This window comes from Cornus florida, unplaced genomic scaffold (assembly GCF_030987335.1).
Source record: "Cornus florida cultivar Cherokee Brave unplaced genomic scaffold, ASM3098733v1 CherokeeBrave_3.0.0_Hap2_Chr11, whole genome shotgun sequence".
In the NCBI taxonomy this organism is placed as follows: Eukaryota; Viridiplantae; Streptophyta; class Magnoliopsida; order Cornales; family Cornaceae; genus Cornus; species Cornus florida.
Genome location: NW_026775581.1, coordinates 40,484,215 through 40,556,303, shown reverse-complemented (window position 1 = coordinate 40,556,303; position 72,089 = coordinate 40,484,215). Strand labels below are relative to the sequence as shown.

Sequence of the window (72,089 nt, the reverse complement as noted above, 5' to 3'; positions counted from 1 at the left end):
GATTCTGGACGGATTTTATATATATTGTTATGGTACCTCGATATGAGCTTGAGTCTCAGGATCGATGGTTAGGGAGCATATATGCATGGGGATGCATAGCTGGCCACGATGGTTAGAGGTGTACCCTGTCTAGGTTTAGGTACGCATGCCCACTTCGTGTGCGTTTTAGCATGTTACCTCTATTCAGGTTGAGACCGGCCTGTAGGCGAGTGAGAGTCTTTAGTGTGATTATATATATATACTTACGGACTATTAGCTATTGTTGGATTGTTTAGGATGTACATGCGTATCGGGCCTCTGTTTGGATTGTAGAAGGTTAGAACTTGTTCGTGGGCCTGACCCACTTCTATTTTTCAAGTACACGACAGTTCCAGACTTAGACGTGTTCGTGCTGAGCAGAGATTTCTATTCACTCTACCGACGATGTAGGACTTCTCTTCGTAGCTTACTTCTGGATATTTTATCAGTTATTTTAGTTCAGTTTGGATTTTTATTAGGGGTCCACCAGAGATGGATTCCCGAGTTGTTAACTTATGGAGTTTTGGATTACCGGATTTAAGTATTTAATTATTAAAGGATTTTATATTTTAGTTTCTTCCAGCTTTTAAAACTTAATTCTTATTTATTTTGTAATCTGTGTTCGTTATAAAATATTAATTGTTTGATATCCCTCGGGTTTGGGCTTGGGCCTGATCAACCTGTGTCTCGGATCCGAGGGGTATCACACTTTTTTATATAAAAAAGAAAGGAACAGTATTTGGGTAATGTTGTTGTCTATTCTCTGCATGTGTTTGCTGCTGTGTACTATAACTCCTTTCTTGGGATTCATTTTGAGTTCATTTTCTCAAATTTTCAATTAAGCTTGAAAAAAAAGTAAGCTGTTTTCATGCTGTCATGTTTTGTGGACATTTGGTAATGTTGTTGTCTATCCTCTGCATGTGCATACTGATTGCTGTTTTGTACTACAAATGTGATACCCCTCGACTCCGAGACATGGGTTGATCAGAGCCAAACCCAAACCCGAGGGAATACCAAACAATTAATATTTAAATGAACAAAGATGACAAAAGAATTAAGAAATAAATAATAAAGCTGAAAGATTTCTAAATATTAAAACCTCATAATTAAATAATTATAATAATCCGACAATCCAAAACCTCCAAGATAACAACTCGGGTATCCATCTAGTGGGCCCCTAAATAAAATCCCAACTCGAAATACATTACTAAAAATAAAATCCAAATCTAAAACATAAATAAGAATCCTACTTAGTCGGAGGAATGATCGACTGTATCTGCTCAGCACGATCAAGCTTTACGGCTGGAACTGTCAAACACCTGAGAAAAATGATAGTGGGTCAGGCCCACGAACAAGTTCTATTCTAACTACAATCCAAATAGAGACCCGATACGCAGATACATCCTAAATATCTCAACAATATCTATCTAGTCCATACATATATATATATCCATACAAAGGGACTCTCACTAGACTACAAAGGGGGTCTCAACCTGAATAGAAGGCAACATGCAAAACGCACCGGAGGTGGGTATGAGTACCGAGAGTTAACATGGTACACCTTAACCATCATAGCCAGCTATGCATCCCAATGCATATACGCTCCCTAACCATCGATTCTGAGACTTAAGCTCAAATCATGGTACCATAATCATATATTTAAAATCCATCCCAAAACCAGAGTATGTCATTCAATTGTTCATTGATCTGACACAAATAACAACTAATCTAGTTAGTCACTCAACTTATTCAGTTGATCTGACTTGAACACCAATAACAAATAATCCAGTTAGTCACTCAACTCACTCAGTTGATCTGACTTAAATATAAGTAGGATTTAATTTTACAATCCATTCCCTTATTCTAAAATAGGTAGGACTTAGTAATTTGAACTAATCCGTCCCTAATATGCCACCGTCCCATACCGGTGCATACACTCCACAAAATCCATTAATTGATAAATAGATATAAACTTTTCATCAATTGGAATCCAAAGCTTATGCATAATAAAAATCTGATATATATATGATCATATTATGCATCCAATACAAGACTTAGAAATCATGTCGCAATTATTTAGATCGCTAAAATAATAATTAAGCAATTTAATCCTCTAAGTCCACTGACAGCATGAAAAATTAATTAAACTTCCATACTGTTCAAATCAATTGCATATAGATGAAGATTATGCATCACGGGATCCTAATATATCATGTAAATAATTTAGAATCTCATTTACCAACCCCAAACTGTCCTGAAATCTCAAAAAAATATCAAAACCGTAAAAAAAACAATTCTAGTAAGTTACTATGTAAGAGAGCTTGCTCTAAAAAAATGAGAGAGAAAGCTCCCACACAAGGGAGCCAGCTCCCTAACCTTGGGAGCCGGCTCTGTGACCTAGGGAACTGGCTCCCTAGTTCCATGGAGCCGGCTCTCTCTCTCACAGAGAGCTGTGGTCAAAAATCTTAGGGAGCCTGTAATGACCTTGTCATTTTCCTTCTTTTCATTTTTTAGAAATTTCTTTTTTCGTCTTTTTTCCTATTTCGTTCTTTAGTCGTTTTTCATTTTTCCTTGCATAACCTCATTTTTGCACTCAGATTTGATTCCGGCATTTCATACATCCATGATATTTAATTTCCATGATATCTACATTTTTCACTTTGGTAGAAAAGCAGGTTAAATGTTTACTTTTCTTGTAAAGGGCATGAATGCATAACTTTTGGTAATTATTCTAAACTTGAGGGGTTTTTGTGTAATTAAATAAAGTAATTATTTTTCCTCTTAGGGACCATTTTATAATTTAATTTGGAAGATATTTTCAAAAAGGACCTTTTTGCAATTTTTGAAAAATATGACAAGTGTCACATTCCTAAGGTGCCACTTGTTGACATTATAGAGGAACCATTTGGAGACTTAATCTCATGACACATGGAGGGCGGAGATTTACCCATTTGTTGGCCTAGGATAGGAGCACGTGTTGGCATGGATGGTTGACAAGTGTAGGTTTGATATTTAATCTTGGAAGCTTACTTAGATTCATGACAAGTGTAGGCTTCACAATTGGTCTTGCATTAGTGTGTGTGTGAAAGGTAGTGCAAGAGCACCTAGTGAGTGGAGAATCCCACCATTTTAATTTAGGGTTTTCACTTTTAATTCATTTATCTCTTTCCTCTCAAGAGCCCTAACTTAGCCACCATTGGAGCAAAGCTTGACTTAGAGCTTTGACTTCATTTTTGATACCCCTCCACTCACCTTAGACCATTAAGCTTGGAATACAAAAGCCTTGCCTCACTCTCCTCTTCATAACCCTAGAAGGAAAACTTGAAATTCCTTTGCTTCCCTTAGATTCAAGAGGGACAATTCTCTTGTGAGGTAGAGGGTGTTATAATTTATTTTTCCAAGTGATTTAATAGTTCTTATAGTGATATACAAGTTGTATGCATGTCCTATGTTAATTTAAGAAATAAATGACTAATGGTAGCTTGCATATAATTCATTTTAGACTTGATATATGGCATGACCATGACTTGATCTTTGTTGTATATTAAATTGGCATGATTTAAATGAGCTTTTAAATCTAGAAAATTTATTTAATTTAAATTGATTTAAATTCTACTTAATTATACCATGCTTAAATTCCATTTTTGACTTGATATATGGCATGTCCATGAGTTACTCCATGTCATATATTTAATTGGAATTATTTGGACAACTCTTGAAATCTAGAAAAATTACTTAATTAGTTTAATTAATTTCTATCCCATTGTTCTAATGATTTAGTCATTTAATTCATGGAACCTATTGTGTTTTATCACATGTCATGACTTATTGTTTAACGTTTTGATTTTAGAAACTTGGGATATTATCAAGAACATGACTTGGCTAGGACTTGGTTCTAGTATGGGAGATAGCGAGCTCCCTACACTATAGTGCACACTAGGGAAAGGTACCCATGGGTTAATAGCCCTAAAGTGATCCCAAGAGTACGGTTTTAATCCGGGCAATATCCACTTTGGTTTGATTTCGCATTTAAATTCCAAGTTGTTAACTTTATGAATTTGTATCTTATTATGCTATGTTGAAAGTTTTAATGTAACTTTAATAGAGTAGATTGAATTATATTAAATTGCAAACTTTGTAATAAGTTAAACTTATGCATGTTCATTCCCTACGAGTAAACTTGTTTACTCATCCCGAAGTTACCGGATGTTTTTCAGGCAAAGAAGCAATATTGTGGGATGCACAACAATTTTAGACTTGCCAGACTACTTGGAGTATTTTTGTTATATTAGAATATGCACTTGTTAGCATATCTTGTTTCATCTCTGCTTATTATTACAAAATATGTATTCATTGTTCAAACAATGTAACGTATACTTAAGTACAACTTTTGATACTTTTTGGATGTGTGTGTAACAAGGTCAAGGGCCAAACATGTTTAATTTAGTACTAGTAGTCATTTGGTACCATCTTTTGCTTTAAGAATGTATTTTAACAAACTTTGGAGGTTTAGCATGTGAGATTCTTATAAATGATGTGTATGAGGCCATGAGCCATTGTTTTACATTCAATTATGCATATTAAAGTTGTTGACATGTTCACACACTCAAAACTCCTTGAAAATCAGTTTTAAACTCTCATTTTTGAACCAATCCATGAGGGAAATTGAAAAATGGGTTGAACATTCACATATTTGGCATATAGCAACCGAAACACCAAATCGGTCGACCGATGGCTTTTGGGAATTCTTTTGTACAGTAAATCATCCATTCTAGTAGCCTTTTTCATTGTTCAGAGTCATATCGGTAGACCGAAACTCAATTTCGGTCTACCAAAACTCCCTCCTCTCAAAAATACATGTTTTTAGAAAGTTTGTGTCCAGTTTGGTCAACTGAAACTCCAGTTCGGTCCACCGAAACTCCCCTCATACACCTGCCTTCCCAATTAGGTTTCAGCACTGAAGTTCCAACTTCAAAGAGTCATATCTCCTTCATTTCTAACCCAAATGGGGTGATTCTTGAGCCTAAACTCAAGGATTTTGAGTCAGCTTTCCAATAGTACCAATGCCATTCTCAGATTCCAATCATAATGGGAGATATTAATATTTTAGTGAGATAGGCTCAGTTTTTACTTAAACCGGGAAAAAGGGCATTTTTGGGGAATTCTTGGCCAAAGTTCTTAGAACCTCTTGGAATGTTATGAAATGAATATATTAGGTTGTATTCACCTTGGTTGACTTGTTTAGAGTTAATTTTCTCCATTTAATTGTGAATTGACCATTTTATCCTTAATTGACGGAGTTAACCCGTTTTGACTCTCATTTCCTCTTTTGCTCACTATAACTCCCGTGACTTCATGGAAGGTCACATTAGTGCCTTAGGGATGACTTATATCTCTAGAGACTTTAGTTTATCATTCACTTCTACATTTAGGATCCGTTTCTAGGTCGACTTTCGGGACATCACTGACACACCGGGTTGAATAAAACTCGGGTCACGACAAGTGGTATCAAAGCTCCTAGGTTCGAAAACCTTAGGATGATGGGTTTTAGGTGCATATCATACTTTTGTTGGTGTACTTTGATTTATCCATATACCTTGATAACATGTTTTAGTATTATAACATGTTTACGTGCTTAGTTTGATAACATGTCTATGTGCTTACGTGTTTAAGTACCTAGAAGTTTTTAGTATCCATTTAGCATGTTGTATATGCTTACCTGCTTTAGCATGACTGTACGTCATATACATTGACATGCTTCTTGTTTCGTGCATTCATAGCATGAGTTGCATTCGGTCATAATAACTTGTGTTATTATTGACCTCTTTTTTCCGTGCGTTTAGCATCATGGTCTTGACTCGCGGAGAGTCTTCTCATCATGACGGAGTGGATGAACAGGTTGAGGACATCGTGCTCACATGGGTCCAGGGAGGCCTAGGGTTCGACCTCGTGGTGTGGATCCTAATCCACCACGAGCGCAGACTTATGAGGAGCAGATTGCACAGGGAGTGGCTCTGGGGATGTTAGAGTCCATTTAGCAGATGTTTCGTCAGCATATTACAGGGATGCAGATCCCGATATCAGTACCAGCACTGGCACCAGTTGCTAATGAGGCATTGGACTACTTCATAAAGTTTCAGAAGGTTAGGATCGACCAGTTTGCAGGGAGTATGGATCCGCTTGCTTCAGAGGCATGGTTTGATCTCATGGTACGCAAGCTCGATAGCATGGTAGTGCGTATAGACCGATTGAGGATCTCCTTGACAGCCTCTATGTTCATGGGAGATGCCGATATCTAGTAGAGTTCTATAACTAAAATCCACGATGTGGAGGTGATGACTTGGAATGAGTTTAGGGATTTGTTCTTCGACCACTTCTTTCCTAGGACTATGACGCGGGAGATGAGGATACAATTCACAGGTCCTTATCAGGGCACAATAAGTGTCATTGAGTATGAGACGCGATTTACTTCTTTCTCTCGTTATGCCGAGGACATGGTTGCGACAAATGAGGCTAGGGAAATGAAATTTCAGGATGGACTACATCTTGACATTAGGCCACGGGTCGCAATTCTTGATTTGAGGACTTACAGAGAGGTGGTCCAGAGGGCAATGCTAGCTGAGGCAGAGGAATGGGATCAGTTACGGATCAGGGGTTCACATAAGCAGCCTCGCAGCGAGACTCCGCCATCTTCCGGGAATCAGTGGAAGAAGGCTAAGGCCAAAGACAGTTCACGCACTCAGGGACAGTCACAGCAGGCTCGGTCTGCATCTGCAGTTCCCATATCTTCGGGGTCAGCCCGAGGAGTGATTTGTCACCATTGTCAGCAGCCAGAGCATATCAAGCCTTGCTGCCCACAACTTCAGCCACAGACCAGTCAATCACAGGCTAGTAAGCCTACAGCTTCGACAAAAGGGTTTCAGGGGACTTGCAACTATTGCAAATAGCTCGGTCACATGAGGAAGGATTGCCTTCATCCACGGAGAAGGGTACAGAGTGGCACAGGTTCACAGGCCACACCAGCATAGTCTGCAGTTGCTCAGTCAGGTTTCAGGGTGCCTCAGGCACCACAACCAGTGGCGCCGCCAGTTGGTTCTTATCTGGGTAGGGGTTCTACACCTACTGCTTTCGGACATCAGTCAAGCCACCAGGGCAATTCTCAGCAGTGGGGGGCTCAGGGATGAGCTTATGCATTGCCACAAGCTGATACCTCCGCTCGGACTTCTATAGTTTGAGGTATCTTTCCAGTTTTCAGTTCTTGGACTAGAGTTCTTGTTGACACAGGTGCATCACATTCATTCATTTATGCATCATTTGCACATTCTTTGGGTCTGGAGGTCACGCAGCGGGATGGTTTCCTTTGCGTTGACACGCCAGTTAGGGTCCAGTGTTTTTGCACCTTGTTTATCAGGGTTATGCTATCGAGATAGCTGGGATAACATTAGAGTTCAATTTTGTTGTTTTTAACATGACAGGTTTTGACATCATTCTCGGAATGGATTGGTTATCCTTCTTTCGTGCTACAATCGATTGCTTCCGCTGGAGGGTGATTGTTTACACTCCCACAGGAGATTATTTTCACTTCGTAGGAGATCGGAGCGATTCCCACTCGACAATGATTTTCAGTATTGCTGATTGGAGTCACCACAGATCGTACTTGGCTAGTCTGCTAGTCGATGAAGACAGTTGTTTGGGCTATGTTCTTCCGGCGGTTGTTGAGGATTTTGTTAATGTCTTTCCAGAGGAGCTGACCGAGTTTCCTCCCTTCAGGGAAGTTGGTTTTGTCATTGATGTCATTCCCGGTACAGCGCCCATCTCTATGGCACCGGCAGAGCTTGATGAGTTTAAAGCTCAATTGGATGATTTGAAAGCCAAGGGCTTTATTCGTCCTAGTGCTTCACCTTGGGGAGCACCGGTTCTTTTTGCGAAGAAGAAGGATGGGCTTTGAGACTTTGCATCGATTATCATAAGCTGAATCACGTAATGATAAAAAACAAGTATCCCTTGCCTAGGATTGATGACTTGTTTGATCAATTGAAGGGAGCAACATGTTTTTTGAAGATTGATTTGAGATCAAGTTACTATCCGTTGAGGGTTAAGGATGAGGATGTATCCAAGACCGCTTTCCGCACACAGTATGGCCATTATGAGTTTCTGGTGATGCCATTTGGTTTGACCAATGCTCCAGCAGCTTTTATGGACTTGATGAACCGTGTATTCAGTGACCATCTTGATCAGTTCGTTGTGGTTTTTGTTGATGACATTCTCGTATACTTAGCTTTGGTAGAAGAAAATGAGTATCATTTGAGGACAGTATTGCAGATCCTTAGGGATAATTAGTTATATGCCAAGTTCGAGAAATGCGAATTTTGGCTATTGAAAGTGAAGTTCCTTGGACATGTTATGTCAGGGGGCGGTGTTGTAGTGGATTCATCGAAGATTAAATCAGTGATGGATTGGGAAAGTCCGAAGACATTGTTTGAGATTCGGAGTTTTCTTGGCCTAGCTGGCTACTACCGGAGATTTGTTCGGGATTTCTCTCGTTTTGTTGCTCCTATGACTCGACTTACCCGCAAGGGGGTCAAGTTCGTATGGAACGAGGCATGTGAGTTTGCTTTTCAGGAGTTGAAGGTCAGGTTGAGATCGGCTCCAGTGTTGATCATTTCTGAACGTGGTTTGGGTTATGTGATCTTCTGTGATGCTTCACGGGAAGGTTTGGGTTGTGTCTTGATGTAGATGGAGCGGGTGGTTGCTTATGGATCTTGACAGTTGAAGACTCACGAGTTGAACTATCCGACACATGATTTGGAGTTGGCAGCAGTTATCTTTACCCTGAGGGGTGGAAATACTATTTGTATGGGGAGAAGTTTGAGGTTTTCTCCAATTACAAGAGTCTCAAGTATCTCTTCTCTCAGAAGGATTTGAACTTGAGACAGCGCAGATGGGTTGAGTTTATGGAGGATTATGATTTTGAGTTACAGTACCATCCGGGTAAGGCCAATATGGTGGTCGATGCATTGAGTAGGAAGTCCCGGGAGACTCTTGCTAGCATTTCCATTCGCAGATGGAAGATGCTAGAAGAGCTTGCAGATCTTGGTTTACAGTCTTATGAGGATGTTTCCCCGGCTATTTTATTTAGCCTTGTGGCTCGACCAACTCTTGTTAGTAGGGTCATTGAGGCACAGTTGGACGATGGGGAGATGAAGGCCATCCATATTCGGATTTCAGGTGGTGAGGATGTAGAGGGTTGGACCTTACATTCAGACGGTGGTCTCAGGTACAAGGGGATGATGTTTGTTCCCTTGTCTTATCGTGAAGACGTTCTTCGAGATTTTCACCACTCTCAACTCGCAGTTCATCCTGGTGGTACGAAGATGTAGCATAATCTACGACGACAGTTTTGGTGGCAGGGCATGAAATAGGATGTCTCGCAGTTTGTGGCTCGGTGCCTTACTTATCAGCAAGTGAAGGCAGAGCATCAGCGACTGGCGGGATTGTTACAACCATTACCAGTAGCTGAGTAGAAATGGGAGCATATCACTATGGATTTTGTAACGGGACTTCCGAGGTCTCAAGCAGGGAATGATACCGTTTGGGTCATAGTTGATAGGTTGACTAAGACAGCTCACTTTTTGCCTACGGCAGTGACAGATAGTGCAGAAAGATTGAGTAGACTGTATGTGAGGCAGATTATCAGGCTTCACGGGGTTCTTGTATCCATTATTTCGGATAGGGATCCACGGTTAACATCTCACTTTTGGTAGAGTTTTCAGGAAGCCCTTGACACGGGGCTTCATTTTAGCACGGCATTCCATCCTCAGACTGATGGTCAGTCGGAGCGCACCATTCAGATATTGGAGGATATGTTATGGGCTTGTATCTTGGATTTTGGGGGTAGTTGGGAGGACTACTTGCCTTTGGTTGAGTTTACCTATAACAACAACTACCAGACCATTATTGGCATGGCACTTTTTGAGGCGTTGTATGGCAGACCTTGCATATCTCCAGTATGTTAGACCGAGGTCGGTGATACCGTTGCCTTGGGTCCCGACATTGTCATTGAGACTACAGAGAAAATCAAGCTGATTCGGCAGCGGTTGGCTACCGTGCAGAGCAGACAGAAGAGTTACGCTGATAAGAAGAGGCGATCCTTGTCTTTTGAAGTAGGGGACCATGTCTTTCTTAAGATTTCTCCACACAAGAGACTTCTAAGATTTCGCTAGACTGGCAAGTTGTCTCCTAGATTCATTGGACCATTTGAGATATTGGAGCGCATCGGTGAAGTTGCTTATCGTTTGGCTTTACCGCTAGACTTGGACAGGACTTGGCTAGGACTTGGTTCTAGTATGGGAGATAGAGAGCTCCCTACACTATAGTGCGCACTAGGGGAAGGTACCCATGGGTTAATAGCCCTAAAGTGATCCCAAGAGTACGGTTTTATTCCGGGCAATATCCAAGTATCCACTTTGGTTTGATTTCGCATTTAAATTCCAAGTTGTTAACTTTGTGAATTTGTATCTCATTATGCTATGTTGAAATTTTTAATGTAATTTTAATAGTGTGGATTGAATTATATTAAATTGCAAACTTTGTAATAAGTTAAACTTATGCATGCTTATTCCCTACGAGTAAACTTGTTTACTCATCCCGAAGTTACTGGGTGTTTTTTAGGTAAAGAAGCAATATTGTGGGATGCATAACAATCTTAGACTTGCTAGACTACTTAGAGTATTTTTGTTATATTAGAATATGCACTTGTTAGCATATCTTGTTTCATCTTTGCTTATTATGACAAAATATGTATTCATTGTTCAAATAATGTAACGTGTACTTAAGTGCACCTTTTGATACTCTTTGGATGTGTGTGTAACAAAGCCAAGGGCCAAACATGTTTAATTTAGTACTTGTAGTCATTTGGTACCATCTTTTGCTTTAAGAATGTATTTTAACAAACTTTAGAGGTTTAACATGTGAGATTCTTGTAAATGATGTGTATGAGGTCATGAGCCATTGTTTTACATTCAATTATGCATATTAAAGTTGTTGACATGTTCAAACACTCAAAACTCCTTGAAAATCAGTTTTAAACTCTCATTTTTGAACCAATCCATGAGGGAAATTGAAAAATGGGTTGAACCTTCACATATTTGGCATATAGCAGGTCCTTTAGCAGCTTTTTGTGGTATTTCGGTCGACCAAAACACCAAATCGGTCGACCGATGGCTTTTGGGAATTCTTTTGTATAGTAAATCATCCATTCCAGTAGCCTTTTTCATTGTTTACAGTCATTTCGGTCGACCGAAACTCAATTTCGGTCTACCGAAACTCCTTCCTCTCAAAAATACATATTTTGATCAAGTTTGTGTCCAGTTCAGTTGACTGAAACTCCAGTTCGGTCGACCGAAACTCCCCTTATACACCTGCCTTCTAGATTAGGTTTCAGCACTGAAGTTCCAACTTCAAAGGGTCATATCTCCTTCATTTCTAACCTAAATGGGGTGATTCTTGAGCCTAAACTAAAGGATTTTGAGTCAGCTTTCCAATGGTACCAATTCCATTCTCAGATTCCAATTATATTGGGAGATATTCATATTTTAGTGAGATAAGGTTAGTTTTTGCTTAAACCGGGAAAGGACGTTTTTGGGGAATTCTTGGCCAAAGTTCTTAGAACCTCTTGGAATGTTGTGAAATGATTAGATTAGGTTGTATTCACCTTATTTGACTTATTTAGAGTCAATTTTCTCCATTTAATAGTGAATTGACCATTTTACCCTTAATTGACGGATTTAGCCCTTTTTGACTCTCATTTCCTCTTTTGCTCACTATAACTTCTGTAACTTCATGGAAGGTCACATTAGTGCCTTAGGGATGACTTCGATCTCTAGAGACTTTAGTTTATCATTTGATTCTGCATTTAGGATCCGTTTCTGGGTCGACTTTTGGGATATCACTGACACACCGGGTTGAATAAAACTCGGGTCACGACAGAACCGGCTCCATTTCCTTGGGAGCCAGCTCTGTCCCTGCTTCCTGTTATCATTCTCATCTCTGATGATGCTATACACACTCTGTAATACCTTATTTAGGTTTCCAGAAGTCCGTCTATGTCCCAAAACTCTCCCAGAAACTTTTAAATCAAAGTATGCATCTTTACAAGATTTAAAGCAAAATATGAAACAATTTGCTTAATAATTCAATTTCAATTAATCACCACATAAAAATATAATTTAACATCTGAATTACATGCATACATAATCAATTTTAATGTCCATTAAGTTCTTGGAGACTACCTAAGCATGCACAGAACACAGGTTAAAGAGAGAGAGCAAGAAATAGAACTTGCCTCTGATTTCAGTTCTGAAACCTTAGCGTCGTCTTCCTAACTATTCTGAAAATCCGAGACTGTTCTCAACTCCTTTATTGCTCCTGGTTCAACCCACAAGCAAGCTTCCAATACCCTTCCTCGGTTCAACCCTTTCTCCTAGCCAAACCCTAACTTTCCATCTCTCTGTTTTTCTCTCAAGCCTCACTGTTCGTGAATTCTCTGTATATGTGAATAGGGTTTTCTTAACCATAAGCACTTATAATGACATATATATAGGCTTCTAATAAAACCTAATTCTAGTCATATGAGGAGTCGGCAAGGAAAACAGAGCAAAAAAATATAAAATACCTATATGTAAATAAGTCGGCTACCCTAATCGTCCTTGATAATCCTAGAATCATAATATACAGTGAATAATGAATATTAGTACTAATTTTATTATTAATAACTACTAAAAATTAAACTAATCCACATATACATATATACCCATATATACATGTATAAACATTCATGGGTATTAACCGTACCCCGTTAACCCATACCATCCAATCCCATCCTTAAACAAAATTAAACATTTTAATGTAAACAATTAATTTAAATATTTAATGTAAACATTTAATTCAAGTCACCTAACATATAATTTTAAGTAAACAAATAATGCCAATTAAACAAATTAATCAATTTAAACAATTAACGCAATGCCACATAAGCACACAATGTAAGTAAAACAAATAATTCAAATACACAATTTAAACAATTAATTCAAACAAATAAAAATAATTAAACAAATCAGCAAATAAGTAAATAATCAAATAAAAATGCAATAAAACAATTAATTAAATACCGAGACTATTCTTTTAAAATTAGGGATATTACAACAAATGCTCTGTTGGGATTCATTTTTAGTTTCATCTTATCAAATTTTCAACTATGTTTGAACAAAGGTATGCCATAAGCATCCTTCTAATATTTCAGTGTGTGGGGTAATGTTATTGTGCAATTTTATGCATGTGCTTGCTGCTGTATACTACAACTACTATATTGGTGGCTATAACCTGTTATTTTGGATCTCACTACTGTAATTTGAGGTCAAATATTGGCTATGACATGTTGTATTTGGATATGATTTTAGATATATACGTGGTTTGGGCATATCAATTATGGTTGATTGTTTGAGAGTGGTGGGTATAGTCACTACTGTAATTTGTATTCATATTAGGTTGGGGTCACTGCTTACTTCTAATACCCATTTTGTTTCTAAATTTTTGTGGGAATTGATGTTGATGATCACGAAATTATAACCTGTATTGCTTCTTTCCATTTTGGCCAATCATTTCTACGTCGACATTCTTTGACATTTTGAATTCAAGGTCCCCATTATCACTTGGAACTTCAAGAACAACTGCAAAGGAGAATATATTATCGACAATAACTTTATTTTTATCTAATCTTTCTCCATAATTTATTGGCATCTCATCATTTTCAAGTATTAGTACCTCTTTTGGGGCTATTTGCTTAAAAAGTTTAGATTGATTAATCATTTATGTAGCTTTCTTTGTAAGTGTGGTCTCTTTAAGAGCGCCAACTTCCGTATACATTTTCTCTATCACTTTTCTCTTTCTTTATAAATGCATATGGCAATTGATTTACAATACTTTACAAATAAATGATCCCATAAACTTCTAGTTCATATTGATTTGTGCGATAATCAAAATGAAATAATTCCATGGCATTCCAAGTGATATCACACTTCTTATATAGCTATTTGTTTCTCCCCTAATGGTGGAAAAATAGCCTCATCAAAATAATAATTAGCAAATCGTGCCTTAAAGACATCACCTGTCATAGGATCAAGATATCTAATAATAGATGGGGAATCAAAACCTATATAAATCCCAATTCGACACTAGGAGCCTATCTTAGTTCGTTGTGATGGTTCAATAGGAACATAGACTGCACAACCAAAAACTCGTAAGTGAGAAATTTTTGGTTGTTGACCAAGTACAAGTTGTGAGAATGAAAAACTATGGTAAGCAATTGGTCGAATACGAACCAAAGATGCTGCATGAAATATGACATGACCCTAAGAAAAAACAAGTAATTTGGTTCGCATAAGTAAAGGTCTAGCAATTAACTGAAGACGCTTAATAATCTTGGTCTAGCAATTAATTGAAGACGCTTAATAAAAGATTATGCTTAACCATTTTGGGTATGCGTATGTGTAACGAGATATTCAATATCAATTCCAATTGACATACAATAGTCATCAAATTCATAGGATGTGAATTCCCCAACATTATCAAAATGGATTGTCTTGATTAGATAATCAGGGGACTGTTCCCGTAATCAAATGATTTGAGCAAGAAGTTTAGCAAAGTAGCATTACGTGTATAAAGTAAGACTATTGATACTTGCACCAATTTGTTAAAGTGAATTACCTAACTGAAAGTTTCTGATTGGTTATTTATGTACAATACAAGTAAGTGGATGACCACACTCCCTTATTTGTTGCATAGATGGACCAATTAAAATAAGTAGATCTGATAATTCTCTGCAGCAAATTAGTGGAAGAATATTTTTCCATAAAGTAAACATACATGTGACCATCGTGTTGATGCATATGTTAGAATCATAAAATAACAAAATGGTCCACATGGTGGATGGATTAGCCTAAAGAAATCCCCTTGAATAAGTTAGAAAAACGTTGGGAGTTTCAGCAATTAATTTTGAAAGAGACGGTCTAACAATTAACTTACCTTGTGAGCTGGCGAAACAAAAATAATCACTTGCCAAAAGAATCTTCTGATTCTTTAATGGATACTTATGTGAATTCTCAATAATTAGATGGCTAAGACGATCATGCCAAAAGTATAAATGTGACCACCCAGGTTTTATTCAACCCGGTATGTCAGTGATGACCCGAAAGTTAACCTGGTAACAGATCCGAAATACGGAAGCGAAAAATAAATCAAAGCCTCTAGAGATTTAAATCATCCCTAGGATACCAATGTGACCTTCTATGAAGTCACGGAGCTTAAAGAAAATGAAGAAGCAAACAAGAGTCAAAACGAGTAAAATCCATTAACTAAGGGTAAAATGGTCAATTTATAACTAAGAAGGGAAATCTGATCCTAACCAAGTCAAATAATGTTCACATAACCTAAACTAATCATTTCATAACATCCCAAGAGGTTCTAAGAACTTTGGACAAGAATCCCACAAAACGCCTTTTTCCCGGTTTAAGCAATAACTGACACCATCTCACTAAAACATGAATAACTCTCACTGTGATTTGAATCTGAGAATAGCATTGGTACCATCAAAAAGCTGACTCAAAATCCTTGAGTTTAGGCTCAAGAATCACCCCATTTAGGTTAAAATGAAGAAGTTATGACCATTTGAAATCAGAACATCAATGCTGAAACAAAACCTGGAAAGCTGATGTATGCAAGCTATTTAGGTCGACTGAAATGGCATTTTGGTCGACCGAAATGAACAGAAATTTTCCTGAAAGCTAGTTTTTGAGGGAAGGTCACTTCGGTAGACCGAAATAAGGCATCGGTCGACCGAAATGAACCCAAACAGTGATTTTGGCTACGGGAATGTGTGTTTTACTATACAATTGATTTCCCAAAAGCTTTTGACCGACCGAAATGACATTTTGGTTAGCCAAAATGACTCGAGAAGGTGCTGTAAGACCTGCTACACACCAAAAACATTGAGGTTTACCCCAAGCCTCAAATCCCATCATGAATTGGTTCAAAAATAAATGTTTAAAACTGATTTTCAAGGAGATGTGAGTATGTGAACATGTCAACAACCTTAATATGAATAATTGAATATAAAACAATGGCTCATGGCCTCATACATGTTAATTACTAGTGTTTCATATGCTAAACCTCTAAAGTTGGTTAAAAGACGTTTTTAAAGCAAAATATAGTACCGAATGAGTACAAGTGCTAAAGTAAACATACTTAGCCCTTGGCCTTATGTCATGCATACAAATTAAACATCAAAAAGTGTACTTAGGCAAACATTACATATTTCAAGGCAAAAATAACATTTTTCACCAAAATGATACTACATGCTAACACTTGCATGTTTTCCAAAATACAACAAAATACTTCAAGGCATCAAAGCAACTTAGGTATGTGATGCATCCCAAAACAAAGTCTCTTTACCTGCAAAACAACCTGGTAACTTTGGGGTGAGTAAACAAGTTTACTCGTAGGGAATGAGCTTGCATAAACTTATCTTTACACAACTTTGTAATTCAATGTAAATTAATCCAAAATCCTTAACCAAAATTAGAACTTCCCAACACAATGCAATAAGATGCAACTCACAAAGTTATCAACTTGAAAATTAAAGTGCAAAATCAAACTAAAGTGGATACTTGGACATCATGCCGGATCAGACCGACACCATAGTTACTTTAGGGTTACTAGCCCACGGGTAAACCTCCCTATGTGCGCACTAGACTTGTAGAGGGACAATCCCCTGTACTATAACCATGCCCAAACCTTAGTCATAACAACGACATCCCAAGTTTTCAAAATCAACAAGTTGTGCAACAATGTATATATATTAGCATAAACATATATACACAATATAAAACCATCTACCATGCACAAACCGATTTTTGGAAACATAATACATGCCCTATGTTCACAATTACTATGGCATGAAAAATGTTAAATCATAATTATACAACTTGTTACATTCTAGAATAATGTTAGTCCACATTAAAAACACAATCCCATAATTGTGATACAAGTCTAAAATCATGGTTTAACTAGGTAATCCACAAAATACATACTCAAATCACTAATACAACAAGGATGGAAATTAATTAAATACAATACTTAATTCCTCTAGATTTTCATTTCTCATCCAAACATGCTCAATTTAATATATGTTTAAGAGCCAATCATGATCATTACACAACTTTGGGGAATTAACATTACAAAATACATATTTCAAGGCAAAAATAACATTTTTCACCAAAATGATACTACATGCTAACACTTGCATGTTTTCCAAAATACAACAAAATACTTCAAGGCATTAAAGCGACTTAGGTATGTGATGCATCCCAAAACAAAGTCTCTTTACCTGCAAAACAACCCGGTAACTTTGGGGTGAGTAAACAAGTTTACTTGTAGGGAATGAGCTTGCATAAACTTATCTTTACACAACTTTTCAATTCAATGTAAATTAATCCAAAATGCTTAACCGAAATTGGAACTTCCCAACATAATGCAATAAGATGCAATTCACAAAGTTATCAACTTGAAAATTCAAGTGAAAAATCAAACCAAAGTGGATACTTGGACATCATGCCGGATCAGACCGACACCATAGTTACTTCAGGGTTACTAGCCCACGGGTAACCTTCCTATGTGCGCACTAGACTTGTAGAGGGACAATTCCCCGTATTAGAATTATGCCCTAGCCTTAGTCATAACAACGACATCCCAAGTTTCCAAAATCAGCAAGTTGTGCAACAACGTATATATATTAGCATAAACATATATACACAATGTAAAACCATCTACCATGCATAAACCAATTTTTGGAAACACAATACATGCCTAATGTTCACAACTACTATGGCATGAAAAATGTTGTATCATAATTATGCAACTTGTTACATTCTAGAATAATGTTAGCCCACATTAAGAACATAATCCCATAATTGTGATACAAGTCTAAAATCATGATTTAACTAAGCAATCCACAAAATACATACTCAAATCACTAATACAACAAGGATGGAAATTAATTAAATACAATACTTAATTCCTCTAGATTTTCATTTCTCATCCAAACATGCTCAATTTAATATATGTTTAAGAGCCAATCATGATCATTACAAATATAACCTCAAAGCTTGATTTAAATCATGGGAAAATATAAATGAACATTGATGAAATTAATTAATTAATTTCTCTAGTTCTCAAAACAACCCTAAATGACTTCAAATTAATATATATTATGAATCAAGTCATGACCTTTACAAAAAATCATGTCTTAGCTTAATTTCACACAAGGTACCATTAACTACTCACTTAAAATTTAGATTAGAGACATACATTCCATTTGTATCAAGATATGAAACATATAAAATATCAAAAACATAACTTAGAACACCCCCTACCTCAATAGAGAATTGAATCTCTATAAACCAAAGTAACCAAGCTTTAAATGGAAAACCAAACTAGGGTTTTGTAAAGGAGAGTGAGAGGAAACAAAAGTATTCCAAGCTTAAGTGTCTTAGGTGAGTGGAATGAGACCAAAAATGGAGTCAAAGCCTTGAGTCAAGCTTTTCCTTCCATGGAGGCTAGGTTAGGGTTTGAGAAGCAAGTGGTGAGAAAGATGAATTAAAATGTGTGGAGGATTTAACATTCCTCCACTTACTATGTGAGTCTATACCATGGTCTTCACACATACATAGTGCAAGACCTAAAATGAACCTTACACTTGTCATTAATCTAAGGCTCCTTCCTACACTAAATCCCTAACCTACACTTGTCAACTATCTAAGCCAACAAATGCTCCAATCCTAGGCCAACAAATGGGTGAATCTCCACCCTCCATGTGTCAAGAGATTAAGCTTCCAAGTGGTTCCACCAAAATGTCAACAAGTGGTTCCATAGGAGTGTGACACTTGTCACACTTTTCAAAAATTATAAAAAGGTCCTTTTGTAAAATATTTTCTAAATGAAATTACAAAATGATCCCTAAGACGAAAAATAATTACTTTAGTTAATTACACTAAGACCCCACAAGTTAAGAATATTATAACAGATTTATGCATCTATACCCTTTACAAGAAAAGTAAACATTTAGCATGCTTTTCTACAAAAGTAAAAATGTAGATATCATGGAAATTAAATATCATGAATGTATACAAAGCCGGAATCAAATCCGAACACAAAAAGTGAGGTTATGCAAGGAAAAATGGAAACCGAGAAAAAGACAAAATAGGGAAAAAGACGAAAAAAAAATTACTGAAAAAAAAAAAAAAAAAGAAATGAAGAAAATGACCGAGTCATTACAATAAAACCTTTGGATTAGAGCACTTCAGGTGCATGCACTTCTAGTGTGTCACTGTATGTGATTAAACTATTCTTATATTCATATAATATAACCAAGAAGAGAAAGTAGTAAGTTTTTCTAATACATGCTTTTGGCATGAAACAATAGAAGTGATGTAAAGATATCCATTGAGATGTCTATCTTTAAAACTCATAAGATTTCTTTTGAATCTGGTAGAGTACAAAGCATCATCAATATATAATTATGTTCTATGCGATAACACAATATTGACTAGTGTTGTGTAAGGCTGTGGCTAGTGTTGGGATGAATATTTCTCATACATTTTATGCAGATGACCTTCTCATCGTGGTTAAGGCTGATGTTTCTACTGCAAAAAGTATGGATGCTGTGTTTAAGAAATTCAAAGATGTTGCTGGTCTGCAAGTTAATCCTGAGAAAAGTTCTATTATCTACTCCAAAGAAGTTAGAGGGAGAAGAAGGTTATCCAGAATTCTCAAGTTTCAAACTGAGAAGTTTCCATTTAAATATCTTGGACTGCCTTTGTCTAATAAAAGGTTGAGGACAGGGGATTTTTGACTGTTGTTAGATAAAGTGAACTGAATACTATTAATTTGTCTCTTGCAGGGATAATAGAGTTGATTAAATCAGTTCTTTTTTCTTATCTTTATCATTGGTTGTTTGGGTTTAAAATCCCTTGGGCTGTCATATACCAGCTGGAGAAGAGGTTTAAGTTGTTCTTATGGAGTGGTAAGCAGGATTTGAAGAAAATGTCTCAAGTAAAGTGGAGTCAAGTGACTCTTCCTGTGGCTGAAGGTGGATTCAATATTAGGAGGATTAAGGATATTGATTGTGCAGCAAAAATGACACTGTGTTGGGACTTTATTTAGAACAAAGAAAAATTGTGGATCCAATGGTTGCAGGCCAGGTATCTTCAGAAAGCTTGTTTTTGGTCTATAGTTCTAAAGTTAAGTGCTTCTTCTATCTGGAAACAAATAGTTGGGGTTAAACTCCTAATTCTGGAATATACTGAGTTCAAGGCTGGTGATGGTTTGAAGTTCAAATTGCTAACTGATCCATTGTGTAACAATCAATCATTGGTTCAACAGTTTGGGGCTAGAAGATTTCGACATATTGACAGAAATACTATGTTGTCTTCAATAATTCAGAATTGTTCTTGGATTTTCCCTCTTGATTTACCTGGGAAGGTATGTAATGTTATCCTAAGTTTGCAATTACAAGCTGTGTCTGATTCAATTTTATGGAAGCATGGTACTTTCTCTTTGAAAGCTGCTTGGAGTGCTTATAGGGTTATAAAACAGAAAATTTCTTAGAGTAAATTATTTTGGGGTTACTGCCGACCTCGCATTACTGTGGGAGTCACTATTATTCTTCATAATAAAAATCTCAGTTTTGTTAATTTGCAGAAAAGAGGTCTGGTTCTTAGTTCCATATGTCATAATTGTTTGGCAAATTTAGATTCTAACGATCATCTTTTCTGTAAGTGTGTTTATGCTGTTGCAATTTGGCAAGAGCTGGCATCTTTACTTCATTTGGAGCTGCCGCGTTTTACTTTTATTAAACAATTGACAGAATGGTTTTTGGATAATTCAGTTAATAAATCTACAAAGTCAAAGGTTTTGGGTGCTGTCTTTGCTGTTACCATTTACAAAATCTGGTCAAGTAGAAATTCATCTCTCCACAGCGGTACTAAAGATTTTGCTATTTATGCTGTCAGGACTATCATTTGGGATTTGCTTGCCTATCTTGATTTTAGGTTTGAAGATTTGTTACTCATTTTCAGTACTTGATGTTGAGTTTCTCTCATTTATTTCTTTGTTGCATATATTGGAAATAGGCTTTTTCTAGGCCTGTTTTGTAATAAGGGGAATGCCTCCTTATGAATTGCAATTCTTTTTCTTTTCTTTTGTATACAAATCACCATTCAGAAAAAAAAATAAAATAAATAAATAAATAAATAAATAAATAAAATTATTGACTCTTCCAAAGCCTTCAACTAGGTTTGCATGACCTGATATTGTATTGACACTAGTTTTAACTAGTGTTATAGTGTGTTATTGCACTTTCTGCTAGACATATATTTTCTCTGTTCATTTTGGACTTAATCAATGCATTATTTAGATCCATACTTCGTTTATGCAAAATTCATATATATATATATATATATATATATATATATATATATATATATATATATATATACAAGTATTGAAATAGAATAAAAGCACACTAAAAACGCTAACAAAATACAATGACATTATTACACTAGAGATAAGAAAACACATTAATCGATATGGACTTTTCCATCACCAATTAGATGGTCGCTACTACTAGTGGGATCCATAATGAAATTAGAGATATCAAGATTAGTGATGTCCACTGGCTCTTTTTTTCAATAAGATTCATTTCGATTTCTTTCCCCTTTTTAATGAAAGCTTGATAGAGATTAGAGAGATGCCTGGGCGTACGAAAGGTATGCAATCAATGCCTTTTTATACCACACCTATGGTAAGTTTTCTCTTTATAATTTATAAAAGATTTATTTTGCAATTCTTTCCCTTTTCCTTGCTTATTCTCATTTGCATTCTACTTCAGGTTGTTCGGTGTGAATTTCTTTTTGGAAAATCTTGAGGTATTATAGCCACCATGTTGTGGAAATTACTTCTACCGTGATCATACCCACAACCATGATCACAATTATGACTGTGAAATGAGACTACATTCGCTTCAGTGAATGATATTGGTCTGGTTGGGTAGAACTGGTGATATTTCTCATCAATTGTATGCCCATGAGCCAACGCATCAAGATATGTCTCAGTATCAGGGATCCATGGTTAATGTTTTTGTTCATAATATCAAGAGCAACAAACTCAAGCTTTGTGAGATTTAACATGATGATACTATGATTGAAAAATAACACAATTAGAATGAATAAAATGACATGTAATTTAGCAACTTAATAAGGAATCTTATAATAAAAATGAACAATTATATATCCATAAATTGAAGGCCACAAGAAAAATAAAGAATACAATAGTAACATTTAAAAGACATAAATATAATTCATTTTTTAGCTGCTTTAATGAGAAAACAAATTTGCAAAACTTCAGATTTGCAATGAATATTAAGTGTAATGAACTTCAGACCATTAACTACACGAAATTTTGGGCTTAGAGTATGATGGACTTCAGGGCCATTAACTTCACGAAACTTCGGGCTCGAAGTAAAATGGTCTTCAGGGCCATTAACTCGCTCGGAGTATAATGGACTTTAGGGCTTTTAATTTTGTAATGACCTTATCGTTTTCATTCCCTTCTTTTTTTTGGTGATTTCTTTTTTCATCATTTTCCTTATTTTGTCTTTTTCCCATTTATTATTTTTCCTTGCATAACCTCACTCTTTGTGCTCGGAATTGATTCCGGCTTTGCATGCCTCCATAATTGTATTTTTACTTTCGTAGAAAATATATTCTAGTTACTTACTTTTTCCTGAAGGGTATGGATGCATACTTTCTTGGAATTATTTTTGATTTTAAGGTTTTAGTGTAATTATGTAAAATAATTATTTTTCATCTTAGGGACCATTTTACAATTTAATTTGCAAGATATTTTGGACAAGGACCTTTTTGCAATTTTTAGAAAGTGTGACAAATGTCATACTCTCATGAAGCCACTTGTTGACATTTGGGTGGGGAGACTTGGAAGCATGATCTTGTAGCATTTGGAGGGTGGAGATACACCCACTTGTTGGCTTAGGATTGGTACATTTGTTGGCTTTGATGGTTGACAAGTGTAGGCTTAAGATTAAGCCTAGAAATAAGCCTTGAATTGGTGACAAGTGTAGGCTCACAATTTAGTCTTGCTTTGTGTGTGTGTGAGAGAGGTAGTGTAAGAACACATAGTGAGTGGAGGAATACTAGATCCTCCACTCACCATTTATATTTTATCTTTTTCATTTCACTTGTTCTCAAAACCCTAAACCTAGCAACTATTGATGAAAAGCTTGGTTTAGAGCTTCTTGCTTCATTTTGGCTTCCTTCCACTCACCTTAGACCATTAACTTTAGAAGATAAAAATTTTCTCTCACTCTCCTCTTCAAAAACCCTAGATTTGTTTTCCAGTATAAGCTTGGTTGCTTTGGATTATAGAGATTCAATTCTCTATTGAGGTAGGGGTGGTAGTATATTTATACTTCAAATATTTTAAATCCTTTGGGGTTTAATATATCTTGTGTACATGCTTTTAATATGATAGTCTTGTATATTATAGGAAACCCTCACTTTTGACTTAGGATTTATTAATTTAAGCATGTATAATATGTATATACCTTGTGTAGAAGGATTATATGATTTAGTAGTATGCTAAATTCTAGTATTTCACATGTGGCAGTGATATAGAACTCTTGTAGAATTATTAATATTTTATACAATTCCTATTGACTTGAATTGCTATATTTATGGTAGTGATAATTCTATATTCTTGTTGAGGACTAATTGTGATTATTTTAGAAGCTTATTGCTAAATTGTTAAGGATTAGTATATAAAGCTTATTGTTGAGGCATGATTTAAATTGATAAGTTGGTGATATTGTTTTGTACATTGTATCATAATGAGAACTTGTCATTCATTATGCCATTCTAGACTTGGAACCCTAAGACATGGTTGTATGGTATCAAAATACTTGTGCATGGAAGGTGGTATATATGCTTTTATATTTGTGCATAAGTTTTGAACTTGATATATTTTGGATTCTCTTGGGACATTGTTACAAGTGACGTGGCTAGAGTTTGGCTCTAGTGCGGAAGGTATGAGTTTTCCCCGTTCCTAGTGCCCACTAGGGTGGTATTCTGTAATACCCCTAATTTTAAAAGGATAGTCTCGGTATTTATTTATTTGTTTTAATTGTATTTTTTATTATTTAATTGATTATTTAACTAATTGCTTATGTGTTTAATTGAATTAAGTGTTACTTGATTACTATGATTATGTGTCTATGTGTTATTTGTATTTGTTTATATGTTAATTGTTTAATTAGATTATGTGCTTAAATAATGTTTTGATTAATTGTAAATTAAATATTTTATTTTATTTTATAATATAATGTTTTATTTTCTTTTATGGTTATGGTTAGTAGTAATGGGCCAACCAATTGGGTCCTATAGACTACTTGGATATAAGGTTGGATGGGTATGGATTATTACCCATGGATAATGGTGTATGTATATATATAGATATATTATATACATATATAAAAGGGAAAGTAATTTATAAATTACTTTTATGGTAACTTCGGTATTAATATTTAATCTGATGTATATTTTTATATATTTATATAATAAGGATATACATAGATTTTATACGTATCATGCTTTAAGTTACTTTATTATATTATGTTAACTTACATATTATTAGATAATCTGTTAATAAATAATGGAATGTATATAATTTATTTATTTAATAAGGATACATAAATTATATACGTAACATATTTTACGTTATCTTTTTAATAATTTTATATTTTAATTTTAATTTTCTTTATTAAGTGGACTTGGAATGGAATTAGGATTAGGGTTAATTTTCTTTAGCCTATATATATATATATAAGTTTGTAGGAGGCTTCAAGAAAATATAGTACATGATTTTATTCTAGAGAGAGATAGTTAGAGAGAGAAAGATGAAGAAGAAGGAAGAAGGAGAAAATTCTTTAGAGAGAAGATCAAGGAATAAGAGGTTTAACTTTCGATCCGAAAGTTTAAGGCAAGTTCTTCTTCTATCTCTTTCCCTTTGATTCGTATTTCTATATATGCCTAGGAAATTTCAGGATACTTAAACATTAAAACTAAATAGTTATGCATGTTTAATTGGATTAGAATATAGGTTTTATGAATTTGTTCCTTAATTATTCTTGTTGCATAAATGGATAAATTCATAGATTTGATGTAGTTCGTTATGAATTTTTATATGTTTAAATGATGTTTTTCCTATCTGAGGATTGATAGAATGTAGAAACATGCCTAGGATTCCTTAAACATTAAAAATTGAATTCACAATAGGGTTTCTAGGTTGAATCGCATAACAGTACTCAATACATCGTCACGGTACTCGAGCATTGGAAGCAAAGCTCGAGCTATAGGAGAAAAGCTCGAGCTATTGATGTAAAGCTTGAGCCATGGATCGAAAGCTCGAGCCAATAGCTCGAAAGCTCGAGCTATGGTCAGGAAGCTCGAGCTTTGAAAGGAAAGCTCGAACCATAGGTGAAAAGCTCGAGCCTGGGATGCAAAGCTCGAGCAACGAACAGGAAGCTCGAGCCTTAGACATGGTGCTCGAGCATTTAGGACAAAAGCTCAAGCATTACCTAGAGAAGTTTCATAAACAACGTAGTGTTACTTTTTTTTTATTTTGAAGGGTCTTGAACATCAAATAGGGACTTAGGTTTGGGTTTAAATAAATTTAAATAGATTTGATTATAATGATGTTTGTTATTTGAATGTTTTAAACAAACGAATTGATTTAATCTTTTAAATTGTTCTAGCAATTGAGATTAAATGTGTAGTATGAATTACATATGGAGAATGCTTATTTGACAGTATATTAAAATATCATCATGTATAAGATTCGGTTTGTATAGGATATATGATATAGGAAGCTTAAATAAATAATAAGTCATTCCTATTTTGTGATAACTTGATATCATATTATCATGGTTATTTCTGGATTGTTTGATGTATTTCCGTAATTGTTACATCAATTGTCGGATTATGTGGTTTAATGCACCGGTATGGGACGGTGGCATTTTAAGAACGTATTAACCAAAGAAGTTAAGTCCTACCTATTTTTGTATAAGGGAATGGATTAACTAAAATGTTAAGTCCTACTTATATTCAAGTCAGGTCAGCTGAATAAGTTGAATGGCTTATAGAGGATTATTTGTAGAGGATTAAGTATACTGTATTATATATTTATATAATTATGGTACCATGATATGAGCTTGAGTCTCAGGATCAGTGGTTAGGGTGCGTATATCGCCAGGGATGTGTAACTGGATATATAGTGTAGTTGTGTGCCCTGGTAGGTCTAGGTATTCATACCCACTATATGTGTGTTTTACATATTGTCTACTATTTAGGTTGAGACAACCCTATAGTCTAGTAAGGTTCTTTTAGTATGTGTGTGTGTGTGTATATATATATATATATATATACAGACTACTAGTTATTGTTGGATTGACTAGGATGTATACGTATATCGAATCTCTGCTTGGACTGTATTAGCGTATAACTTGTTTGTGCGCCTGACCCACCATTATTTTTCAGGTGTTCGTCAGGAGTAAAGGTTGTTCATGTTGAGCAGGGATCAGTCTACTTCACTCTTTCGGATTTTTCTATGTAGGAGTTTCTTTTACGTTTCAGTTTTCTGATGTAGACAGTTATTGCTGTCATTTGTTCTATTTTGGATTTTTCTAGGGGTCCACACAGTATGGATTCCCGAGTTGTATTAGTGGAGATTAATTGTATCAGAATGAGTTTATTATTAATGAAAATTTATTAAGAGGTTTTTATCAGATTATTCTTTTAGTTTTCTTTCAGCATTTTTATTGATTCTTATTTATCCTCTTGTATTCTGTGTTCGATTATTGCCGATGTGTTTTGATATCCTCGGGTATTCAGGTGTAGGCCTGGCCAACCCGTATTCGGAAATCTGGGGGTATCACATATTCCCAGCGGATTAATGCCCGGAATAACCGTTTAGGTCTTGGTTTTATCCGAGATTTAATGTCCAAGTATTCCACTATTTGATTTCGCATTCATTTCCAAGTTGATAACTAATGTTTAATTGTGACTTGTAATTTTGGTTATTGGCGATTTGATGTTGTTAAGTACATTGATATTATTATTGTGTTATGATAGAATCATTACATTAGCTTAAGATGATCCCTTAGAACACCTTGAACATAGACGTTAAGTGGAATGCTCCCTTGTATTCGTCTATATTAATCTTACAATGATATTGAAACTTTAGGGTATACGCATATGCTTCTTCCTACGAGTAACTTAATTACTCACCCTAGTTGTGTGGGTTATTTTACAAGTAAGGAGACAATGTTCTTGGATGCTCATCATCCTTAAGGGTTCATGAGCAATTTAAGGCATTTTTGTATATGGACAAGCACTTGTTTAGCATGCGATACTTTTGGATGTTACACTTTTGAATACCATGGATGTATGGTATTTTAGAAGCTAAGATGGCTTCCTTCATATAATGTGTATTTAAGTACACTTTTTTATGCTCTTTTTGTATGTATAACATGAGGCCAAGGGCCATTAAACTTCAAGTTAATATGTATGCTTTTAAAACTCAAGTTTTGCCTTAATAGCCTATTTTATGAAAATGGAGGTTTGGAAGGTCAAATTTTGTAAATGGATTGAAATGAGGCTGTAGGCCATTGTAGCGCGTCTAAAATATCATTTTACGTTTGCGGGCATACTCACATTTCATAAAACTTTTAAGTTGCAACTTTTGAACAATTTTTGGAATGAATTATGAATTTTTATGCAAAATTCATGCACAGGAGTCAGTTTCAAGTTTCTCTTTTGTTTAGCATGTTATTTATGCTTGAATGAGGCTAGGAAACATGTTTAAACTTGTTTCGGATTAATTGAAATACATGCATTGCATCAAGGTTGGACAGGGTAAGTTTTTCAAACATTGCACCAGCAGCAGCTTTTGCTGTTGTCTGCTTCGTTAGTCGGCTGATGAGGGCCATCAGCCGGCTGATACATGCTCGAAGAGTCATTCCAGTAGCCTTTTAAGGAATTTCATCATTTTGGCCAGCTGATGATTAGGGTTCGGTTGACCGAAGGTTGAGGTTCAACTGGTTGATGGTTGCATTTTGGTCGACCGATCCTCCCTGGAGCCATTTTCACATCATTCCTTGGACAGCTTCCTTGCATCGACTTCAGAGGGTCATAACTCTTTCATTCCTAATCCAAATTGATTCATTCTTGAGTCTAAGTTCAAGAGTTTGAAGTTATCTTTCCAATGGTATCAACCACACATTAAAACTCCAATCGTAGTGAGAATTGTTCTAGTTTTAGTGAGATAGGTTCGTGGCATCTCTTAAACGGAGGATGTCACTTTGTCCCTTTTCATATCTTTTCCATTCGGACTTTGAATCAGGCGATTCTTGAGTCCAACTTCATTAATTTTTTATTGTCTCTTCAATGGTGTGCACGGTGGCACTCATTTCAATTTGAAATGACCATTTTACCCTTGATTTATTTCTTTTTGGGTTAACATTCTTGTTCCATTGCTTGGCTTATTAGAGTTCCATGGCTTCATAAGGAGTCATTTTGGTGCCTTAGGGATGACATACGTCTCTAGAGGTCATTTTACACATTTCGCTTCCGCATTTTGGATCCGTTATCGGGTCATCTTTTGGTCATCACTGACGCACCGGGTTTACAAAAGTTTGGGCCGTCACAAATTTCATGAAATTTCGGGTTTGATGTATATTGGACTTTAGGGCCATTAACTCCACAAAACTTCGGATTCGTGAAAAATACTGACTCTTTACAAAACTCCAAGCTTGCAAAGGACATCGAGTATATGCAAAACTTCAAGTTTGCAACAAATATATAATATAAAAGAACTCATACTATAAGAACAACAATTTATTTTTTCATAAAATATATATTAAAATAGCATACTAACATTATGATAAATTAATTTTCCAACCATTTGATACGAGAAAGAAAAATAGAGTTTTCTTCTCAATTAGCAAGAACCTTCTTCCCAGTTGGATAGAGACTCGTGCTAATAACTTGTAATATGATTGAAAAATATAAAATAAGGAAGTTAAGAAAGAGAGAGCAAACAAAAGAAACTAAAGACTTTGAGGGAGAGAGAATAAACTGTTATTCATTTTCTGTAAGCAGGATACACTGATGCACACAAAACATCATGTATATATACATCTCATTCACTGCCTTAGTCACCAATTCAAGGATGCATGCTTAACACTTTTATTGTCATATGTTTGACATATTCTCATTTACAATTACAACACATCAAAAGCTTAAAATAAGATAACTATTATATGAACCCCACACCTATATATATATATATATAACAATTTCTTTAAACATTATCTAAAAGAGGCAACCCCTAGTCACTAGGAAGGCTCCCTGGTGTGTGTCAAGCACCGAAGCCTAAAAATGGGCACTAAGAGTGTGAGTGTGCAATGTGGCCAAGTTTTAAATTTATAAAAGCCACTACTACCTCTACCTAAAAATATAGCTAGGGTGATTAGGGATCATCCCAAGGGATTATAGGCGTGCTTGCAATGGAAATAATGTATAGGGTTAGTAGGTCGAGTGATCAAAAGGTGGTGGCTGTGGTTGATTAGACTACAAATTAAACTAAACAAGTTTAATGTAAGATAAGCAATTTAAATGAAATTTAGAGAAAACAAGAGAGTGAGGTCTTGGGGTCTAGAGGTCACCACTAAACATCACCATTCTAGACATTCAATGTATAATTAATGAGGGGAAACATGTGTTGCAATTTGAGAGTGTGTGATTGATTGTTTCAACAAGCATGGATGACCAATTAAGCATATATTGTCTAAGCAACCTAGTGAATAGCACAATACATCAAACTAAGCCATTAATCATTCATTGAAACTCACAATCCAAACACATCACATGGTTAGAGAATAATACTACTTACATTCATAAACATGAAACATCAAACAATAAACATGGATTGTCCTCCCATCTAACAACTAAGGCAACTACACTACAACTAAGCTAAGGGCATGAAAATTAAACAAAATAAACTAAGGGAGAGGCACAATCCATCAAGACATGAGTATGAACCATTAAATAAACCACAATAGTATTCTATTAAGCACTATGTCTTGACAATCTCTAGATCCATAGCATCAACACACATAGACATGCATCAATAACACAAAAACTAGAGATAAACACATGAACATCTATTCTAGCATACATAGACATATGGATAGAATGAAATGATCAATTGGAAGTATTAAACCACATAAATCATTGAATAAACAAGATTCATATATAAAATAAGTGTCAAGACAAGATTACAACACAAATCTCCTCAAAATACAAAGAATTAGAGTCTAGAAAGCATGTTTAGGGCTCACTCTAGCCCCAAGAAAATGTTTAGCCACTCATTGAAGTAGTCATCCAACCCTCAAGGGCTATCTCCATGGTAGGAATGACCTCCTTCTTGATGGAACCCTAGAAGAATGAAAGAACTCCCAAGAATGTGTCTCTAGCCTCTCCTCCTCTCCTTTTTTTCTCTCTAAAAATGTTTCTAAGTATATGTGTATTGAAGATCTTCCAAGCTATGTGTAAAAATGGCTCAAATCTTTATATAGGTAGCTCAAGTGTCACACCCAATGGTCTGGACTCGTGCACAAGTGCTATTCTAATGACTGCACCATGAGACAACTTTTAATGAGCTGGAATTTGATTTAATTCTCACTTGAGAGGGTTCAATCGATCAAACAATGTTGAGATCGATCGAACATTGGTGAGATCCATCGAATGCTGCAGAAATCGATCATCCTTGGCGGCGCCTTTTTGAATAAAGACAAATCTCTGAGATATTTTGGGAAAGAGACAAGAGCGGTAGGTGGGGTGGTAGGTGTGGATAAGATCGAATATTTTCGATCGATCAAAGATAAGTTGGATCGATCGAACATGGTGGAATCTTTTAGATAAGGACAAAGGCTTGGATCCATCTTAAAGTGCCCAGCTTGATGTTGCTCTAATCGATCGAAGGAATGTTAAGATCAATCGAACTTACTGATTTCCACACTTTACTTCATTTTGCTTCCACTTTGCTCCTTTCTTCCATTCAGCTTGGGATTGCTTCTTTTAAGCTCTTATTTGGCTGAATTAATTTATTTTTGGGATAAGTACCTAAAAAGGGCAATAACATGAAATTAGTCTAAAACGGGAAAGTAAGATAAATAAAGGTCCTAAAATACCTAAGCTTAAGGGGTTTAATTGCACACTTTTCAGCGCTCATCACTCCCCTTCTGAATTACAAATAATTCTCCACAAAATCTTTTTTTTATCTAAAAGCTTTTGAACAAATGATGGCGTTCTCTTCTTTATTCACCACAAGTCTAGTGTTTAAAGAAAATTGCTCAAAAACAACTTCAAGACCTTTTATAGTATGCACATCAGTTTGAGTTAAGAGAAAGAAATCATCAACATAAAAAATATATGATAAATTTATACCTTCCTTGATGTTGTTCTAGAGAGAGTTACAAAACGATTTTGCACAGCTTTACTCAATAAAGAAGTGAAATGCTTAATGACTAGTGTAAAAAGCAAAGGAGATATAGGGTAGCCTTGCCGAATTCCTATTTTTGCAGAGAAGAAACTACATACGTGTTGTGATGGACCCAAGAATTTTTTTTAGGATGAGGGTGCACCGTTGAATAAAAAACATTTAGAATTTTTTTAAAAAATAAAATAAAATAATATAAGAACTTAATTTTTTTTGGCTTGTCCAACATGTGCCGAGCCATGTTTAACATATGTCAATGTGAAACCCAGATTTTATGACCTTGTTGATACCCTTTTTGGTAAATTTTGTATTAATGACATGGCAACCAATTTGGGTATAAATTGACACATGAAAAAAGTTACAGAACTACATTCAGAGGCAAAGGAGATTGAAACATTTGAATTATTTAATGGATAGGGATTATAATATTAGTATTTATCTTTTAGTTGATGTAAGTTAAATATTTATGTTTATCTTTAGGATTAGTTTATTTTAAACTTATAGTTAGTCGGGTTATCGATAGGATTAGATTTTATTTAAAATTAGTAATTAGTTATTAGATAGAATTTAATGTATTTAGAATGCTTATACATAGGAGTTTGTTAACATTTTATTCTATAAATAATTAAGGAGGCATGCTGAGATAGTGGTCCAGCACCTTCAGAATCATTTCAACATTATTATTGCTTTCTCAAGCCTTTCCCAAAATAGCATCCTTGCATTTTTTTTTTCTCTATCTCTCTCAATATCTCGTTCTATCTCTCTCTCTCAATCTTTCTCTCTATATTTCTTTCTATATCTATTTCTCTCCCCTTTCTATTCTTAAAACGTTACTATAAATTATTCATTATAAAAGTCCATTTAATTAATTCAATTCTTGAAATCAAAGAGTAGTTTTATTGTTCTTTTTATCCTCGCATCGTCTGAAAGTCAACCTTCCCAAAGTGACTACAATTGACTATTTAATCTCGAACCATATAATTGGTTCTGGCACGCCCGTATCACATTAATTCTGAATCCAATTTAGCCAGCCAATTTTAGCGTCAACATTCTTGGCATGCCCGATGGGACCCCATTAGGTGAGTAAATTAATAGTAAAAATATGCAGTCGGCTTCTCAACTGACTTATGAATATTCTAATCAATCATATCAGCCGATGTACCAGTATTCTAATCTGCCATATGGTTGGCCAAATGATTATTGGCATGTAACAGCCACTGATTATCAGCATGTTTCAGCAACTGATTATCAACATGTTCCAGCAGTCGATTATCAGCAGACGCCAATAGCCGATTATCGGCAAGTGATAAATCAGCATGTCACCCCTGTATCACAATCTTCGATTCTCAGGTGGCAGCCGATAGCCAATCAGTTGTATGGTTGGATTGAAAGTTATCAGTGACCAGCAGCCGATTATCGGCAACTTATAGCCGATTGGCAGGAGATTATTCAGGATTTGAAAGCAATAAAGGCTCAGATATCGGCTATCCAAAGTCGTTATCAAGTTGAAAACTTGGCATCTCTTGAATCAATTTTTCAACGTCTTTCTTTTGCCGTTGACAAACATTTCTTATGGACCATAAACAACTATGGTAGGAATTATCCAGCCGAACATAACTCTTGGTATGCCCATCTGTAATTCGCCGATAATAACAGAAATACCATCAATGCCGATTGAACCGAATGTAAAATCGGCAAGGGTTATTCTACAACGCCCATCAGTTATGTCGATTCCCCCTCAAAAGAACAACAAGAAATGGGGGAGATTGATTAGGAGATTAAAGAATTGATGGCTCAGCTTATCCAGGTTGAGGTAACTTAAGGGCGTAGATGTTCTTGGCCCGTATACAGGAAACCTTATCCTGACCAGGTGGTAAATCAGCATGTTACCCCTGTATCACAACCTTAGTTACATGAGAGGTTGCCGATAACCAGTACAGAAATTGGCTAGTCTTGCTGATCTTGGCAAGAAATTTTACCAGAAAATCGGCAGCAAAGTTTGCCAGAATATTATCAGTCACCGACTGCTGATTATCGGCAAGTTCCAACAATCGAGTATCAACAAGTGGTAAATCAGCAGGTTACTCCTGTAAATCAAGACAAAAAGATAAATCAAACCCAACTTGCTCCCATTTAACATGGTTGTCATGAATGGAAGGGTACAAATCGGCTGAAAGCAAACCGGCCGATGTACCAGAATTCTTCGCCGATTGTGACATCTAATAATCGACAAAAACAATCATTAGCTAAAAGAATTATTTTAGCTTGTTGTCCTCAGCCCAATTTCAAGAAAAGAAAAAAAAAGAATAGATGATGTTAATTTCAAAAGGTTACTTAGAGCTCAGTTGAGAAAATCAGCTAAGACAAAATAGGCTAAAAGAAAATCTGCAAAGGCAAAATCGGCAAAGATAAAATTACCTGAAAGACCAGCGGCTACCAGGGGGCATGTGATTGTTAACCCCCAACAAAAGTTAGTTAATCTATACGCTTTACTTCAGCCTGCCGATTATAGTAAGGTTATGCTTACCGATCAATGGACTTTTAGGTACGATGCAGTCCTATCTATGGAACTGAATGCAAAATCGGCTGCAATGAAATCGGCTGAAAGGAAATCAGCTAAGAAAACTCCTTCTTGGCACAATGTCATAGAGATAATAGGCAGATCGGCAGGAATGACACTTTATAATAATTTAATTCCTACCGATCATGATCATGATTTGCTAATGGAGTTAGAAAATGCACCGGGGGCAAGTCCTTCCTGGGTTTATGGGCAGGCAATATCAGCAAACTTTACGAGAATCTAAGAAGAAGCATAAATCGGCAGATTTAGCTAATATGAAATAAAGATCATCTTAGGGGTGATTCAGAAGAAATAAAGCTTTAGAATTCGTTGATTTGCAATCTTATTCCAAGTGACTAGCGAAGCCCTTATTCAAAATTTTCTTCCAATGTACTTTAAATTTCAAATATTTTATCGGTTTGGGCGGCTGACAGCCGATAAGACATTTAAAATTGGGGGGCATTGTTGACACCCTTTTTGGTAAATTTTGTATTAATGACATGGCAACCAATTTGGGTATAAATTGACACGTGGAAAAGATTACAGAACTACCTTCAGAGGCAAAGGAGATTGAAGCATTTGAATTATTTAATGGATAGGGATTATTATTTTAGTATTTTTCTTTTAGTTGATGTAAGTTAAATATTTATGATTATCTTTAGAATTAGTTTATTTTAAACTTATAGTTAGTTGGGTTATCGATAGGATTAGATTTTATTTGAAATTAGTAATTAGTTATTTAATAGAGTTTGATGTATTTAGAATGCTTATGCATAATAGTTTGTTAACATTTTATTCTATAAATAATCAAGGAGGCATGCTGAGATAGTGGTCCAGCACCCTCAGAATCATTTCAATATTGTTATTGAGCCTTTCCCAAAATAGCATCATTGCTATTTTTTTTCTCTATCTCTATCTATCTCTCTTAATATTTTGTTCTATCTTTCTTTCTGTCTCGATCTTTCTCTCTATATTTCTTTCATATCTATTTCTCTCTCATTTCTATTCTCAAAACGTTACTATAAATTATTTATAATAAAAGTCCTTTTAATTAAGGCAATTCTTGAACTCAAAGAGGAGTTTTACTGTTCTCTTTATCTTCGCATCGTCTGAAAGTCAACCTTCACAAAGAGACTATAGTTGACTATTTAACCTTGAACCATATAATTGGTTCTGGCACGCCCGTATCACATCAATTCCAAATTGGATCTAATCAGCCGATTTTAGCATCAACACTTTTAGTTGTGTCTTCACTTCCTAGATTACCATGGACGTGGTGGATGTGGGGTAGTAGAGAGAAGAAACAAGAGAGCCAATTTCGGACTAAAAAAACAGAATATATAGTGGGTATTTAAAAAAATTAGGTGGGAATATGAGAGTGTGTGAGAGAGAGTTGATTACCATTAATGTGGGAGCGGTAGAGATTGAAAAAGAGAGACAATAATCTTTTGGATTCAAAAAAGGTCAGTGAGGGCAAGAATGTAAAGTGGGGTATTTTTATAAATTGAGTTGGGTATTTTTAAAATTTTAACAAAAAATATAGATAAAAGTGTAAATAGAAAATTTTCAGTGGACTTTAATTAACTTTAATTAACGGAGAAAACATTACAGATTATACAATACGGGGTCCACCACCCATCACGTTAAAATATGTATATTGATGTAATTGGTATACTAATTTTCACTTTTGCAATTGGTATGATGATGCATATAAAAACATTTGATTGGTGGAGTGATGTACAATCACCTGATTGGTTATAGGCATTGAAATCAAAAGCAAAGACTGAAGGCTGCAATCTATTCTATATATACATATGAATTTAATGGACATTAAAGTACTATGAATAAAAGCAATTAACTATCAACTATTCATTATTCCACTCTCTCATTGTTCTCTCAACTTTTGATTTCTATACTTTGATATTATATTTCTATTACAATAAGTTATTAGCATGAGCTCTAACCATCTGAGACTTGAAAAAGAAGCTCTCTTTCCCTTTTTCAATCTCAACTCTATATATCTATCTTATGATATTGGTTTTGATAGGTTGTTGGGTTTGCTTGTTTTACTGAAGAAATTTGTATTTCTCACTCCAAAGAGTAAGAAAATTTTATTATTGTTCATTAATCAATTTGTCCACTTAAGTGATATATGTGCTCATAATATGGTCAGTTTTACTGCATTTATTATTTAATGATTGGTTTTACCGCTTTTATTATTTAATGGTCGGTTTTACCGCTTTTATTATTTATTGATTTATGGTCGGTTTTACTGCATTTATTTTTTAATGGTTGGTTTTACCGTCTTTATTATTTAATGATTTAATGGTCGGTTTTACAGTCTTTATTGCTTAAATTATAATAGTTCATATTATCTTGTTGTTTCACTTAATGCCATTTTATTATTAAGGTATACGCTTATTTTTATATTGTTATATTATTATTCCATCTAGTTGTTCTGAAAATGTTAAACTTGACAAAGCTGGATTTCGTGCCCTGGACATTTCCGGCAAAACTTATTTATCTTGGATTCTGGATGTTCAGACCCATTTAGATGTCATGAGTCTTGGAATCACAATTCAAGAAGAAAATGATACATCGTCACAAGATAAAGCAAAGGCCATAACTTTTCTTCATCACCATATTAGTGAAGAGCTAAAAACTGAATACCTAACTGAAATAGATCCACTAAATTTGCAGAAAATTTTGAAAGAAAGATCTGATCATCATAAAACAGTTATCCTCCCAAAAGCTCGAGCTAATTGGCAGCAACTGCGGTTGCAAGATTTCAAAATTATGACTGAATACAACTCTATTCTATTTAAAATCAGTTCTACATTGAAATTATGTGCTGATACTATTACTGATGAGCTCTTGTTGGAAAAAATATACACCACATTTCAAGCATCGAATGTGTTTTTACAACAATAATATCGAGAGCATTGATTTGAAAAATATTCAGAGCTAATATCATGTTTACTTGTGGCTGAGCAAAATAACGAGCTTTTGTTAAGAAACCACCAGTCCCATTTAACTAGATCGATGCCGATCCCTGAAACATATGTTACCTCATTTCATGGACGTGGACGTGGACGTAAACATTGGCATGGGCGTAGGCGCAGTAGTGAATATGGTCGTAATGGTTGAAATAATAATGAATATGGTCGTGGTAATCGAAATGGTCATAATGATGAATACGGTCGTGGAAGAAATCATTCTATTACCGTGAAGTTTATTAATCCTCAAATTCTAACAATCAGAGATTCATACCATATCCCCATCAAAAGGATTATAATGAAAAGGGGAAAGGTATGGCCCAAACTTTAAAGACAGATGCAAATATTTGTTATCGGTGTGGAATGACAAGGCACAGATAAAGTATATGTCGTATGCCTAAACACTTGGCTGATCTCTACCAAGCCTCACTATAGGAAAAAAGGAAAAAGATAGAAATGAATTTCACTGATTTCAATGAACCAGTGGATATCACAAATCTGGATGTGTCTTATTTCTTTGAGGATTGTGATGGAAAAATTAACCACTTGATTGGTGATGAAAATGTCCACACCAATTAAACTCTACTTTCTTTTAAGTCATCATTAGTCTGTGTTTTTTTGTTATTATTGTGCTTGTACTAAAGTTTCTTCAGTTACATTTGAATTAAAAGTTTCTTTTGTTATCCTTATATTAAAGTTTCTGTTGTCATAATAAAGCCTAAAAATGAACTTGGCATGATATACATAGGCATGGATCTATCGAATGCATTGGTTAATGGCGATGATATATGCCTTGTAGATAATGGAACGACACACACAATTCTTCGAGACAAAAAATATTTTTTCCACTTAGCATTAACTGAAGCTAGTGTTAGTACAATTTCAAGTCCCACAAATTTGATTAAAGACTCTGGAATAGCTGATATTGTTTTACTATGTGGGCAATAATACACATTAATAATGCCTTATATTCTACTAGATCTCAAAGAAATTTGTTGAGTTTTAAAGACTTATGTCAAAATGGGTATCATATTGAGACCACGAATGAAGGAAATGTGGAATATCTACTTTTAAAAAGTATGTACTTGAAAAGCTTCCTATTTTCTCTTCTGGGTTATACTATACAACCATCAGAATAGTTGAGTCAAATGTTGTAATACACCAAAAATCTTGTGACCCAAAGCTTTTTATGCTTTGGCACGATCGACTTGGTCACCCAGGGACTACAATGATGCGTCGAATTATTAAAAATTCACATGGGCACCCACTAAAGGAGCAAAAAATCATTTTACCAAATAATCATCTACGTATCACCTGCTCGCAAAGCAAGTTGATTATTAAACCATTCATTTCAAAAGTCATTGTTGAATCCCTCACCTTTTTACAACCAATTCACGGGAATATATGTGGGCCAATTCATCCACCATGCAGACCATTTCGTTATTTTGTGATCTTAATTGATGCCTCAACATGGTAGTCACATGTTTGTTTGCTTTCTACTCGTAATGTTGCATTTGCTAGGCTCTTTACACAAATTATCAAATTGTGGGCACACTTTCCCGATTATCTAATTAAGACAATCCATCTTAATAATGCCGCTGAATTTCTTATCAAGCTTTTGATGACTATTGCATGTCAGTTGGAATTAATATTGAACATCTTGTTGCATACATTCATACTCAATATGGTTTGGCAGAATCTTTTATTAAAAGACTTCAGTTAATTGGTCGACCTTTACTTATGCAAACAATATCACCTGTTTCTACTTGGTGACATGCCATATTACATGCTACATCATTAGTTCACATACGACCAACTATTTACCATAAATTTTTAGCATTACAACTTGTGTTTGAACAACAACAAAATATCTCTCATATACGAGTTTTTGGTTGTGTCATATATGTTCCTTTTGCACCACCACAACGCACTAAAATGGGTCCTCAATGTAAACTTGAAATATATATTGGTTTTGATTTTCCTTCTATCATTAGATATCTTGAACCCCTGACAGGTGATGTATTTAAAGCACAATTTGCCGACTGTCATTTTGATAAGGCAGTATTTCCACCATTAGGGGGAGAAAAGAAATTTTCTGAAAGGCATAATGAGATATTTTGGAATGCCTCAACATTATCTCATTTTGATCCTTGCACAAATCAATGTGAAAAAGAAATTTAGAGGATTATTTATTTGTAAAATGTTGCTAATCAATTACTTGATGCATTTACTGATACAAAGAAAGTAATAAAATCACATATACCAGCTGCAAATGTTCCAGCAAAAATTAATGTCCCTGTGGGACAATTTGTCAATGTTGCATCAAATGCATCTAGAATATACCTAAAGCATGGAAGACTAGTTAGTGCAAAAGATTTTGTTCCTCGCAAAAGGAAAACACAAAAAAAAGTTGGTGTTCCTGAAGAGGTCACAAAAAGAGCAATAGGAATTATTGATAAATTTGGAATTATAGCCCTTGATGAGGCCCAGGTACCTAAAACTGATGAAATGATAAGCCTTAACGAGGCAAAGACAGTAAATGATAATAATGGGACCCTTGATGAGGCAATGGTATCTGAAAATGATGAGATCTCACTAAATTATGAAATAAAATGGAATATAAATTAAATTGTTGTCGACAATATATTCTCATATTTCGTTACTCTTGATATTGAAAATGAGGATCATGAATCTCAAAACGTCGAAGAATGTCGCCGAAGAAATGATTGGCCCAAATGGAAAGAAGTAATACAGGCAGAGCTAAGTTCATTAGCTAAACGAGAAGTATTTGGACCAGTCGTCCAAAAACCTGAGGGTGTTGAGCCTGTTGGATACAAATGGGTATTTGTATGTAAACATAATGAGAAAAATAAAATTGTAAGATACAAAGCTTGACTGGTAGCTCAAAGTTTCTCACAGAGACCTGGTATTGATTATGATGAAACATACTCTCCGGTAATATATGCAAACACTTTTAGATTCATAATACATGTAACAATCACAGAAAGATTGCATATGCATCTAATGGACGTGGTAACAACATACTTATATGGATCACTAGATAATGATATTTATATGAATATTCTTGACGGTTTCAAAATGCCAGAAACAAAACCATGTATTATGTACTCAATAAAATTACAACAATCCTTGTATGGATTGAAGCAATCTGGGCGCATGTGGTATAATCGCCTGAACGAGTACTTAATAAAAGAAATGTATGTGAGTAGTCATATTTGTCCATGCATTTTCATTAACAAAACTGAATCTAGTTTTGCCATTGTTGTTGTATGTGTTGATGATTTGAATATGGTGGGAACTTTTAAAGAGCTCCTAAAGACTGCCACTTATTTAAAGAAAGAATTTGAGATGAAAGATCTTGGAAAGACAACTTTTTATCTTGGACTGCAAATTGAACATTTATCAAGAGGAATCCACATCCACTAGTCAACATATACAGAGAAGGTTCTGAAGCGTTTTTATATGGATAAAACCCATCCCTTAAGCTCACTAATGATTGTCCGATCACTTGATGTTAAGAAAGACCATTTTCGGCAGCCAGAAGATGATGAAGAACTCCTTGGTCCTGAAGTACCATATCTTAGTCCAATTGGTGCCCTTATGTATCTTACAAATTGCACACGACCTGACATTGCTTTTTCAGTTAACTTATTAGCAAGATACAGTTCTACACCAACCCGTAAACATTGGAATGGAGTTAAACACATATTGCGATATCTTCGTAGAACAATTGATATTAGATTTTTTTTTATTCAAAAGAATCAAAATCCCAGTTAATTGGATATGTAGATGCTGATTATCTCTTTGACCCATATTAAGCTCAATCACAAATAGGGTATGTGCTTACTTATGGTGGCACTGCTATCTCATGGCACTCTATGAAGCAGACAATGATTGCCACTTCTTCAAATCATTCTGAAATACTCATAATTCATGAGGCCAGCAGGGAATGCATTTGGTTGCGATCCATAATCCAACACATTAGAACAACATGTGACTTCTCATCAATAACAGATAGCACCAAAATATTATATGAAGATAATGTTGCATGCATTGCACAAATGAAAGAGGGTTATATTAAAAGTGACAGGACCAAACACATCTCACCAAAATTCTTTTACGCACATGGACACCAAAAGAATGGTGAAATTAATATTCAGCAAATACGTTCATGTGAAAATTTAACAAACCTGTTCACTAAGGCACTGCCAACCATAACATTCAATAAATTGGTACACAACATTGGAATGCGACAACTTAAAGATCTTTGGCACTAATAAGGGGAAATATTTAATTAAAAGGGTATTAACGTACTGTGCTCTTTTTCCTTTGTTCAGGTTTTGTCCCATTGGGTTTTCCTAGTAAGGTTTTAATGAGTCAGTTCTAACCAATTCAATACTCTTTTATGACAAACAAGAATACCGTAGTTTTTTTTTTCCCTCGTTATTTTTTATTATTATTTTTTTTATTTTTTTTTTTTCACTGAATTTTTTTCTAATAAGGTTTTAACGAGACATATTCTTATTATAGTATTGTAAATTCCAACGGAGAGTGTTATATAATATAGAGCCCACCACCCATCACTTTAAAATATGTGAATTGGTGTAATTGGTATATTGATGTGCACTTTTGCAATTGGTACGATGATACATATAAAAGCATTTGATTGGTGGAGTGATGTACATGAACCACCTGATTGGAGCAAGTTGTAGGCGCCAAAATCAAAAGCAAAGACTGCAATCTATTCTATATATACATATGAATGTAATGGACATTAAAGTACCATGAATAAGAGCAACTATCAACTATTCATTCTTCCTCTCTCTCATTATTCTCTCAACTTTTGATTTTTATACTTCGGCATTATATTTTTATTACAATATTACATAAGTAATAGAAGTTTCGACCCATCCAATCCATTTAGCCCAAAACAACAAAGATACGAAATATTAAAAAGAAATGTTCAAGATGGTAATCAATAGATATCTAATCCAAGTAGTATAACTTCGTTCAAGATAGTAATCAATAGATATCTAGTCTAAAGACTAGTATAACTTCTCTATTCGAAAAAAAAAAAAAGGGTGGGGGGAGAGATTAGTGCGTGTCCACAAAAAGTGTACATGAGTGGGTGTTACCATTTTCATAAATGCATTGATATTTTTTAACTCAATGTTAGTTTACATCTTGTATGTAACTTCCCTCGTAAAGTAATTGTAACTTCGGTTCCATTACTGTATACATGCATGGTTTTTGATAGTGGTCTCTTTTTTCATTATATAGTATATTTTTTTTATTGTCTTTGCTGAAAAAAAAAAAAAAAAAAAAAAAAAAATTTGAAACTTAAAAAAGCAGTTGTGAAATTTAAGAAGCCACAAATAGAAACTGATAATCAAAGGGTTATCTTCTTCCTCTTAATAAGCCAAATAAAATCATGATTGAAGTTGAAACATTTATAAAGATTAAGTGTAAAGTATCATAATTTTATTTTATTTTATTATAATAAGATTGTCAATATTTATATCTTTCATGTAATGTGTTTGTGAGGGCTAGGATAGTTCTTGTTATGTACTATTTTTTTTTTTTCCTTCCGTAATTGCTTTATGTGTGCAACATTACATGTTTTTACTGTGATGAGTTTAATCAATACGGAGTACAATTTGTTAAGGGGGAAAAAAAATTAAAAAAAAAAAAAGATAAAGAAAAAAAGATTATCAATATTGCACACATTGCAAACAAGTAAATAAGTAGAAATAAATAAATAATTAAATCGATCATCTATTTCTCACATAAAGCAACTTTTCACTTGAGCATTTTCACGATCTTTGATGCCCTGTGTTAGGCTTTTTGAATCTTATTTATCTTCTCATCTCTCTTCTTTGCATTTTACATCTGTAGGAGTTAAAAAGATGAAAATATCCTTGATCTCTACAATATGATTATAAAGGAAAGAATTCATCATATATTTGGCATATAGCCAACAATATGCGTTATAGCGTATGAAATATATGATGATATTTGGTGTAAAGACTCTCGTGAATGATATGGTCACAAAGAAGCTTCTTTGAAGATGTCACTATTCAGCTGACACGAAAACAAACTGATTACATGAAATAATGAAATGTGCAAAATGATGGCAAAAAAATTGATTTTTTTCCTAATAATTTGATAATGGAGAGAAAATTAACCAGGATGAAATGAGAGGAAGAACGATCTAAAGTAGAGTACAATAAACCTGCTCTAGTTCCATGTTAAAATATATACAAAATTGAAGAGAGAAATTAAAGAAGAAAAATAATACACAATAGAACGTGGTTCAACCACTAGGGTTTATATTCACAACACACAAAATCCAAATGATTATATCATTTTTATTATCTTCTTTCTTATTGTGTTTACAACGACCCACCTTTATTTATAGATGAATTGAAAAAGACTTGTAAACAAATAATATCAAAAACTTCGCAAGAATTTTTGCTCTACCAAAATATGATTATAATGGAAAGATTTCAAAGGAAGTGAAAGACAAACAATGTAATATTCAATCAGTCCAATTAAGAAAAATAATTATTGAAGTATAGTAACTTTAACATAAATCAATAGACTATCAAGAAAGATTAAAAATGCAATCCATTCCTAGTTATTTATTTTATTTTATTAAAAAAAAATCATCAATAGCTCGTCGTATTGTCTGATATGCGATGTATCAGTCGATACGTGACTCTTTTTTAAGTTTAATACGCAATCTGTATTGATCAGTTTACATTAATTTTGTATTAATCCATTACACCACGATCACGATCGCGTTCGATACAACGACCGTGACCAATGCAACAAATCGATTCAATGGTTAAACCCATGTAATATTATAACAATTAAAGAAAAGAGAAGGGAAAACTCTACAATCATATCATATCATATCATAAAATATCCTATCATACATACATATATATATATATATATATATATACATGAAATGTATGGTTTTGTAGTTTATTATATTGCTGGGGAAGTGGGTCTGAATGATGTGGAAATACTGGTATCTACTTTTTGTATAATCATTTTAAAAGTTACAAAATTAAATAAAGAGTTTATTTAGAACGTAACATATGATGACATCATGAGTTTGGAGAGGATCTCCCACTATAATAACGAATATGAAGCTTGTTGGTAGAAAGGTAATTCAATTGCAGTGCAGGAAAAGCATGGGGTGAATATATATATATATATATATATTGTTACTATATTTAGTAGTTAAGCAAACACGCACACATGTTGTCCAATGTGATTATGTGAAGATTAAGTCTCTCACATCCTCTTTACAAAGGAAAGCTTAATTTTGGAGATAGTGAAATTTTAAATTATTATTTTCTATTGTATTGATAAAAATAAAATTTTAAAATTATTTTTATTAAAAAATAAAAGAATATTTCGCAATTACTACACAAATCATTGTCAAATATAAAAATACTACATTCATTTTGGATAAAATTTTTGAAAGAAATATTTTATTATTTTTATTGTATTAATACATAATATTATTAACTGGTTAAAAATTAACACCTAAAGATAAGATCCACTAAAATAAAGTACTTTTATTTATTATAAAAAAGATTTTCACGAATACAAGAAATAGATTTATGGTGTGCCACATATACCATGTCATCCAATCGATCAACATGTACCATTCAAATTATCAAGTTTGTTAGTCCCACCTATTCATAAAAATTGCTTTCAACTAACTTAAATGATATAAACTTCACGGTACCCATTATTAACTCACTTGATTCATTACTATAATCAGCTTGATGCAGTTTGAAGCGTGAAATGAAATTATTAAATTAGATATTTTTACAGCAATAATAACATAACACTTTTCATTAAAAGAGACTTGTATTAATTAACATAAGAGCAGTTGTATTTATTTAGTAATTAATTAATTACATAAAATATAAAGTAAGTTATAAGAAATTATAAGAGAAACCACACCTCCACATGCAAAATTTTCTGTTATCATGAGTATACTACTTGTAACTTTCTATAAAAATTCTGAATTTTAATGTTTTAAGAATAATATTATTTTCTTTTATATGAGAGAAATCGAGATTGAAAGGAAATGGACTAGTGTCAAATAGATCATCACATAAAGAAATGTATAATACATACACACAGTATGTACACACACCAGATTGAAAATATTGGGGGGGACAATCTTTCTTTTCGGTTGTGAGAGAGACAGGAGAAAAGAGTTCTTTTGGGACTCCAAAGTCCAAGAGATCTAAAAATCTGCCATTGGAGAAAGAAAACAAAAAAAGAAAGAGGGGAGAACAACACACAGAAAGAGAGAGCTCCTTAGAGAGAGAAACGAGAGAGAGAGAGACTTGGAGAGAGACCCTTTAAAAAGGCTCCGTTCGGCGCCATTTAAACGCTAGTATTGTTTTATTATTGTTAACTTTCTAGAAGTATAAACCGACTACTTACCAAAACAAAGAAGAAAAATTCTCTCTACTTGCTACTACTCATCAACAATTCCACTTCATCTTCCAAGGCTTTCTCTCTCTTCTCTCTCTCTAGCCTTTCTGTTTATGGCGACGGATTCTTAATTTTGAATTCCGCCGATCACTAGCTTTTGAGACTTGGCAAAGTTAGTTAATTTTTTTCTAGGGTTTTGATTGAGGGCTGTGTTAATTCTTTTGCATCACAAATTCAATCTGCAATAGTAAATAATTATAGCTTTGATGGAAAGATTTGGGTCAGCTGTTTTACACAAGGTATTACTCCATTTTCACACACCAGATCACTTTTGTGTATTACATAGTTGCTTTGAATTTCTTCAATTCTATTTTTCCTTCTGTACAATTCATCTTCAATTTACATTTCCTTCACGCCAAACACACTTTCTCTCTCTTGGGTGTGTTTAATTTCTTCTAATGGCGACCCAGTTGGTAGTCCCTTGTGTAGGCGATTTCAATGTTTATGGGTGTGGGGAATTTTAATATTTGGTTGATTCAAATTCATCAAAACATATGGTTTTGCTTTTCTTCTACGTTTGCGTATGCAATTTGGTTTTGTCATCCTTTACTCACAATCCTAGTTGATTTAGAAGCTATATATATATATATATATTGATGTTGATAGACTTGTGCACAAAGTGCACAAGTTGTAAGCTTTTGATCTGTTGGTATTGCTTCTCTTTTTGTAACAGTCCTTTCTAGTGATTTGAATTAATTGCTTTAGAAGTTAATTTATAACGCATCAACTGTCAGCTGTCACGCCTTTCATGTGATTTTCTTGCTTTTTTTCTTTCTTTCTTTTTTTGATCTCACTTGTTTTTTATACACTTTGTGCAGAGATAGCTAGAAGTTTTGACCCATCAGCTGAAAATTTGATAAAAAATAGTACAAGGTGAGAGAAGATCTATCTTTTTTATTCATAGTAACTTCCTAAAATATAAGGCGAGTTGTCTTTTGCTGTAATGTTAAGGACAGAGTTCTGGTAACCTAGAAAAGCGGTGGGCTGCTCGTGAGTAGCCGACTGGTTTGTTGGTTGATCATTTATTAAGGTCACTTTATGACTTGTTTACTGCTAATTTTGTACTTTCCTTGTGAGCATTGTCTACATCCTTCGAACTTGAACTTCCAATTTTGGAATTCAATTTATTTCATTTCCATCTTTGTATCCTGCAATTTTTATATTTTTTTTTCTGTCAGTGGTTTTCCTTCTTTCTCTGCTTGTTTGATTCAGTGTCGCTATTTTCAAACTGTTGACTTTGTTGTAGAACTTGGGTTGGGATATACAAAATTTGGGGATATGGGATGCCTACTATCGACTCCAACTGATTCTGGTGGAAATAGAAGGCGTCCAGGAAACATTGGGGATGTTTCTGTTTTTGTTCCTGGCTTACGGATCCCTAAACCTGTAGATTTCTCTGAGTCACTCAGTGATCACTTGTCTAAAAGTTTAGTGGAACGCCTTTCTGCTCTTAGAACCCGGATAGTTGTAATGGCCGGCCAAGAAGCTCCAACGATTACAAGAACAAGACGACGAACTGCCACTCAGCATGGTTAGTCATCAACAAACTGGATGTCTTTTTTAATTGTTTGTATAACTCTTAATATTAATACTTCAGTTGTTGGCTACAGGAGGTTCGACATTGACAGATCTTCATCAGGCTCTCGAGGATTATTTGCCAGTTCTTTTGGGATTAGTTAAAGATGGTAAAGCTTGAGAAGCATCAATTCCAGAAGAATTGTTCTCTGTTTAAGATTAGAGCTGACTATTGCCCGTGTGTTTTGTGCAGGAAGCCCACTTCAACATAAGGTACAGTTTGTTTGGGTTAATCAAGAGGATGATGCAGAGGTGAGACTAAAATTTCAGTTTGACATCCTTTTGCTCCATTCAAAGGAACTCTCACCTTGATATGAATTTCTGAATTTTCAGGAGACAGCAATTTCTAATGCTTGGTATGAGGTGCTGTCAGTTTTGCACTTGATGGCAACGCTGTCCTTATCACAAGCTAACTTACTGCTTCTTCCAAGAACATCTGCTGATGGTTACCAACCAAAAGTATCAGAAGGTGGGTACTTACTGCCAATTTTTGTACTGCAGATACTAGATGGAACCAATACGAGATGATGATGATAAATAAATAAATAAATAAGATAAAATATTGTATGTAAACCTCGTATGGATGAGGCACATTTGCAACAAAGATTAGGAAAATGGTGTTTGCATGCCTTTTTGATCTGCTACAAATTTTCCCGTGTGTGTGTATGCAGTGCATTCCTGTAACAATACTATATTTGGTGTGTCAGCATTCATTGTTTTATGTCAGCATGATGTGAAATCATGGTATTCTGCATGATGTGAAATCATGGTCGCTAGCAGTCAGCCATTGATATAATTGTAGATTATTTGATTAGTATCAGACATCGGTACCAGATGATGTAAACTAAAACCATTTAGGGGTTTAAGAATTCTGCAGAATCATTGAGAAATTATAAAAAAGAAAGGAATAGAAGTATGATTTTGATTAGTTTTATTGCCTTGAAATACATTTTATAGCTCTAACACAAACCTATTGTGATAATTTTTACAATTAAATTACAAAGAAACAATCAGTTAATGGTTTTATTTTTTAAACAGTGACAATCATTAATGGAATTTTATTCAAATTACACACCAATTAGATTACATAAACACAATACAAATTACAGGCATGAATATTATGTTTTTGGTTACAAGAACATAATTTGTAGTTTTTAACCGATTTATCAAATTGAAGGGTAATGTACCACCAATATAAATTAGATTGAAGAGGTTAATGTCTTTGATCAAAATTAATGAAACAAATATAAGAGTGCAATTTATATATTATGATTTATAGATTTGATTAGAGAAATGCTTGTACTCTAAAATCTACCAAATATTTCATGAGAATAAAAAAAAAAAAAAGAAAAGAAGAGAGAGATAAACTTTATATAGGGTGAAGTAGAGAAATCTGATAATCTCCACTCAGTCATTAGGTTGCAAGCCAAGGAACTCAAAATAAGATAAACGTAGATAAAAGTGAAGGATCAATGGTTTCATTGAAGGACAGAGAGAAGAAATGGGGAGGTGAGGTAAGAAGAGGACAAAAATAGAGTGTATTTCGCCCTTTTTGTATAATTGTTGTTCCGTTATCAAATGCTAGATGCTACACTACATGCTACAGTGGTGTTGCTTATCACCAGAATGAATCAGTGAGGGAAAGTTTCTACACAGTACTACTGATCAAGATTTTGGGCATTATGTAACCATGAATCTCAATCTTGCTTGAAGCCAATTACTTTTCAGAAACTACCTTGGCTTTTAGGATTTTGTTTCACATTAGGGTCTAAGATGGGTAACTGTGAATCTTGATCTCGCTTAGAGCTAATCACCTTTCACAAATTACCTAGGCTTTTAGGAGTTTGTTTCATATTAGGGTTTTGGATGGGCATTCCTCTGTCAAACTGCAAATTTGCCTATTTATTAAATAAATAAAAATAATTTCTTTTAGAAAAATTAGTAGTTGGTCAATTTTTGGTGATTGTGGAACTATGTGTATTATGCAGTTGCATCATCATTGTTCACATGTTTCACGTGCTGTTAACTTGTAAACTAATTTGAAGCTAATAAAGAATGACAAACAGCGTGGCTTTACAAGTCTCTATATATATAATGTTAAAAGAGGGGTGCATAATTTTTCATCTTACAAAAATAAATGAAGTATAATCTAAATATGTGTTGGTCGACCTGATTATTCCTAGAATACTGCAATGAGATTAAAATCAGTTGTGATTTCTGTATTTTGTTCCTATCATTCACATTGTCCCATTGCTTCCAAACATGCTCATAGTTCCCTCAAATTCATGGAGAAAAAGTTCAGAATGGTTTTTTTTGCTCAAAGGTGGTCTTATGGTGTTTTAATTAGTTGTATTATGGTTTAAAAAGTACTTGTGCTGCTAGTTATTGTAGGTGGTAATCATCTGGTTGGAAATTCGAGAGAAGGGTAAGTCTCTAATGGGCCACAAAACTGAGGGGTGGCAATTCGTGTTCGCGAGTCGTAATCGTGTCGTATTGATGTAGAGGTATTATATAAAACAGTTTAACCCGAACACGACCCATTTAATAATCGTGTCAGAAACCCTCAACACTAACCCGACATGTTTATTAAACGGGTTACACGTGTAACCCATTTAATGACCTATTTAATAAAATGAATTATTATATTATTTAAATTATTAATAATACTCAATCAAATAATAGATACTAGAAAAATATAAGTTTCAATCCAACCAAATTACTAAATAATCTCTGAGCTACAAAAAAATAAATTAGAAGATGCAAGTTTAGATAGTTATTTTAGAACTTCAATAGAAATTTTTTTATGACACTTATAATTAAACGGGTTGAACCCCTCAACCCAAACACGACACGATTAACTAAACGAGTTAATTGTGTCGACCCGTTTATTACCCGAACCTGTTTAAGGTCAACCCAAACCCGCTTAACTCGTGTCGTGTTCAAGTCGTGTTGGCGGGTTGTGTCAAACTTTGCCACCCCTAAAACTAGTGGTTGGGGCCCGGGAGTTGAGCTTGAGATAGTTTGAGCTTGGCTCATTATTTTGGGCTTAGCTGAGGATCTGATCAGGCTCATTAGAGAACAACTCAATGACTATGTACTTCTATTTATCAATAAATAGGTATAGAACTTGTCAAAATTGCAAAAGGCGGAAAAAAATAAATTATACAACTATATGACATTTATTGATCAGATGAGCCTATAAGAGTCACGTGTTTGCGAGCCTCTGTTTTCAAGCCTATACAAGTCAAGTTGAATATTGTTTGGGCTATGCTCGTTTAATAAGCGAGTCCCAGAAATGAGCTCCAGCTCGGTTTATTTTCTATGAAAAGACACGGGTTGAGCTTGAAACAAGGTTAGCCTCATATTTTCATGAACAACTTGATTCATTTGCAGTCCTACCTGGGTCGTTTTGGATGAAAATTAGACTCAAATGAGCAACAAAGTCCTTAAATGGTTTCTGCCATTATTAGTCTTTCTTAAATTGGTCATAGAATGTCAAGGTTTTTGATACTCCTAAAAATATTTTGGCATTCTCACAAACAAAATTGTCTTTAAATTTGGCCACATGATGTCAAGGTTTTGATACTCGAAACTATGTTGATAGGAATCATCTCTGTTGGTTGCATTAGTGAGCTCCAAAGGCACCAGGGTCCTGTAACTCAAATAAGGTGGAATTTTTTTATTAAATAATCTGAAATGGAAAAGCAGTATATATATATATATATTTAGAGAGAGAGAGAGAGAGAGATTTGGCCTTAAGTGTGGTGAAAAGATAGTTGTTGGGAGTTGAGTGGTTGCAATAAAAAGTGTGTAGTGTATGGCTGACCTATTTGCTGTGGTACCATGATAAAAAACAAAAAGAATTCATTATTGCTGTTCTATTAAAAGAAGTATATATTGTGCACAATCTAATCTAGTTACATATGGATTATAATCTAATTTATAGTTCATAGTGTAGAAATTTGGTGAAATGAACAGGTATTTGTTTGTTGTATTTCATTTACGTTGTGAAATGCTTCTGTTCTTTTTTAAGTAAGTCTTCAGTGTTTTGTAGAAGCTTATTGGTATTCTTAAAAGAGTTTGGATAGTTTTCTGTCTGGTAGATGACTTGATTAACTTTTAAGAAGTTGGTTGATGAGTTTATTATATCATTTGTTATTCTGTTGGCATGTTCTAAGGGGAGGCATAGTCTTGCTACTAGAAGTATCCTTAGATTTTATATTTTAGTGAGCTCAAGAGTTTCTTTCATGGATAAGCTTTCATTTATGTGTCATTATGCTTCACATGGTTTTTTATGTTTTTGCTGGTTCTGCTATTAATTGTAACAGAGAGCAGGCGAGCTTCAATTGATATTTTCTTGAAGGCAGCTGGGTACTTGGATTGTGCTGTCAAACATGTTCTCCCGCAGTTGCCCACTCAACTCAGGTTCATTGATGAAAGACTTGTGCAGATACCTATCATCTCGTGCATGAATTACTGTTATGCTGATAACCCTTTTGATTGTTTTCTTGATTTTAGGAGAGATCTACCTGTTGATTTAGCTGAAGGAGTTCTACGTGCACTCTGCCTTCAAGCATTAGGACAGGTACTTGCTCATTCCTTGGCTGGTCGCAGTTGAACTATTAATTTGTTCAGATTAATCACCAAAAGATGAACAATTGTGAATTTTTGGATTGGATCTAGTACCTTGTTTCACCAAACTGAAGATTGGGATATGCAGTAGGATCCCAATCAAGCATATGAGCAAAGCTCTGGTGCCACCCAAAACAAGAAAATCACTGAGAACCTGAGTGGCTAGCTGAAACAACCCAAAAATATTTAGGAGGAAACAATGAGCATAATGAAACCAAAGGTACCAGTGTAACTCACTCTAACTAACCACAAATTCTTATTCCAATAATAATTAGGAGGGATCCTACTGTAATCGTGGGAGGTAGATGGACGGGTAACTTTTTGGAGGGGAGAGGGACTTATTACCTGGTCTGCTACTTCTATCTTCAATTATCTTTGCAAAAGACTAGTCAACTGCCTCGAAAGGTTTTTTTTTTTTTCCTTTTTCTGCAATGCCAATTTTCTTGGATATTTTCCTTTTCGCTTTGCCTAGGAAAAAAAAAAGCTTGTTTCATTGAAAATTTTGAACTAATGTCCGCAGGCCAGACCTAGATTGAATGAGGAGCATGCACAATATAAATTAATTGGAATTTTATAGAACAACTTACTTCAATCATTTTCTATAAATACAACAAGTTGGACTACAATTCTTAGATCGAGGATGAAACATGAATAACAAAATTTTGGTAGTTACAGGTTCCTGTTTTTACTGTTTAGCAGCTTAAAGTAGGGAATACCATGAATACGGTTGAAGCATTGGAAACCTATACTAATGGTTCTATCAGTTCATGCATATCATAACTAATCTTGAGCGCCTTTAATTATAGGTAATGCTAAAGTGAAGTGCCAACAACGGTTTCTATAATACCCTTGTACACTGTATTAGTGGGTGATCCAAAAAACAAATTATGAAAAATATAATTAAAATACAAGGTAAAAGAAAGAAAAGGTGCAAGTAAATGGTTGACAACACTGTCATTAACAAATAATTATATATACTATTGGCATGGGGCTGTGTTACTTGAAGTTCTTAAAAAATTATTTTTGGTTTGCTGGAAGACTTGTCTTCAGGGTTGCATACTTAATTCTTTGAAGCTTTAAATGTTATATGCCTCACAAGCCTAGGCATAATCAAAGCTGCACTTTCTGTAACTCACGATTCTTATCTTGTGACCCTCAAATGTGTTAATTTTTAATAATTATATAAATATTAAATGATGCAAATAAAGAGAGAGAGTTCCACTTACAAGTTACAATTGTCAAAATTGAAAAGAGAAGTAGAAAACGAAGAACACAAGGATATATGTGGTTCAGCTACTGGGGCTTGCATCCATGGCACACAAAGCCCAAAGATCTACGTATCTTTATTATACTCTCTTGATTTTTGTATACAATGATCACCTCTATTTATAGGTGAAATGAGATGGACTTGTAGCTAGAGAATAGAAAATACTTGCTCTACAAGGATTCTTGCTTTACAAGTATTTTATAATAAATGAATTACACAGAAAGTCAAATACATAATTGTCAACAAGTCTCATAGCAATATTCTGTCAATGAGTACTTTAAGTAAGGGTTCCTAATTCCTATAATAATATTCTCCAACAGTATGTAAAGATGGGTATTACTCCAATCACTTTCAGAGTCGAATATTTATGGGAAATCTAGGAAAATCCTTAGAATTGAAGAACAACCAACAAGCTAAGAAAAGCATAAAACACTGAATTGTATTGTATTGGAGAAAACTTGATAGAGCAGAGTAGGAGTGTTGTCCTATAAACAATTATTAATGACCTCCAGAACTTCCCTAAAATGACTTTTGGTACTCTCACACAACATTAAATGATGCTTTCACTTTCATAAACTAGCACCTAGTATTTTTCACTTATAAAAAAAATAAAATAAACTATCACCTCGTATTTTCAGACCTCAAATACTACTTTTTATGAAAACAAGATTGACTCTTTGATTTTTCATTTATTAAGACACATTTTAAGATTCCATGAAACTGTCTTCATCAGTCCACCTCCTCGGAGTAACTTTTAGTGCTGATTTGTAATTGTTCTTTATTACCCTCATGGTATGGATATATATATATATATCTATACACTCATATTTATATATGTATATATTTTTTTATATATGTATATGAGGCAAATGTAGGATCAATGCCCATGCCCAAGTGTTAAGGCAGACCATTTTATAAGCATTTTCTTCAATCTTTCTGATGATTCAATTTGAATTCTGAATGAGAGTCATTGAGACCTTACTTAGGTAAACCATCGCTATTTCTACTTGGAAGCTTTAACATGCCTTTTTCTTGTACACATACTCTTTGCACTTGGCATGGATTCCATATCCTCCGCCTCAAAGATTTTCCCGATTCTTTTAATGCTAGGACAGTAACTAAAGTTCTGTTCTCTTTAATTTATTAACTGCTTTTCAACTTGTGTAGCAGTTGCATTGCCTGTAACACTTTCATCCAAACTGATTCATCTGAACTTACATTATAACCCAACTCACTAAACTCAAAAACATCAAAGAATAGGTAATTGATTGGATCAGAATAGAGTTTTTTCTGATGTAACCCATCCAATACAGGTGTAATAAGTGAGACTTTTTGGATGGGCTGGAACTCAAAATATAATTGAAGTATACCACTATAAATTTCCCAATGGCCGTTTCAAAACTTGATTCATTAAAACCTTGAAGATGGTTAGTGCATTTGGCAAACCAAAGGGTATCACCATCTATTCTTAAAACCAACGTTCAGTTTTCAATGTTGCCTTCCAACTCATCAGTCATCAGCTTCACAAATTCTGGTTTGATGAAAATTATTTTAAGATCAATTTTGGAACGTTTCTGCTCCATGTAACTTGTATAACATATCATCTCGCTGCGCAATTGGAAGGAAATATTTTATGGTTATATCATTGATCACTCTACGGTGAACACATGTTCTCCATGCCTCATCTTTCTTTGGAATCAGGAGCGCTAGAACTGCATATGAGCTCATGGATTCCTTGATAAATCCTTTATTCAGTAGCTCAACTTGCTGTTGGAGTTGGTGTTACTTCAGACTCATTTAGTAACTTTTGGGGCGAGTTTGGTAGACTTGCTTTGGTATCAAATCAATATAGTGTTGAGTACATTCTTTTTGGAGGCAGCCTCTAATAAGACAATAGGAAAATCTTCTTTAAGTTCTTCCATGAGTGCCATCTTTAGAGCAAGAATGGCTTGCTATTGCTCCTGCCCATTAGCATTAAACTCATTTTAAAAAGTGGCTGGCACTCGAATAAACTTTCCTCTTCATTTTAAATTGGAGCTAGAACCACCTTATATCCATCCTTATGCTCCGTTTGGTAGGAAGGAAGAAAATTGGATGGAAGAGAGAGAAGAAGAGATGAATGAAACATCTGTAGGGAAGAGATTGCGTCCTTCCCTCTTTTTGTTTGGTTGGATGGAAGAGAAGAGAATAAGACAATACCTTATTTTGTTTGTTAGGAGAGAAGAAAGAGAGAGTGCTAATTACAAGGAAAGTTTTGTAATTTAAAAGCATTTATAACAGCCTTGCCTTTCTTCCTTCGTGTCTTCCGTCCATATTTGGAGGGATGAAAATTTGTGAAGGAGCAAAGATGACCCACCCATCCAACATCTTTTCTCTTCTCTCCTTGCCTCCTCTCTACCAAATGAAGGAAGTTTGTTTCTTGCTTCCTATTTTCCCTCCTCCCCTCTTCCTTCCTTCGTACCAAACGAAGCATTAAAGAAGGCATCAATATCTTCCTAGTTGGGCAGTTTGTTATCAAGCTATTATGGTCTTTCACAACAATTAATGGAAAGCTTCCATTTCCCATTTACATGAAAAAAAAAAAAAGGCTTCCATTTTCACAACATAATTAAAGACTTTATCCAAACATTTTTTTTCAATAGAAAAAGAAACAAGGCATTGTTATGTTATCTTTACTTCTCCTATCTCTACACAAGCTATTTTGTAAGACCTTTGATGTGGCAATATTCCAATGTTCAACTTTGTGTCCATCTTATACAGATACAAAATTACTTCTGCTAACTCTTCATTGAATAATACGACACTTTGCCTAGGCAAATAATGCATCATGAAATAACAAAGTTATCTTCTGTGCTAGTAAATTATTTCACTCGAGACTTGAACCAACTCATGTCATATTAGAGGATGTCAGTGAATCCTTTTAAAAATATGATTTATACTTATCTTACAGAATCATATTGTTGGTCCGTTTCCTTTAATGTTTGATGCGCTTAACATTATCTTACTAATGCCAGTTTGCAAAGATGACCCATCCATCCTCTTTTCTCTTCTCTCCTTGCCTCCTCTCTACCAAATGAAGGAAGTTTGTTTCTTCCTTCCTATTTTCCCTCCTCCCCTCTTCCTTCCTTCGTACCAAACGAAGCATTAAAGAAGGCATCAATATCTTCCTAGTTGGGCAGTTTGTTATCAAGCTATTATGGTCTTTCACAACAATTGATGGAAAGCTTCCATTTCCTATTTACCGAAAAAAAAAAAAAAGGCTTCCATTTTCACAACATAATTAAAGACTTTATCCAAACATTTTTTTTCAATAGAAAAAGAAACAAGGCATTGTTATGTTATCTTTACTTCTCCTATCTTTACACAAGCTATTTTGTAAGACCTTTGATGTGGCAATATTCCAATGTTCAACTTTGTGTCCATCTTAGACAGATACAAAATTACTTCTGCTAAGTCTTCATTGAATAATACGACACTTTGCCTAGGCAAATAATGCATCATGAAATAACACAGTTATTTTCTGTGCTAGTAAATTATTTCACTAGAGACTTGAGCCAACTCATGTCATATTAGAGGATGTCAGTGAATCCTTTTAAAAATATGATTTATACTTATCTTACAGAATCATATTGTTGGTCCGTTTCCTTTAATGTTTGATGCGCTTAACATTATCTTACTAATGCCAGTTTGCAAATAAGTGAAAAAGTTAAAATGCTGTTGGTCCTAATAAACTACCCGTGATATGCCTAACAATATGGCAAGGTAACATTCATCATCATGAATGAGTTGTCTAATATGGTTATTTTTTATTCTACTTGATTTCCCTTATCGGTTAAAAGATATATTTCAGAAATGGCTCTTGCCTTGTTGGGTATTAGTGACTCGACATCAGTGGAAAACTCTTAAGGGATTGACTTACCATTGTAAATTATTGTTCGTTTCTGCAAGTGAGTCATTTATTATAAATGATTGGCTTCTGCACTGATTCTGTACTTTAGATATTCAATTTTACCTACTCTTTACATAGATCATATAATCAATTGATCAAGTTGAGTGGTCCACATGCATCTTGCACTGGCTTCTTACTGAAGAACAAATTGTTGAACTTTTCTGAAAGTAGAGATTACATGGGCCACTATACTGTTCTGTTTATTTTTTGCTGATTTCAAACGTCTGATTAGGGTGTTGATATCCAACTTGGTGTCGCAATTGATAGTACCAAAGCCACACTTGCAGTGAAACGAAGGCTTGCATGTGAGATGGTAAAGTACTGGCAGCAGGTATTACTTCATCACTCTTTCACCATTTTTTCCTAAGATCTGACATACCAAGGATGTTTCATTACTACCATGAAGCCCTTGGGGTTTACAATCAATTTATCATGCCTATGATGTAGCACCAGTCTTTTTGGTTCGTGTTTTTTTTAATTATTATTATTTTTTTTATTTATTTTATTTTTTTATGCCATTGTAAACAAGATGAAATACCAATTATGCTACTTCAATGTTACCCATATAAAAGACATTGACGCATGTAGGAAACACGTCAAGATAAGTGATTTCAGTTGATGGCTGCATTTAATTCTTCTTACTATGTGTGTTTTTTTTACTGAAACTCACTTTGAGGATCTCGCAAAAAGGCATCTGCATATTTGCAAGAACCATTTCACTCCTTAAGCTAGCATATTTTCCATTTACAATCTGTAACACACCCAAATGTTTCAGTCGCTAGAAATGAGTGGCCATTAGGTCTTATGTAAGGTTCTTAAAATGCATTGGTAATTCATGGTCCTTTAACATTGGATTCCATTACCAAGTGTTAGGACTTAGTATCATTGTGGTTGGAATTTTGTGTCAAAAGCTTGACCGATTTATAATTTTCTTTATTGGAGTTTGAATTCCATTTGAAAATGGGTGGGCCTTTTGGAGACAGTGTTTTCTTTTATGATTTTCGAAAAAGTGTTTCAGAAACTTGGTTTGATTTATTTCAATGTTATAAGTGTTCCTACATGGGAAGTATGCCAAGTGATTTTGAGTGTTATTCCTCCCTTTTTGGAATAGTAAGTTGAGAACTGATACTTAACCTTTGACTATTGATACTCAACATCATAGAGATTTGAGTACTACTGAGAACACATGTACTTTACCTCGTAGAGTCCTGAACACTGGTACTCATGATCCTGCTCCTCGTGAAAATTTAGTGTTTTTACAGTTTCGAAAAGTGTCCTAGTTGTTTCTGACTTATCCAAAAGTTTCAAACTTGTTTATATATTCTTTTGACTTAAATTATGGTTTTTGTTTTTACTTATCAAAAAAAAAAAGAAAAAAAAAAAAATTGGTTTTTAGGCACATATATAAACACCTTTTCAATGAGTTTTAGTGCGAAGAAATATAGGGGAATATGGAGATTGAATAAAGTAATCAGGATTGGTTGCATTGGAGATAATGAGCTGGTCTTACAAACACCTTTTTGTTTCTAAAAGTTCTGTTTTCTGAGTTTAAACTAGTTTATACCCACACACACTTGAGAAATTGAGCATATCAAGTTTCATGGGTTCCTCTGTACATTCAAGTTTCAACTGAAATTTTTTGAAGAACAATTAGCATTAGAGATCATAGTTGCTTGCTGTTGCAGAGTTTTTGGGTAGGCTTACAATCACCAATAAAGAAGAGCGGATTGTGGTGAGTGATTGCTTTGATGTTGAGAGCAGTGTACTGGTGATTTCAAGGTGGAGTCATGTGACTCGTGTTTAGCTGGGAATGTTGTACATTAGAGGTGAATGGGTGATGATTCTAGTAAGAGTTTGGATTTACTGGCTGATGCTGTACTCTTTCTTCTATTTAGTGGGTTGTCGGACTCTATACAAGCCTACTAGGGTCTCGTGGTTTTTCTCTTTCAGTTTCTGACATAAAAAATCCGTTGTTTTATTTGCTTGCTATTGCTTAGTTACTTTCGTGGTTGGTTGATTAATTGATTTGGGTAATTCAATAATTTGTGAACTTAAAACATTTAAATCGAGCAAAGGATACATATTCAAACCCACACCCCCCCCCCCCCCCCCCCCCCCCTCAAGGTCATTTCCACATTTGTAGGTTGTGCCCTCATGTGTAGGTTGTGCCCTTTGGGTTCCTGGGTGGTTTATTGTTATTTTGTTCCTCTACTAGTAATTGATTTTTAGTTATTTCTTTTGTCTTTTTTACTTTCTTTCTATTTTTTCTTTTCTTTTTGTGTTATCCCCATTTTCTTCCACTTCACCAGGATCTCTTAGTTAAGCTATGCAGGTTGTAAATCTATAAACGAATTGTGCTGAGCTTTGGATTGTTTGTGCTTGGCTCCTTAGATCAGAGAAGTCTTCAACCTTGGCTCGTGTTGGAACAAGCTTGGCTTGACATCGTTCAACCAATCTCGAGCTCTACTCAACTAGGCCCATTTGCATTTTTTGTTTTCTTCTAATAATTGCTTATATATGTATAATTGGAGAAAAATACAGTGATCAATAGATATTATTAGACAGATATAATACATATATTTATACACCCAGAGGGATATATGGAGATGGGAACCCATGCACTAATTACAATCTCCTCTGCCGCCTCTTATGTCTGATTTGGGATGTCCTTTGCCGCCTCTGATGTCCAATTTGGGATCTCTGGTGGATGAGAGAGAGTGAGAGTGAAAGCAGTTGTTCGTCTTCAACTTCGGCTGAACGAGAGATTTATGAGAAAGAGATGAAACCAAGATAGAAAGCATTAAAAGTGGGAGATGAGAAAGACAGACAAAGATGGAGAAACATGGAAGAGATGGGATGGACATGGATGATAGGCTGGATGCCAACTAGGAATAAGTAGAATTAGGCTTTTGTAGTTGTAAACTTGTAATTGAGACTTCTTGCATATTTTTGAAGAATCTAACTTGTTCAACGACAAAAATTGACACATACCTGCTCACTAGATGCTCAGCTTACATTCTATATCAACCCATTCATTTCTTCAGTTGCTTCAAAATGCTTTCAATGTAGGATAAGGCAATTTTTGTATTATTCTTCAAGTTTTGCATGATGTAGTTGGCATACTGTTCTGCTTTCTTGTGTTGCCTATTATGTTAGGTCTATTGTTTTGATTTGAAGTTTTCAAACTAATGCTCAGTTATTAACAAGCTTTGTTAAATGTTGTTCGAAGATTGCTACTGTGCTTTGAAAAATCTTCCATTTGTTTTGGGTCACCACTAACAAGTAGATTATGGAGTGTTTTGTTTTGATTGCCCATCTCTAGTAGGTGGCTCAATATCCAATTGTGAACCAAGAAGTCAACACTAACAATTTTAAAAGTTGATTCCTTTTCTTTCTTCCCCTCTACCACCCACCCACCCCTGAGAAAAAAAACCCAACCACCGCAACACCCCAAAAATTTTCTTCGTCCTCTTGTTCTTTGGTTACCTCCAAAGACTCTTTTGCCCTGACTCTTCAGACTTTTAGTCTATTTTTCTTTTCCGATTCTTATTATATATATATATATTTTCCTTTTGGGGTGCTGGGGGTTTGGGGGGAGGGGTTGTTTTTGGCTTGATATTCATACATCACATTTAAAAGGAAAGTAATTTAGGATGTATTCTACTTATTATGTGATAGGGATGAAGGAAATGATGATATTTCTTGTAGCATCACTAAATAATCATGAAAATTTCTTATCTCCATCTCATTTATTTATTTTCCACATAATTACGTGAAATTTTCTGGTTGACCACCATAGTGTCTTATGAATTAATTAGCCATATCATACCATTTGCTTCATTTTTGCTATTTGCTTTGCAGGCACAAGACAACATTATGAACCAACCTTTGTCGAATGGCTGGGGAGAAAAACATCTGCTCTTTGTAAAATGGAAGTACATTGAAGCAAAGGTATCTTTTGGTTGCTTTTGCTGATTTCTGGATCCTTTCGCTGTTGTCATTTTTCACTTTTTTTTTGGTCACTTATCAGCCTTATTTTTTCATCTGCTCATATTGTAGTTATTGTCATTTACAGATCCCTTGTTTTTTTTTTTGTTTATAGATAATAATAATCCACTGAAAAATGCCAAAGGGTATGAACCATGTAGATCCAGTTCAATTTACGGTAGCAGTGTATAAATGTTCTTCCTAGAGTCTCCAGGAAATGTGATTGACAGAACTTATCCACACCTGCTAGGTTAGAAGATATTGGGCCTTTTGCACTATGTTATTTACTACCTTGATGGGGCATGAATTTTTAGAAAAACGTGTGTTTGTGGCTAGAAACATGCATATATTGTGGTTTGATGAAAAGGCTCCGATATAAGACTTAAAGATACCTTGACTACAGTACAAATTTTGGAGTTTTCTGAACAAAGTTAAAATCTTTTATATGGCCAACAAACACCAATTTAAGACCAGGGCAGTATCACAAGAGTATAAATTTAGGTGTTTCCTGCAGGAAGTTATCTTTGATGTGGCCATAGCCTATAAGCAAGTTATCTTATTTCTCACTTTTTTTGCTTACTTTGAAAAAAGTTTTTATTTTTTCCGCCCAGGCTGCAGCGTATTACTATCATGGTTTGATCCTTGATGAGGGAAACACAGAAAAATCGCATGGGATGGCCATATCTGCTTTGCAAGCAGCAGACGAGTATCTCAAAGAAAGTAAGAAGGCATGTGAAGCTTTTAACACGGCTCCTCCATTGTCACGGTAATCCACTGCAACTCTCCTTTTCTCTCCTGGAATTGAGATGGATCATTTTTTTTTTTTTTTTTTTGTTTATTCATTTATTTATTTTCATAACCAAAAATATTTCATGATTTCTGGTTGAGAAATTCTATGGTAATAATGTATTTTCAGGGCATCTTTCTCTTTTTTCTATTTTTTTAACGAACTGAAGAGGAAACACAGATATTATAGAGAGGTTTTAGTGAATGCAATTTCCTTCTTTTTTTTCTTTTCTTTTCATTTTTTGTTTTGGTTGCATCTACTATGAATATATAAATGATGTGTGCTAGAATGTGTAAGCAAAATTTATGTGATGCAGTACATGTAGGGGCCCTTCGATAACAAAATTAATGTAGAACGAGAGAGAGGAGAGAAGAAGAAGAAGAAGAAGAAGGAGAAGAAGAAGACCGAGTGGGAAGAAGTCTGTATTCAATCTCAATAATATTCAATATTCATCAAAAGGTTCTTTCTCAATGTATCAACCACATACATACAAGTATCAAGGAAAAACCCTAATCAAATCCTACTACCATAAATAAAACCCTAAAAGCCTAAGGTACTAAAATATCCTTAAATTAAAACATTACTAAAATAATAATAATAATTAATGGACAAAAATCCCTAATTCTATTTATCTTTCCCATGTCTCCAATAGTAGGTGCAAAACACATTCACTATAAAACCTTGGGTCAGGACCCGTTATCGATCATTATGGGTCAATTAACAACTTGGTTTCCACTCGACAAGCAAGATTTTTCTTCTTGAAGCACCAAATGTTTGGTACTTACTGATTTAGATTAGATTTTCATTTTGAATATTTAAGGATCTAAATCACGTTTTACAAGATTTGGTGCTATTTAAAGTTTAAGAAAACATAGAATAGTCCTGGCTATTTACTTAGTGACGAGTTCTAACTATTTTGAATATTTCAAGATCTAAATCATGTTTTACAAGATTTGGTGCTATTTAAAGTTTAAGGAAACATAGAATGGTCCTGGCTATTTACTTAGTGACGAATAAGTTTGGGTGTCTTGGCTAACAAAATTATTCAATAAGATAATAACAACTAAGAAAATGCCTGATGAATGGCGCAAAGTATTTTATTACCTATAGATTAAATAAAGAGGACATTGAAATTTAACTAATTATCGTGATATTAAATTAATGAGTCATACTTTGAAACTTTGGAAGAGAGACCAAGAGTGTTAAGACTGAAAATTGTTGCGTCAGAAAATCAATTTGGATTCATGCTAGGGAGGTCTACGATGAATGCTATTTACTCATTGATGATACCAATGGAATGATATAGAAAGTGAGAGAAAAAGAAAGATCACGTGGCTTTTATTGATTTAGTGAAAGCCTTTGATAGGGCACCTAGAGATCTACTGTAGAGGGTTTTAGAAAAGAAAGGAGTCACAGAGGGATACATTGACACAATAGACATGATGGGTGTGCAACTATAGTTAGGTATACTATGGAGGAAACAAATTAATTTTCAATTACGGTAGGCGTACATCAAGGGTTGGCATTATGTCTATTCTTTTTGCCTTAGGTATGGATGAATTAGTGAGACAAATTTAGGATGAGATTCCATGTTGTATGTTATTTTTTGAAGATATTGTTTTAATTGACGAAACTAGAGTAGCAAGTGCTAAATTGTCCCTCTGCCTTCTGGAATAAACTGCACTCTTTTCTCGGATGCTAGCTTCCCGTTCTTTCTCATCATCCTGAAATTGAGGTGGGGAATAGAACTCTTCACATCTCTTTTCCTTCTTGAGGAGGAGTTTTCTAGTATTAGAAGGAAGAATGGGATTTGAATTTCTAATCTAGCATCCTAATTCTGTCATTTACCTTTAAAAACATCATATTTGTATTGTTTTCCTCAAGCTAGTTGTCACCTCTTCTCCACTATCTCCTCCGCCTATTTAGACATAGATGTAGTCTGCTATCTTATTTCTTATGTTGTTTACTTCAGTCTTTTGTTTGATATTCTGATGATTCGGGTTCTATTAGTTTAGCTCAAGAGTGAGTCTAACTGAAGAGGTCTCAACTGTGACTGAAGCCAGTCACAATCAAGAACGCGACGGTCAGGATCTTGAGATAGGACTTAGAGAGGGGGTGAATAGGTCGGTTCTCACTTTTCATTTACGTTTTGACTTTGCTTGTTAATTCACACAAACTTCTTTTATCTTTTGAATGCGGAAGGTAATATATCAGAGATATATTAATTCAAGTGTAAGTTGGTGAATCTAAATAACTTTTGTAATCACTCACTTATTAAGTGATTGACCCGTAAATAAATAAATCAGGAATAAACAAATAAACTATTTATTTAAACAAACAAATAAATATGATTTAAACAAACAAATAAATAACTTATTCAACCAGCCCTTAGTTGATTTATATTTAGCCAAGTACTTAACAATGATATGCTAAATCTGATTTAATTGCTTTTAATCATTGTGCACATGTATGTGATGATTTCATTATAATAAACATCCAGCATATATCAATCACATAGCAATATATAATCAATTAAAATGTGCAGTAAAGTAAATAGAGATAAGAGACTTGCACACCAGATTTACAAGGAAAAACCTACCCCAACTGTAGATAAAAAAAAAGTCAGGACTTGGCATGGCCAAGAAAAATCACTATGAAGAAAGTGTGTTACAACTAGTCCAATTCACTCACTATGAACACCAGCTAACCTCCAGACTCAGTAAGATACCAAACCTTCAATGCTCGTTCACCTTGCCGTTGATTACTCCCACCTATTTCATCCAACGCCGTACTAAAGCACTCCAGAAAGTCTCCATGTATCCTCCAGCCGATCCATCTAACCGCTACATGATCCCATTTATCCAAATCAATCCCACCATGCACACAGCTTCTTCACCTCGGACTCGTTCTGTCAACCAATCCTTTCACCACTTGGTTTTTGGTCGATTTTGGCTTTGTAAAGTAGCACTTCTTGGCCTTGTGTTGATGTTGAATTTTTCAGCTCATACCGCAACAATATTGTCAACACAATGAATACATCATAATCACCATATCTAATGCAGAATTTATGATATGTATGATTGATGTGAAAACAAATAACACAAGATATATAAGGTGTATGTGTATATATATAAAGTGTGGTGCCGTCAACTCACATAAGAAATATGTCTCACACAGACTCTCTTATGGATACACATAAGTAGAACTCTCACATAGAAACGAATGCTTTTGGCAGTGTTAAGCACTCTGGGGCTATTTCATTTGAGAGTCGCACCTTAATGATGCAAAGCACACCTAGTCTGAATTTCAGACTTAGTATATATAGAGGACCCTTCTTGTTCCCTACTCAAATGATGTGGTCTCCAAGTAAACTTGTTTTCCAAGTCGTAAATTTAGATTCCACTTAAAATATAATATAAAATTATATTTTATATATATAAGAAAAGATATTTAAAAGAATATATATCATGTAAAGTACATATGTATCTTTTCTTCTGAAAACATTTTAAACTTGAGCTACTTACTATATTAAAGTAATTAAAATGATCAACTCAACTCAACTATAGAAATTAAGTTTTATACTTAAAATGCCAATCTTAACTAATGAGCCTTCGATCGATCGATATATGCTGAGGTTCGATCGATGTCATTGGCGTAGTCTGTCGATCGAAGTTGTGAAGGTGTTGATCGATTGAGAAATGCTAGGTTCGATCAAGACAGCAACGACTTGCTATTTTTGACTTCATTGACTAGTGACCGACTTAGAATAATTATGCACGTGTATTAAGCATACAAAAACGTGCATGAAGAAACCAGAAGTATATTCTCTTTAGTCTTTATGCATATTCATATATAGTATCAAAGGAAACTTAGAACTTTATCAAAATAGCGTATATGTAATCTTTTAGAAAATATATCCTTGATGCTGAAGTATATGCTAAAATAATAATATGGAAAGTATTAGCATTCTTAGCAAATTGATCCTTAAGCAATATTGACCTTCTATATATCTTTAGGAAAATATATATCACGTATATATTTAGTAGAAAGCTCTAGAAACTCAAAATAAATATAATGTATATATTTATTCTGCCCTTGTAGTATTTCTTGGACTATTTTACCCTTTGAAGAAGTACTTTGACTGAATTGCACTTTGTAGTAGTTCTTTGACTGATTTGCCCTTTGTAGAAGATCTTAGACCTTATTTCCCTTTTGATGTAGCTTCCTTCAAGCAATCTTTGTTTTCACACTCAAATCATCTACCTAATCTATTTCTATCTCACTCACTAATCATATAATCATTAAATTATAAGGGTGAGTTTTATACTACGAAATTTACCAATTACAATATCAGAATTGCTAAATTCCTAACATAGTCCGATCCATAATTTTTGACTATTAAAGCAACTGAGAAAAAAACCTATGAAAGTCATGTGGTGACTTTCAAAAGTTCAGTAAACCAATGTCTTATTTTGCTGAAGTAGAACATATATAGTGCAGCAGTTTTAGTGCATTTGCAGCAAAATCGCCTGTTAAGTATTTCTTCATGTTATCAGACCTAACCTTTGAAGTGATTTCACATCTTTTACTAAAATACAAACAATCTGATGATTCTATATGAATTGTAGAGGAGTTTTCTGGACCTTATTTCAATGTAGTGTAATTTGTTTACTCGTATAATGAGATAGATTTCATAACCCATTTTGGTTAACTTATTTTCATGCAGACAGCATAATATTATGAATGCATTGTATGCTGTTTGTTGAAATATATAAATATTTCTATATAATTGCGGAGCAAAATCCTCCACCAAAATATGGTGCCTCCTTTGACTATTGTTCACCTTCCATATATTCTTATTTTTACCATGCCTATATATAGGCTCTTTGTACTTAAGCAAAATACACATCTGAATAATAGAAATGTAACACTAACGGGCTAGTGGCCTAGCGGTATCAGCCTCTTACTTCCAGGAGGTCAGGGGTTCAAGTTTCAGGAGAGACAAGTGTGTGTGAGTACAACTAGGAAAAAAAAGAAAAGAAATGTAGCCCTTAGTGGCTCTTTGTCCATAGATGTAGGCCTTAGTGCCGAACCATATATATGTTTGTGTTGTATCTCTTCCCTTTTCCTATTTGCATTTCTTATTTCCACATCCATGATTGGTGGAGGATTTTGCTTCACAATTATATAGAAATATTTATATATTTCAACACTGTCGATACTGGCTTCACGTTCATGTAACATCTTCTGCCATTTGACCAACTTCTATTGTTGGATAACAATTTTCTTTTCAAGGAAATAATTAATTTTACCATTTATTAAATATAGGAGAGGATTATGGGTAAACACTTAATATTAGAATAGCTGATCATGTTATGTTTTATGTCTCTATAATTGTCATTTTTGGTGCAGAAATCCACCTCTTTGGGGAACCATGAAGTATCTTTCTGAGAAAATTCCAAAAGACACTTTTAGCAAAGTGCGAATTAACAGGGATTTATACACACATGAAAAGTAAGTCCTCCTTTGGTGTACTAATTTTACTTTTGCCTGCAAAATTCCTTTGTGCTTAGTTTTATTCGGAGGATGGTGGATAATGGTTCATAACCAATGTTATCCAATGGGAGCAATATCAGTGGTTGCTGTCATTGTATTTCTCAGATTTATTTATTTATTATTATTTTTTTCTCTGCTGTACTTTGAAACTAGTTACTCTTCCAGCCTTGATACGGCTAATAATAATTAGTAATAGTAATTGCTAGCATTGGTATATAATTATATATGTGCATCAGATTATCCATATTCTGGGTTATATACAACTATATGTAAGCTGAAACTTTGTCCTCCTAGACATCACTTAATATTGTAAATATTTGATTGTAGAATTGTGGAGACGGCGCCAACATTGCCTGATTTTGCTTTGGCCCTGAAACCTGATGAATATCAACTTCCTCCAGTGAACACCTCTTGGAATGATGAAAACATAAACAAGGGGTAACTTGGCTCCAACAGGCCGAAGGGTGATAGAACATAAGCCATTTGCGGTATTTCTCTGATTGTGGATATCATGGGGTGGGCTCGTCAGAAACGAAGAATGGTGGCTGGTAACAAGGGATCCATTCTTCAAGTACTGTGTACCAAAAGGTCCATATTAGCTCTTCTTTTTCTTTTCACCAATATGTTTTTCTTTTTTTGCTCCCCTTTTTCCTGGAGAACGATTCATCAGTAATAGAGCTTTGTACAAGTCCCTGTTGTGTAACTTGCTACTACCAGGAAAGGGTTGATTTTCTCTGTCAATTCCCAAATAATGTGTATGCCCTTTTTGTTCAGTGAAGCCACTACGGTTGTCCATTTGTTTGTTAGAAAAGCTTTGTACAAGTTCCTATTGTGTGAAAGAATGGCTGTTACAAGAAAGGATGATATTCTTTTTCTACGTTGCTGTAATGTTTTTCTGAAAGTGCACGTCTTTCTGTGCACTTTCACTCTTAACAATTTAAATCAAATAAATGATATGATGAGGGCGCTCCATTTGATCACCATTGCTTCTGGATGAAGGCACGAGCTCGTAGTGAGATTGCCCTCATCATAGTATTGCTCTTAGTGATACCTAGTTTAGTTGTAGGGCTACAAATAAATTGAGTTGGTCGACGATAACTCACACTCCGACTCTATGGAATCTGTTGGGGTGATTTTTTAAGTAAACAACCGAGCTGAAATATAATTCGTAGGCTCATTTATTAAACAAGCCACGTTCAAAGGTTATTTTTGTTGGGTTAGTTTTTTGTAAACGAGTTCATAAATCGAGACCTAGATTTAGGTGGTTTTTGATAAAATTGAAAATTAAGAATTGAAAATTGTAAGAGTTTTGAATTTGAAGTAGTGAAGTTTTTAAGTGGTAATTAAAAAACAAATATTTTTTGATATCTTATTGAATTTTCAGTCTTCAGCATTCAATGATAGGTGATATCACTTAAAATTTTACTCCATTTTAAGTTATTATGTTTACAATTTTGAGTGATGTTCAAATTGCATTATCAATTGCAATTAATTAAATAAGCTTTTAATATGTTCACAATTAAGAGTTGAATTAAGTAATCAAACACCTTAGATCACATGCAAAAGACTTCCCTACAAAAAGTAAATCCTCATGTACGAAAACCCTACAAAAAGGAAATCCTCATATACGAAAACCCTACAAAAAGTAAATCTTCCACTCACATATAAAATCCCAGCCCAATACCCAAATTGTTTTATTCCTTCTAAATATGCTCAATTAGCTCTCATAAAAAAATAAAAATAAAAGAGAGTAAATTATACTCACACCCCATGAAGTTAAATTATTTTTAAGCTAGATTAACATTTTGGTTTTAAATTTCACTTACATTTGAATTAGTGGTTTAACATTTCACTTACACCCCAAGTGTCAAATTTTGGTGAGGTCATAGTACTTTTGAGGTGTTAAATGACTATGCTACCCTTTGACCTCCTGTTGACTATTTTTGTGACCAAACTACCCCCAAAATATACCTTTCCTCTTCTTCCTCCTATCGAATTCGCCGTTCCACCACCATATAGCCACACAAAACCCAACTCCTTAAAATTACATAGATATGTATCTATACACACGCGCGCACGCACACGCACACACCACACATATACAAAACAATATTGTGGCCTTGTGACAATGTTATTACTACATATATATATATATATATATATATATATATATATATATATCATATAGTAGGTGGCGGTGGCCAGGCGAGTCGGATTGATTTTGGGTTGTGGATTGGAGGTGGTGGTGGCCAGGAGAACTCGGAACGGTGGCTGCGAATCAAGGGTTGACCAGATCGATTTTGGGTTATGGATTGGAGGTGGCGGTGGTCGGGCGAGCTCGAAATGGCGGCTAAGAATTAGGGGTTAGCCTGATCGATTTTGGGTTGTGGATTGGAGGTGGCGGTGGTCGGGCGAGCTTTGAACAGCGCCTGCGAATCACCGGCGACGATGGCATCGAAGAAGAGGGAAGAACCCACCAGCGACGATGAGCTTAATAGACGATGGCCTCAGCGATGGACCGGCATCGCTTCACGGCGTCGATGAGTTATAAAGAACCCACTGGCGACGTCTTGTTGTGCATTCTTGGCTTTCAATTTGGGTTTTGGATTTGGTGGTGGTGGTTGTCACTGGCGACGTCTCTAGCTGTGGTGGTGATGGCATGGGTGTGTTGGTGGTGGTGATGGCATGGGTGTGCTGGTGGTCGTGGTGGTAGTTGTCACTGGCGATATATATATATATACAGGGGCCTTTATGTCATTTAAGAATAAAGATATTTTGTATTAAAAATTTGAGGGTAAAAGGGTCAATTCGCATGTGTTTGAGGCCAAAAAGTAAATTGGGGTGTAAATGAAAGTTAAAACCAAAATATTCATCTAGGTGAAAAATAACCTAATTTCAGGGGGTGTCTATGTAATTTACCAAAAAAAAAAAATAATAATAATAATAATAAACCAAGCCCTATCTTATACCCATAGATAGCCATAAGCCCTACTAACCTCCTTACCACTTGCATTCCTAATTGCAACCGCCGACCAATAGTCGGCACCCATCTCCAATTTTCTTCCTTTGTTCTCTCTTTACATAAATACGTAATCTTATTAATCCACATCAATCTCATAATGCACTGGTTCCTTACCTTGAGTCTTCTTCAATCTACTCCAAGCTACTCAGTTGTAATATTCTAACCCATATGTCTGTTCCGACCTAATCTGTCTACTCCACACTTAGTTTTGACCTGATTGCCTTACTTCACCTACGTGCTTGTTTCATCCTAACTTTTTGCTTCGCGCCTTTGGATATTAGGAGTTGTAGAATCCGACTTCTTCAATTGATATTCAATCACTTAACATATATATTTTATATTACTTCTAGATTAAAAAATAAATAAAGCTCAACTGCCCAAGCTTGTAAACATATGACAATGAAAACTCCATTCTCAAGCTTAGAATATCTTTTAGTAAGATGAAGACATGAAGACTTTTCGGAGATTCAAAGCTCCTTCCTCTAACATATGATGAATGATATGCAAACCCTAACAGGTGAGAGTTATATGATGAAATAAAATCCCTTCACCTACGCTTAATGTCTAACCTAAACCTATTTAAAAAGTTTAGCAACTTGTTCTCTAACCATACAACTTGTTCTCCAAGTATTAGGTCTTACCATATAGGAAAAATCAAGTATTGAAAACTTTTTTCCCAACTTTTATTTATGTCATTCAAACTGCTCTCTACATCGATTGATCGGTGCAATGTAAACTTCGATCGATGAAAATGAAAATTACTGTTAATGGAACTTTTGAGGTCCTTGATCGATTGATATGTGATAAGCGCAGAATATTGCTTATTCGAGCTCCTAAATATACGTATGTTAAGACCTTAAGTGATACTTCTATCCAGTTTTAGACTGATTTATGTTTATTTTGTGTTTGTAGGTATTTTCCCAAAGAAATGATTAAAACTGAGACTTTAAGATAAAAATATTGATATCGAAGCTTATAGAGTCATTGCCGATCATCCGAAGCAAACCAAGAGTCAAAATGGTGAAAATTAGAAGAATTCAAGTGTAAAGGCTCGAGCTTTAGTTCTATTGCTCGAGCATAACAGAAAGAAGCAAGAAAATCCACTAAGGCAGAAAAGCTTGAGCCCTAATCTCCAGAGCTCGAGCCCAACCTCAGGGTGCTCGGGCTTTTGCCTAAGAGCTCGAGCACATTAGGCATCGGAATGTGAAAAGTTATTTCAGAAAAACCAAGCTTCCAGGACCTTGTGCCAAGACTCAAGGGCTTGAGCACCTTTCCAAAGAACTCGAGCCCAAAGCCAAAAAGTTCGAGCCCAAGACCTAGGGCTCGAGCACCATGAAGGAAGGATCGAGCACTGTTAAAGAAGAAATCCAAAAATATTCCAAGTGTTAATGGAGAAGAGGCTTTGGAAAAGATTTGAAGAAATTTGGCTAAGTATAGAAGCTAGGGCTCG

At 34.7% G+C, this 72,089-nt stretch overlaps 1 protein-coding gene across 1 annotated transcript; it reads left to right on the top strand.

Moving 5' to 3' along the window:
- Positions 1-45,540: 45,540 nt before the first annotated feature.
- Positions 45,541-68,494, top strand: LOC132287152 (uncharacterized). Its single transcript, XM_059789672.1, has 13 exons — positions 45,541-46,103; positions 46,683-46,737; positions 47,111-47,395; positions 47,475-47,549; positions 47,633-47,691; positions 47,773-47,908; positions 51,768-51,864; positions 51,958-52,024; positions 57,520-57,618; positions 61,149-61,238; positions 61,886-62,040; positions 67,474-67,575; positions 67,945-68,494. Exons 3-13 carry the CDS (start codon positions 47,143-47,145, stop codon positions 68,057-68,059), a joined length of 1,248 nt encoding a protein of 415 aa, XP_059645655.1. The 5' UTR covers positions 45,541-46,103; positions 46,683-46,737; positions 47,111-47,142; the 3' UTR covers positions 68,060-68,494.
- The last annotated feature ends 3,595 nt before the right edge of the window (positions 68,495-72,089 follow it).

Excerpts from the sequence above, each read along its gene's own strand:
- LOC132287152 (XM_059789672.1), top strand. The coding sequence starts at position 47,143 with ATGGGATGCCTACTATCGACTCCAACTGATTCTGGTGGAAATAGAAGG. Across the intron at positions 47,909-51,767 it reads CCAACCAAAAGTATCAGAAG|AGAGCAGGCGAGCTTCAATT; the intron begins GTGGGTACTTAC and ends TAATTGTAACAG. Across the intron at positions 51,865-51,957 it reads CAGTTGCCCACTCAACTCAG|GAGAGATCTACCTGTTGATT; the intron begins GTTCATTGATGA and ends TCTTGATTTTAG.